Here is a 72,089-nt window from a genome sequence, read left to right on the forward strand (position 1 = left end):
CGGTGCTTGAGATAAAGGGCCCAGCGGAGCAGTGCTTGACAGGAAGGGTCCAGCGGAGCGGTGCTTGAGATGAAGGGCCCAGCGGAGCGGTGCTTGAGATGAAGGGCCCAGCGGAGCGGTGCTTGAGATGAAGGGCCCAGCGGAGCGGTGCTTGACAGGAAGGGCCCAGCGGAGCGGTGCTTGACAGGAAGGGCCCAGCGGAGCGGTGCTTGAGATGAAGGGCCCCTGTTCAGCGGTGCTCCTCCCGGCGGGGCCCTGTTCAGCAGTGCCTTTCTGGACGGCGGGGCCCTGTTCAGCGGTGCCTTTCTGCACGGCGGGGCCCTCTTCAGCGGTGCCTTTCTGCACGACGGGACCCTGTTCAGCGGTGCCTTTCTGCACGGCGGGGCCCTCTTCAGCGGTGCCTTTCTGGACGGCGGGGCCCTCTTCAGCGGTGCCTTTCTGGACGGCGGGGCCCTGTTCAGCGGTGCCTTTCTGTAAGTCAAGGGAGTCAGACCTGGCCACGACTCCCTGCTCAGTCGCCCTCCGACTGTGCAGTTGCTGGACCCTTCGGTGACAGTGTCCTGGGCCCTTGTGTGTCCTCCCTCACACCCGGGATGGGGCTTGTGGGGCCCTCCTGGTCGGCGCTCCTGCTGGCTGACTTCTCCGCCCTGCTGCCCTTGCCCTCCTTCGATGTGGCTCTCTGGGCCTTGCCTCCCCTGGATGTTGTGGCAGGTGAAGTGGCAGAACTTTGGTACTTGGGGGCAGCCGTGTCAGTCTTCTCGCGGCGGCCCCTTACTTTACGGGTCCTCTTCCCAGGGGGGGGGGCTGGCTGTCCCCTTGCTGCTGACCGATGTATCACTGCTGGCAAAGGGGGGACTCCAAAATCCATGCACTACGGTGACCCTTGAAGCCGGGCTGGTGGTGGCTGAGGCGCTCTTGGGACTCTTAGCAGATGGAGGGGGGGGGTCAGGTGAGGGAAAGAGGTCAAGAGTGGAGAGGTAAACTTTTTTAGGACCAAGGTAAAGGGTAGGTGTAGTGGTTATGGGAGTGGAGGAAGAGGAGGTGGTTGTAGGAGAGTCAGGTGTGCTGTCCTTGGGTGAAGGTGCATGGGCTGGAGGCTGTGGTGAGGTGGTTGGCTGTTGGGTGGGTGGCTGCCTGCGTTTGTGTGTCTTGGAAGAGGGGGTAACAGACACAGTGGGAGAGGACACAGGGGATGTGTAAATGGCAGTGGGGGTGGTGACTGCACGTGTGCGGACTGTACTGGAGGGTGTGCTGGTGATGGAAGTACTGGCTGTTGGTGGTGTGCATGCAGGTGTGAGTAGAGACGTCACAGGGAGGTAGGAGGGAGACGAGGAGGTGGGGGACACAGAGGTGGTAGTGGCTGTTGGCATGTCTGCATCTGGGTGTTGCTTGGGTGAATGTTTGTGTGATCTGTGGTCCTTATGTCTGGATGAGCTGCCCTTGGGTGTTGAGGTGTGTGCAGGCTGGTCTGATGGTGTGGGTGGGATAGGCAGGGGAACAGGAGACAGAGACAGGCTGGAGGCAGTTAGAAGAGGGAGGCTGGAAACAGGGACAATGGCTGCCGTCAGTGCTGAGGCCAGAGCATTGAACGATCGTTGATGGGCAGCCTGACCCGAATGAATGCCCTCCAGGTATGCATTGCTACGATGCACCTCCCTCTCTACCCCCTGGATGGCATTCAAAAGGGTAGACTGCCCAACAATGATGGTCTGTAGGAGGTCAATGACCTCCTCACTGAGGGCAGCAGGGGTAACAGGGGCAGGGCCTGAGGTGCCTGGGGCGAAGGAGACGCAAGCCTTCTTGGGCGAGCGGGCACGGAGCAAAGGCTGAGGGGCTGCTGGGAGGGCGGAGCTGGTGCGCTGGGTGGCGGCTGTACCTGTAGAGGCGGGGGGCACGGATGTTGCCACCACCGCTAGGGAGCTCCCATCCGAGGACGTGTCGGTGTCGCTGGTGTCACCACGGCTCCCCGTTGTGAAGCTCCCCTCGCCCTCCGTATCACTGGTGGCCTCGGTGTCTGTGCCATGGCCCACCGGGGCCTTGTGAGTTGCAGCTCCCTCGTGCTCCGCTGCCAATTCTCCTCCGCCTGATGATGCTAATGCACACATGCACAAGAAGATAAAGAAAAAGGGTGGGGGGAGAAATAAAAACAGGTTGAGTGCATGCATTGTCAACACCGTTGGCGGAGAGGACAGACACAGGAGCCTCATGCACTAAGCCGCGCAATCGGGGTACACTACTCAGTACTTGTGACTAGGCCAACAGGTCTAGGGACAACAAACACGCACATGGGTGATGCAGGACCATGGATAACTGTACTTGTCACCCTACAGAGGTGGGGGGCGGGGGCACAGGGACATGGCTAAAGGAGAGGACTACACTACAGAAAGCGCCCTGGCCTAATGTCACCCACAGCCCTCTTCCCCCACCCAGGCACCTCCACTGCGCGTAAAGATAGCTGAATGTGCTGGTACTCACCCCCTTGTGTCTGCTGTGATGTCCTCACGTGCCCATCCAAATCGGGGTAGGCCACCGCCAGGATCCGGGACATCAGGGGGGTCAGGGTACGACTGGCACCCCTCCTAGGTTGGGAGGCAATACCCAGCAGTGACTCGGCGGTCTTCCTGGTCCCGCGGCGGATGTCCTCCCACCTCTTGCGGCAGTGGGTGCCCCGTCTGTTGTGGACCCCCAGGTTCCGGACTTCCTTGGCGATGGCACGCCAAATGTCGACTTTCTGATGGGCGCTGACCTATTTGACATGTACAGGGTGGAATTGGAAATATCATCAATTTTCCGCATGGTAGATGCGATTGGCCCCCCCTCCCCAACCTTGCCATGTGGCACATGCTCTCATCTGTCGTGCCTTGCACTCGTCATTGTCTCCCCACCCCACCATCTAATATCCACACCACTCAACACAGGCATAGCCCATTCAACGTGTACACAGTGTTCTTACCTGTTGGTCTGGAGGACCGTAGAGTCGCGCATACTGGGGCAGGACCCCATCCACAAGTTTCTCCAACTCTTCTGTAGTGAAGGCAGGGGCCCTTTCCCCAGTCGCAGCAGCCATTGTCTCTTCCAGACCGAGTTCACAGCAGCACTTGCAGTATAGGTCCTCTCCTGTGGATGATCAGGTCTCGAGTGATTAACCAGATAGAAAATGGCGGTCACGCCCGCGGCGGTGCGTACCGTCGTGGTGCGTACCGCGACCGCCGGCGCACCTAGTCATTGGCTCGTGAAACCCATAGGGTTCGATGTTAACCAATGCGGCTTGGCGCCGCGGTCTTCGACCGCCTACCGCCACGGTGTGTCACGCCAGCGCATTGACCTCACATCCCACTGTCACACTTCTCAGGTCAGGCAGCCGCCATTTCAAGGGCCCATATGGCTTAATTTCTACTGCATCACACAGGCCTAGGCCTTGCATTGCCACTCATACAAGCCATTCAATGCATTGAGAATCGTGTACTGTGCAAGCTGTAGTTACGTACCTGTGGGTTGCTTGACTCTGTACTCCATGTTGTCCTTCCTAGGCACCGTCCGCTGGGACTTGCGAGGAGAAGGATGAATCCTCCCGTGTACCGACCGCTGGTGGACCTGTCGACAATGGAGGAACGTCATATAATACTTCGATACCGACTTGACCGAGCCACTATACATGAACTGTGTGCCCAGCTGGAGCCAGCACTGATGTCCCCCATCCGCCAACCCACAGGAATTCCCCCTCTGGTGCAGGTTCTGTCAGTCCTCCATTTTTTGGCAAGTGGGTCTTTTCAGACAACAGTGGCCATGTCATCAGGGATGTCTCAGCCTATGTTTTCTAAGATTTTGTCCAGAGTGTTGTCTGCCCTGACGAAATACATGCGGAGCTACATTATTTTCCCTGAGGAGGGTGATTTGGCCACTGTGAAGGGTGACTTCTATGCCCTTGGACATATCCCCAACATCATTGGTGCCATTGATGGGACCCATGTGGCCTTAGTACCCCCAAAAGACGATGAGCAGGTGTACAGAAACAGGAAAAATTACCATTCAATGAATGTGCAGGTGGTCTGTTTGGCTGACCAGTACATCTCCCATGTAAATGCCAAGTTCCCTGGGTCAGTGCATGACGCGTATGTTATGCGAAATAGCAGCATCCCCTATGTGATGGAACAGCTACAGAGACAACGTGTGTGGCTAATAGGTGACTCTGGTTACCCCAACCTGCCGTGGCTACTGACCCCAGTGAGGAATCCCCGGACCAGGGCAGAGGAACGCTACAATGAGGCCCATGGGCGATCTAGGAGGATCATAGAAAGGACCTTCGGCCTCCTGAATGCCAGGTTTAGGTGCCTGCATATGACAGGGGGATCCCTAATGTACTCACTAAAGAAGGTGTGCCAGATCATCGTGGCCTGCTGTATGCTTCACAATCTTGCATTGCGACGCCAGGTGCCTTTTCTGCAGGAGGATGGTCCAGATGGTGGTGTTGTAGCAGCTGTGGAGCCTGTGGAGAGTGAAGAGGAGGAAGACGACGGGGACGACACGGACAACAGGGACACAGTCATACAACAGTATTTTCAGTAGCACACAGGTAAGAATCCCCCACGCCATTTTACATTTACTTCTGGCCTCCTGCATCTCTACTTTCTGTGTTTCCCCCCAGTTCCTTTCAACTGAATTGTGACTTTCCCTTCCCTTTTCAGAGCTGTATGACCCACTGCGTGACTTCTGCTTTGTTCGCCCATGGAGTAAAGCACATTGACATTGGTATGTTGTCATCACAATGTAACTGAACATTTTTGAACCGTTATGTGTAATACATTTGTTAAGAATACAAGCAGACTCCTGAGTGTTTTAAGTGCAATTAGTGATGTATTTAAAGTGCTACATATAGGTCCATGATAGTAAAACGGTGATGGGTGGGGGTGGAGTGATGTCCATGGCAGAGTCCAGTTCTCGGTCGCACAGCTGCATTGTCCATATGCCTGTGGAAGGATGGAGCAGGGGCAGTTCAAGGTTGGACAGGGTGACAATGTGGGACAGTGGAATGACATCCGGGGGGATCTTATGCTGGCGGGGGTCTTGGCATCCTACTATGTCTTCCTTTGTGATCTCAGGTTCCTCTTGCGGGTGGTTGATCTTCAGCAGGAGGTGGGGTTCTGGTGGCCCGTCGTTGTGTGGGGGCCTCCTGTCCACTAGCGCCGGCGGAGGTGGTAGGCTGTTCCTGGTCCAGGCTGGTGACAGGGGCCCTTTGGGGTGCCACATGGTCCCGCAATGTGGTGACTATTAGGTTCAGGGCCAGGACGATGTTCCTGAGCTCCTCTCTGTACCTCATGTACCATTCCTCCTGCTGTGCCTGGATCTCCTGGAACCTGGCCAGTACCGTCGCCATCGTCTCCTGGGAGCGGTGGTATGCTCCCATGATGGTGGTGAAGGCCTCTTGGAGAGTCGGTTCCCTGGGCCTGTCCTCCCCCCCCTGTCGCACTGCAGCCCTCCCAGTTGCCCTGTTTCCCCGGGCCTCTGTCCCCTGGACGGTGTGCCCACTACCACTGCCCCCAGGTCCCTGTTGTTGTTGGGGTGTTGGGTCAGCCTGGGTGCCCTGTAGTGGCGGACACACCGCTGATTGACCTGTCCTGGAGACAGAGGCATGGGCCCGCTGGGTGGGAGCTGTGCTGACATTCCCTGAGGGGGTTAGGTCTGCTGTGGCCTGTGTCTGTGTGTGGGGAACCGACTGTCCAGAGGTCCCGATGGTCCGGGCTGGTCATCAGGTTCTAGGTCGACAGAGCTGCTGTCCTCACTGGGGGCATGTTCTGGGGGTGGGATGGACATATCTGGACCCTCCTGGCCGGTGTGTTGGCGTTCGGGCCCTGCAGGGGTGAAAGAGTATGGTTATTGCTTCTGTGTGTTCCATGGCGTGCGATTTGTGGGTGCCCTTGTCCCCCAGTGCTGGCATTCCCTTGTGGCAGGAGTTGTGAGGGTGGTTTGTGGGGGGGATGGGTATGTGCAGTGGTCATGCATAGGTGATGGGTGTCCATGGTTTGTGTTGGCATTCAGGGTTTGGTTTTGGGTTGGGTGGGTTGTGCTGGTGAGACATTGGCAGGGAGGATGTGTGCTGGGGGGTTGGGGGTGAGGGTGGGGGTGTGGGTTGGCATGCTGGTGGTTGGGGGGGGAGTAATTGAGACTAGACTTACCAGAGTCCATTCCTCCGCCTACTCCAGCGAGGCCCGCAGGATGCAGGATGTTCAAGACCTCTTGCTCCCATGCTGTGAATTCCGGAGGAGTGGGTGGTGGTCCGCCGCCAGTCTTCTGCACAGCGATGTTGTGTCTTGAGACCATCGACCATACCTTCCCCCGTAGGTCGTTCCAGCGCTTTCGGATGTCTTCCCGGTTTCTGGGATGCTGTCCCACAGCGTTGACCCTGTCGACGATCCTTTGCCATAGCTCCGCCTTCCTGGCTATTGTGGTGTGTTGCACCTGTGTGCCGAAGAGCTGGGGCTCTACCCTTATTATTTCCTCCACCATGACCCTGAGTTCTTGGTCCGAAAACCTGGGGTGTCTTTGGGGTGCCATGGGGTGGTGTGGATGAGGTGTGGGGTGGTGTTTGTGGTGATGTGAGTGGTGGTGTGTGGTGATGTGTGCGTAGATGTGGTGTGGTTGATGATGCTGGGTTCCTGTGTGTGTTGGGGTTTTCGATTGCTGTGCTCTCTCTCTCTCTCTCTATCGCCTTCTCTCCGATTTCCTACTAGTGGGGGTTTGTGGGTGATGTGGGTGTGTGTTTTATAGTTGCTTGGATGTGTGGGAGTGGTCTTTGTATGTGTATCAGGTGTGTGTATTTCAAATTGTCCAATGTGGCTGTGTTTTGGAGCTGGGTGTGTATTTTGACCGCGGCGGTGTGTACCGCCAATGGAATACCGCGGTTGAATGACCGCCGCGTGGATTCGTGGGTCGTAATGGCATGGGCGTGTTAGTGTTGGCGTGGCGGTGGAGGTTTGGTCATCTCCAGTTTATCGCTGCCCGCTGATGAGGCGGCCTTCCGTGGATGTCGGGTTTTTGGCGGCTTGGCAGTTGTGGGTCAGAATGACCGTGGCGGTTGACCGCGGCCGCGGCGGTAGAATGGCGGTCTTCTGACTGGCGGTAAGAGCTCTTACCGCCGAGGTCAGAATGACCCCCAAAGATTGTTATGAAGACACCTGTACTTTAAAATAAAACCACTTCTGTTCAATCATCAACCTGAGTGTTTCATTAATCCCTATCGCTATCCCCACTGGCACACCCACACTCACCCGTGCAGCGTTATTTTTGATGCACGCAAGGTACATTTTCACGCTAACAGTGTTAGTGTGTATTTAAAATTACATGAAGACTTTTTAGTGATGACTTGTATACTGTGTATTTTTGTCATTTTGGTCTTGTTTTGTTTAGATAAATATTTTCTATTTTTCTAAACCTGTGTTGTACATTTAGTAGTGTTTTCATTAAGTTACTGTGGCCCTCATTCTGACCTTGGCGGGCGGCGGAGGCCGCCCGCCAAAGTCCCGCCGTCAGGTTACCGTTCCGCGGTCGAAAGACCGCGGCGGTAATTCTGACTTTCCCGATGGGCTGGCGGGCGGTCGCCTTCAGGCCGCCCGCCAGCCCAGCGGGAAAGAGGCTTCCACGATGAAGCCGGCTCGGAATCGAGCCGGCGGAGTGGAAGCTGTGCGACGGGTGCAGTTGCACCCGTCGCGTATTTCACTGTCTGCGCAGCAGACAGTGAAATACATTTAGTGGCCCTCTTACGGGGGCCCCTGCAATGCCCATGCCAGTGGCATGGGCACTGCAGGGGCCCCCAGGGGCCCCGCGACCCCCCCTACCGCCATCCGGATCCCGGCAGTCGGACCGTCGGGATCTGGATGGCGGTAGGGGGGGTCGGAATCCCCTCGGCGGCGCAGCAAGCTGCGCCGCCTTGGAGGATTCAATGGGGCGGTGGTACACTGGCGGGAGCCCGCCAGTGTTGCCGGTCCGACCGCAGCTTTACCGCCGCGGTCGGAATCCCCATTGGAGCACCGCCGGCCTGTCGGCGGTGCTCCCGCGGTCCTCCGCCCTGGCGGTCTTTGACCGCCAGGGTCAGAATGACGGCCTGTGTGTGTTGTTACAAATACTTTACACCTAGCACTCTGAAGTTAAGCCTACTGCTTGTGCCAAGCTACCAATGGGGTGAGTGGGGGTTAGCTGAAAGTGATTCTCCTTTACCCTCACCAGAGTGATGGTCCTTGTTTGGACAGGGGGTAACCTGACTTTCAACCAAAGACCCCATTTCCAACAGTCCTGCTATGTTCCAAGAGAGCACCCTAAGACCATCCAGACGGCCAATAGAAGTGCCATGGAGGGAGTCATGGGCATAACAGGCATGGTGGGTGACTCAAGGACATTGAGTCAGTCATGGGACTTGAGTGTACTCAAAGGTGCATTTCTATTTGAGCGAGGCAAGTTCAGGTACACCACCGTGGCCTGTAAAGGTTTGCTATGCAAGATCAACCCTGTCCACCTCTGGCTACTAGACAATTGGCTCACCATTTCTGGTCTATAAAAGAAGCCAGGTGGTAGTGACTGAATATTGGTGGGTCTAGAAGGCTAAAATGGGCCCAATGTAGTCAAAACACGTGCAGCAATGGTGAGTTTGTTTAAACTAACCACAATCACCCTCCCACCTCTTTACATCAGGTCCCAACCAGCTTACTCTCCTGACCATATTAATAGAGCCATAGATCTCCATCCCCAAATTCAAATGTCGGTTAAACCAATGCGCCACTTTTTTTTTTAGCTCCTCAAAGGACTCCAAGGTTGGATTGTTTAATGGGGGAATATTCCTGAAACTACCATGTATGGGGTGGCTTCTGGGGCCAGATCAAGCACCAGCTCTGGCTCAGAGGGTAGAAGACAAGGTGCTACAGATGAACGAGTCTCCCCATCGGGTGCTGAGAAACCCAAGGGAACAGAGGACACATCTGACCCATTCCTGGTTGACTGGGGAGCTTGGGGTATGGAAACTCAATCATTTGCACGTGTTAAAGTTTTCAATGCGGGAGCAGAGGCAGTGATGCTAGGTGCCTTACATGGTAGGGAGCTCTGGACTGGATGGGGAACTACAGAAATTTGTAGATGGTCCAAGAGCTGTTAGATCCAGGTTTCAATCAATGCCAGCATCTACATAATTGGGTCAAGTTTAGAGGTTAAGAGATCCCTAAATTCATACAAGTAATTGTCAGAATTAGAGCCTGAAAAACCCCGTTCTTGAGGAGGGTGTGAGCATAGAGTTTTCTGCATGCCCGCTTTTACTAAAGTCTGCTTGTGATTTGGTGCAGGCATGCATTTCCTTCGTTTACACCAGGTGTTAAAATAGGACTTGGATGAATCTTGTCCCCTTGTATGTGACTTATGGTGTTATCCCCACTTAGAAGTGGGGTAGAGACCTCTACGGTACCCTCCTGAGCAGATTCCACAAAGCTAGGTCTAGCTTCTCCAGAAGGAACCGAGGATGTACCAGGGAGCCCTGTCAAGCTGGAAGCACAAGGTGAAATAGGAGAAGATCATTCCATACTTAATGATAGCCTTCTTTTGAAACAACCTCAAAGGCACAATACTGGAACCCCTCAATAGTGGAAAGTCCAGGGAGAGCCTTAGGGAGCATGACAGTAGAGGCTGTCACTTTTCTCTTATCCATGATACACTTAAGTAAAACAAAAAGGAAAAAAATATGTAAAGAGGGAAAACCAATGCAAAGGGCCCCCAGATTAATACACTAAAAAACTAAAGAAAGCTCCCCCTTTCTTAAGAACTCTATTCAGGCAATTGTTTATATATAGCCCCAAAGGTTCCTGAGTTCCAGACAATCAGGCGGCAAGTGCAGAGGGGCTTCAGTCCCATCTCCTGCTGGAAAAAATATCAATCAGTACACAGAAGGAGTATACCACAGTACTCACGGATCATCGAGATTAGGCATCCTTCACACCTGAATTAGGAAGATGCACAGACAACAAACCGTAAAAACAGAAAAGCCAAAGGGGGTGGCCCTGCCTGCCTCTTCCTGGCATTGGGACTGCCCTTAGCCCAGACTTCGCTCGGGTGTGGGCTGCACATGTCTTGGACGAGCAAATGCGCTTTATAGTGCTGGGCTGGCCTTCGTGGTTCCTGGGTCTGCCTCCTGGAGCCCACAAAATGCTGGTAGTTGTAGCTCATCACCAGATACACCTGTTCCATGGGACGAGCAAATGGACTTTATTGCACTGGGCAGGTTTGCAGGGTTGCTGGGGCTGCCTCTTGGAGCCCACAGAATGCTTGTAGCTATAGTCCTTTACCAGATATACCTGTGCTGCAGGATGAGCAATGAACTTTGTGGTGCTGGGCAGTTGTGCAGGGTTGCTGGGCTGCCTCCTGGAGCTGACAGAATGTTGGTACCTGTAGTCCTTCACCAGATATACCAGGGCTGCAGGTCAAGCAAATGCACTTTGTAGTGCTGGGCAGGTGTGCAAGGTTTCTTGGGCCACCTCCTGGAGCCCACAGAATGCTTGTAGCTGTAGTCATTCACCAGATATGCTTTAATCATTCATTTAGCTTTTATTAACCACATGTATTATTGTTGTTTAAAAGTGGAGCAGGGACGGCTCCTCCATAAGGGCGGAGGAGCGTTGCCTCTACACCAGCAGCGGCAGCTGCAAAACCTTTTCCCAAAAAACTATAATAAACTATGGCCCTCATTACAACATTGGCAGTAACTACTGCCTACCGCCACGGCGATGGCCGGCAACATACCGCCGCCGTGGCTACCAGCTGTCTACCCGTATCATGGCCGCTGATGGTATACCGCTAGAAGTCTGGTGGAACACCGCTGACGGTCATGGCAGCGGTCGGCAGTAAGGCGGCCCTGCTGACAGCAGCACCGCCATGCCAGCAAAACACAGCCGATCATATCATGACCCACAAAGCAGCCCTCAGCAACTACCACCGACAAATCAAGGAAGCGAAGAGAGCTGCCATCACCACTCATATTGATTCAGCAGCCAACCGTACAAAATAACTTTTCAGAATAGTCAAAGCCCAACAGCCACAGAGAACACCATCCACCCTTCCCAAGATCTCTGCGACACCCTCTCAGACTACTTCCAAAGCAAAATTGCCACTGTATATGACAACTTTGACCCCAACCTACATTCTCCATCCTCAGCTCCCTTGACATACCAGCACACACTAACAGAACAATCACCTCGTGGACACCACTCACCACTCAATCCACCTCAGCCATCATGTTGGCACCCACGACCCATACCCCCACCACCTGTTCAGCCTTGGAACTACACATCAGCACCCAACTCACCTGCATCCTCGAATCCTCCGTCACCTTGGCAGTTTTCCCAGATAAATGGAAACACACAGAAGTAACACACACCCTACAGAAACCCAGCAAACTCAAACATTACCAAGCCATCTCTCTCCTCCCCTACCCTGCCAAAGTTCTCAAGAAGGCCATCAATCAACAGCTCACTAACAACCTGGAAGAAAACAACCTATTGGATATCTCCCAATCAGGATTCTGCACCAAGCACAGCACAAAGACCACACTCGTCACTGCTTCAGACAACATCAGAGCAATCCTTGATTGTAGGGAAACCTCTGCCCTCTTCCTACTAGCCCCATTTGCAGCTTTTGACATTGTCTCCCACCACACCCTCATCAACAGACTCCACAGCATTGGCATACAAAGAGACACCTCCAAATGTATCATCTCCTTCCTTCCTGACAAGATGCAATCAGAGCATATGGCTGTCTCCCTTCATCTCCACCACCAAAAACATCCTATGCGTCGTACCCCAGGGATCATCGCTCATTTCCACATTGTTCAACATCTACAAGACCCTCACAGGTGGACATTGTCAGATCCCACAGTCTCAACATCATATCCTACACTGACGATACCCAGCTCATCCTCTCACTCACTGAAGACCCTTCTACCATCAGAACAAACTTCTGCAACACCATGACAAACGTAGATGACTGGATGAAAACTAACTGCCTCAAGCTCAAGTCAGACAAAATGGAAGTGCCAAACTTTGGGAAAAACACTTCCATCTGGGACTATAGCTGGTGGCCAGTCGAATTCGGACCCACTCCTACACACATGGACCCTGCACACAACCTCTGCATCATCCTCAACAATGAACTGACCATAAAGTGGCAAATCAATGCACTCACCTCCTCCTATTTCTATACCCTCGGTATGCTCTGCAGAATGTTCAAATGGGTCCCAATCAACACCAGGAAAACCGTCACACAGACCCTCATCACCAGGTGCCTTAACTACGGCAATGCACTCTCTGCCGGCATCTCTAGCAAGCTCCTCAAATGACTACAGACCATACAGAACATAGCAGCCAGAATTGTCCTGATCCTCCCTAAACACACCAGCATCTCCCCCACCTCAGGGACCTCTGCTGGCTCCCTGTCCAGAAGAGATGGCAGTTTAATCTCCTCACACATGCCTACAAAGCCTGCATCAACCACTGAGTAAGCCTCCACCATCTGGCCAGACACCTGTGCTTCTCCTTGCTGGTCCTCACACACACTCCCAGAATCCATTGCAGCCACTGCAGTGGCCTCTCCTTCTCCTATGTTGCTGCCAAAACCTGGAATGACCTGTCCCTCCCACTCTTGACAGCACCCTCGCTTGCAAACTTCAGGAAGAAACTCAAGACCTGACTCTTAGACCGAGACATCGCACCCCAATACCCAGATACCCCCAGGGGTAACAGCGCTGTGCTCTACAAATGACTGATTGATCAATTGATTATGTCATGTAACGCAGTGCAATGCAGCAAGGCAAATTGTTGTGTTGTGTTGCAGGAAGAGGGCAGGATTGCACTATATGTCCCAAGGTATGGAGTATTCATGTCCTCTCTTTGCATTAGCAGACTCAGTGCAGCCTAGAACCAATGCAACCACCGTTGCACCATGGAGCGAGGGTGCCTGCATTACAGACGGGATGTTTTTGTTCATGAAGGAACACCTTCCTGCACAATAACAATCCAGAATGCAGCACAGTTCGAAAGAAGAAACAATGAGGAGAAAAAAAGCTATCTCTGCTTCTTGAGCTTCTCTCTGGAAGGCATATAATTCTGACATATTCCCAGGTCTACCAGTGTTGGTGAATCTGGGAAATCATTAGAATGCATGGGTGAATGTGTGGGACCATTCCGCAATCCATCCATGTAACACCTAAATTCACAGTGCAGTGCAATGCAAGGCATCGACTTTGACTTGTGCTGTTTTACATCACACCAGATTTACCAAGCCCTACAGGATCACGCAGGGCACCTCTGAATGACATGGTAAATCTCATTCTAAATTTTGCATTGCCTTGTGTCGTCTTGCGTGGTGCAAGAGTAACACAAAACCTTGATAAACCTGGCCTGATATTTCATAGCTATGCTAACCAAAAACTGCATTGGTTTACATGGGAATAGTTTAATGTCTGTAGTAAATATTATCCAATTGGGAAGATGAGATCTTTTCACTCAGACAGTTACAAATTTGCTCTGCTCATCAAAGTACGTAGTGAGTATACATGCTGATGATTACCACAGTGGTCTGGCTTCTCAGTAGTGTCTCTCATGGTTCTTAAAGGATGAGTAGTTTACCAAGTATGACTGTGTTTTATAGTGTCTTGAAAAAGGGAGCTGAGCATCTGCAACGACATGCAATAGGAACTGCACCCTCCCTTGCAGACTTCAGGAAGAGACTCAAGACCTGGCTCTTGGACAGAGGCATCGCACCCCAGTACCCAGATACCCCCAGGGGTGACAGCGCTGTGCTCTACAAATGACAGATTGATCAATTGATTATGTCATATAACGCAATGCAATGCAACAAGGCAATTTGTTGTGTTGTGTTACAGGGAGAGGGCAGGATTGCACCATATTTGCCAAGGTATGGTGTATTCCTCTCTTTGCATTGGCAGACTCAGTGCAGCCTAGAACCAATGCAACCACCCTTGCACCATGGAGCAAGGGTGCCTGCATTACAGACGTGATTGTTTTTGTTCAGGAAGGAACACCTTCCTCCACAGTAACAATCCAGAATGTGGCACAGTCCAAAAGAGGAAACATTGAGGATTAAAAAAGCTATCTCTGCTTCTTGACCCTCTCTCTTGAAGGCGTGCAATTCTGACACATTCCCAGGTCTACCAGTGTTGGTGAATCTGGGAAAGCATTAGAATGCATGGGTGAATGTGTGGGAACATTCCACACTCCACCCATGTAACACCCTCACAGTGCAATGCAATGCAAGGCATTGACTTGTGCTGTCTTACTTCACACCAGATTTACCAAGCCATGAAGTGTCACGCAGGGCACCTCTATGTGGCACGCTAAATCCCATTCCAAGTTTTGCATCGTCTTGCGTGGTGCAAGGGTAACACAAAACCTTGATAAACCTGGCTAAATTTTTCTTAGCTATGCTCGTAGAAAACTGCATTGGTTTAGGGGGGAATAGTTTAATGTCAGTAGTAAATATCATCCAATTGGGAAGATGAGATCTTTGTACTCATGCATGTTAGAAATGTGCTTATTAAAGTACATAGTGAGTATACATTCTGATGATTACCACAGTGGTCTGGCTTCTCAGTAGTGTCTCATATGGTTCTTAAAGGATGAGTAGTTTGCCAAGTGTGACAGTGTTTTATAGAGTCTTGAAAATGGGAGCTGAACATCTGCAAAGAGATACAATAGGAACTGGTTGTATTTTGGTGTGTGAAATGTTTCAGTGTGTTACAGCTCTGGCAGTGAAATTGGGCTGTTTAGTAAGTTCCAGCGATGTGTCATTTTCTCAAGTACAGTTTTTGCCATGCCATGGTTTTGGAAAGGGGTGATGTCATCTTAATGTACCCCTACAAATGGCAAATGAGGTTGGTAGACACTGCCACTGTGTTCCTTCCTGTGAGTGCTGGCTTTTAATGATTACTTGTGAAACAATAGTTTTGCTTTGTGGATCTTTCATTTCCATTTCCTGTGTACCTTGCCATGGCAAGCACAGTATAGAGTTGCAGATGAAGATGCACTTGTCAGGTCAGGATGAGAAGTGTTGTATGTGTGATGCAAGTAACAGATGTGGTGGCTGTTGGATGCCAAATAGTTGATTTCACATCACGAGGACTTCCTATGGTGACCATGATGTCCATGGACACTAGAGTGATGTTTATGATGTTGGCTGATCACAACTTTCAATCTGTCAATTAATCCATAGTAGAAAATGTGTAGAACATTAGGCTGGTTGGCTGTTTGCATTCCTGGTGAAATGTGAATGATCTCCAATATGTATTGGACTGCAGAAAAGTGTTTTTCAAACCTTACCTTTTGTGTTTGGATGTCTATTAGATTCAAAGCAAGTTGTTTTTCTTTGTAGGCAAACTATTCTGGTAGATGAGCAAGCAGTAGGGGGTAAAGTATGCTATTTAAATGCTGAATGTGAATGAATAGAGATAGGTAGAGTGTTCTCACTTTTCTGGCATCTTGAGGGTATTTGGGTTTTCCACTAGACTGACATGGTCAGGAGATGGAGATAGCAGTTAGTTGTGACATCTTCCTCATCTTGTATTTCTATTTAACAATTGAGTTGCATGGCATGGGTCTCTGACTGAGCTTCCCAGCCCTGATAATGGCATAGAGGGTAGACAAGTACCCTCTGATGGATAAAGGCAACCTTGCAGGGTTATTATGTCGTCTATGATCGCTCCTCACTTTCTAATCATTTTATTTACATTTGCAGTGATTAAAAGTAATGCAGTCAAACCTAACAAGTGGAATAATGCTATGTACTATTATCAGTGGCCTGGTGTCCCTTCACCCAGATTTACCAAGTATAGAAACAACTGAACTGAGACACCACAGTTTAGACAATTTCCTTTTATCCCATTCTCGTTTCTGCGCACAATGCACACATACCTCCAATTCCTTCCTAACACTGCTGTGCCCCACTACGTGCTCTGTTTTTTATGTGCTTTGTTCCTAGCTGTCCCTGCTGGACCTCCATCATGTCTCCCTCTGTTAAACTGCCTCCATCTGCAATTTGTATACCTCTTCATCCTGCCACCTCACCTTAGCACTCTCTGCTTTTGCCTTAACTTTGACATCTTTGTCTCCTTTTGACAAACATTCTGGCCCCATTTGTCTGCCTCCTTCCAACATTCTTCCACCCACTGCACCCTCAGCAACCATGTCCACCCTACTCAGGTTCTGTTTTTGAGGATTCTTTCATTTCATCTACCTATCTCTATTCTCCACTCAGTCTATCCTTACTTACCTCCACTTTCGCCCTCACCTCCATTTCCCTTGAGTCATCATCCTAATCTATACTATTACGCTCCCAGTATCCAATCTCCTCAGAACATAATTACAAGTTCAATTGACTTCTCCTATTCTTTAAACATCACAATCCCTAAAAAAAGTATCTCTTATACCCTACTGTGCATCTTATCTCCACTTTAATCTCCACCTTTTACTTAGTCCTTTCTGACCCTCATAACCTAACCACACACACAGAGCTGCTAATGGCAGAATTTACATGATGTATCCAGACAGAAAAAATCAGCAACAACCCCCACCCCCATTTGAAAGAGTGCAGAGTTGTTGTTGAGGCCAGTCTGAAATTCAGTTTTGCCAAAAGTACAGCAGCCGATTCCTGCTCAAATGACAAGAATGACTAAAGAGGCAGGTAGTGCATGTTCATTGTTTTCCTAAGATACAAAATGGAGGTTCAAGGGGAAAATTGAAAAGAGTAGCATTTAAAAAGACTAAGGCCCCTATTATGAACACGGCGGGAAAGAACGCACCCTTGGCGACGGCGGTAAATACCGCCAACAGGCTGGCGGTCTGGACCGCCAAATAAAGAAGCACATGAAAAATAGGTAGCCTGAACAACACTCACTGCCAGTAGAGGAGTGTCGACAACGATAGAAGAGTCCACCCACAGGCCGACGGAAAGGCCCTACCCGCCCAACAAATAATGAAGCACTAGACCACTGTCAGTTCCGGAGCAGAAACCACCGCCACTCAAAGCCAAACCAAATAAAAGGAAACACTCACCAGAGGCACACAGAACACGCCGAAGCAGACATGGAGAGAGAATTGGAAATTACGCCAGTGCTGCTCCTTGCCATATATCTCTGCCACCGTGACCACCGACGAAGACGACAACGGTAAGTACCACAACCTACTAAAGAAGGGGCACAGTTACATACCCACCCACTCCACTCACCCCACAACGCACCCACAACCCCTCACAACATCACAAGCCATGCACACCTGAGCAAGAGGTACTTACCCGACACAAGGCCAAGACAACCTGCCCAAAGTACGCACATGTGCACAACACCGCCCCGCCCCACAATGAAATAATGAACCACGTGTCCTGAGTTTTCCAACACCAACTATGGCCACACAAACTTTAGTACAGCTCCTGTAACAGATTGTCCAAATGAGGCCATTGGCCAGTCCAAATCAAAAAGGCTGATGGGCCCAAATGGCCTGAACTTGACTTCTACATGTGCACATGGTATTCCACCATAAGGGACATCTATGGGGTAGCCAGGCACCTCAGGGAACAGGGGCAGAGGGTAGCGGGTGGGGATTTACGTCTGCGAGGGGGGTTGGGCTTCCGTTTGGGAGGTGGAGGGGGTTTGGGTTTAGCCTTGGAAGGTGGGGGAGCAAGCTTTGACCAGGTGGTGGCAGATGAACCAGGGCCAGCATGGGGCCTCTTGCTCACTGGGGAAGGGGCACGTGAATGGGAAGGGCGGACAGTGGGGACTTGGACGTGGAAGGAGTGGACAGCGCAAGGAGGTGAGCACGGTTAGGGACGAGATGGGGTGGGACAGTGGATTCAAAAAGGTCTACATGGGACAGGAAGAGTTTTTTTAGGTGCAGTCTGGGTGGACCTGGAGGAAGATGTCGAGTGGAGGTAGAGGGAGTGGTTGTAAGAGGTGTAGGTGTGCGTGACGTGGATGCAGGTGCCTGTACAGTATGCTTAGGTGTGGTGGATGTGTGTTGGGTGGGTGTCTGGGGACGTCTTAGTGTAATGGGAGGAGGGGGTAGTCACAGTGAGACAAGACAGGCTGCCAGTGTAAGTGGATGTTGTCTGGGTGTCTGCAACTTTGGTGAGTGTGCTGCAAGTGTTACTCAAAGTCGTTGTGGTGAGTGCAGGTGTGGTGTCTGGGGTGTATGACTGGATGTCTGATGTTGTGGTGACTGCACAAATGGGGTCAGCAACAGTGAATAAGGGTGCAGTGCTTGTGAGTGTGCATGTAGAGGTGACAGACAGGGAGACGGGAGAGGCGGACACACTGGGGGAAGTGGATGTTGTTGTGTGTGCCTTTGTATGTTGGCTGTGTGTATGCCTGTGGTGGGAAGTGTGGTGCTTGTGTTTCTCTGTATGTTTTTTTTGTGTTGAGGTGTGTGCATGGCTGTCTGAACGTGTGCCTGGGATGGGTGAAGGGAGTGGGGTGCTGGAAGGGGTAGAGGTGGTTGGAGGGGGGGGCGGAAAGACCAGGGACACTGGCTGCCGTCAAAGAGGAGGCCAGAGCCTGAAAAGATCTCTGTAGGCCAGACATGGCACTGTGAATGCCTTCCAGGTATGCATTGTACTGCTGCATCTGGGATTCTAGCCCTTGGATTGCATTCCTGATGGTTGTCTGCCCTACAGAGATGGTCCTCAGGAGGTCAATAGCCTCCTCAGTGAGGACAGCAGGGCTGACTGGGGCAGGGGATGAGGTGCGTGGGGCAAAGAGATGCCCATCCTTCTAGGTGAGTGGTCACGGGCAACTGGGAGGGCAGTGATGGTTTGCGGAAGATGTCAAAGAAGGGGTGGGCCCACTAGGGTCCGCTACCACCAGGGAGCTCCCAACAGAGGAGTAAATATTTGGGGCCAGATGTAGCAAAAATAAAAATTGCGACTCGCATTTTGCGAGTTGATGCGACTCGCAAAATGCGAGTCGCAAATTGGAATGCCAGAAAAAAAAGCGATCCGATTTTGCGACTCACAGCCGGACTCGCAACGCTGTGTGCGAATCCGCAGTTTGCGAGGTCGCTGTTTGCGAGTGTGCAAAAACGAACTCGCAATTAGCGAGTGGGTGTCGCAAATTGCGAATATCTTCAAAATTGCTTGCAGATGCAGCAGAACACTCCAGAAAGCATACCAGAACACCCTGGAAACACTTCCTGGCACATGATGATGACATCACAGCCAGGAAGTTAACAAATACACCTGGGAGGAGGGCTCAACAGTGAGCAGTGTCTCTGCCACTCACAGTAGGGTGCTGAGGAGTGGTAGGCACAGCACCATGGACGCAGCAGGGACCAGCCAGGCTGGCAGGAGGGGCAGGAGATCATAGATAACAGCCAGGACAGATTCATGTGGCACATGGCGTTAATGTGCCACATGACTGGTTGGCATTTTCCTGCCCATGGACAATTTCAACTTGTATATAGTTTCTTCATGACATTAATAAAACAGTTATTTTTGTTCCACTTAACAAATGGTTAATAGGTGAGTATGGTGGGAGTTGACACGTACCGTCCAGAATATTGCGTTGCAATGTGGTCCCGTCTCAGTCTGCCTTGATTAGCTAGACTCCTACCCCCATGATGGCGATGTGGTTGTTCTTGCTCTTCATCATCAGGATCTGGGTCTGCAGGGGTGAGAGGTAGCCCACGTCGGGTGGCTATGTTGTGGAGGATGGCGCATGCGACCACAATTTTGAAAGCGGTAATGGGGGTGTATTGGAGAGCGCCTCCGCTGCGGTGGAGGCTTCGGAATCTTGCCTTCAGGAGTCCGAAGGTGCGCTCTATGAGGTTCCTGGTCCTCTTATGCGCACTGTTGTATTGCCTCTCTGAATCATTGCTGGGTGTTAAAAATGGAGTCATGATCCATGGCCTTAGAGCATATGCACTGTCACCTGTTGGGCACAAAAGTACACTGTTAGTAAGTCCAGATAGTCGTGCACAGTGACCTGTGTGTATGTCTGCAAGGTGTATGCAGCTCTACCTAGGAGGTATCCGTCTCCAAACTCCCCACGTTCCAGGCGTTGATGTATCCCACTATGTCTAAAAATGTATGAGTCATGGGTACTGCCTGGAAACTTAGCTACGATGTCCGTGATGACGTAATGGGCATCACAAACAACCTGTATGTTGAGTGAGTGGGTACACTTTCTGTTGCGGAAAATATGTTCCAGATTAGCGGGGGGCATATTTGAATGTGTGTCCCATCTACACATCCAATGACATGGGGGAAGTGGGCAATGCGGTAAAAGTCCAGCTTCGTGCTGTTAATTTCTGCCTCATTCCTTGGTAAGTATATGAACTGAGACCTGTGCGCTACTAAGGCATCTAGGAATGCCCTGAGGAACCTTGGACTGCACTTTGGGATACCCCACCTGCCACGGCAATGACCCCCTGATAGCTCCCTGAGGCCAAGAGGTGCAGTGCGCATAGTACTTGCACATGCGTAGGAATGGCGCAGCCACGCAGAGTCTTGTGTTCTAGCTGTGGTTTTAGTAAATCTATGAATTCTAGAATGGCAGCGCTGCTAAGGCGGTATTTATCATAGATCTCCTCTTCAGTTTGCTGGAAAAGGGTCTGCCTTGTTCTATATATCTTCTCCTGTCTGTGGCCCCTCCTCCTCCTCTGCTGGGCTGCGTAGACTCTCCTCCTCACTGCTATCAGGTATATGTCCGCCATCTTGAGTGACCCAGATGCCTTCTGGGTCTCCTTTTATACTTTGGTAATGGTTACCACCTGCTCTGAGTTAGTGGTAAATGCGACTTGCAAACTGGGCTTTTTGCGACTAGTCGCAATTTGCGAGTTGCAATTGCATAAGGTTTGCGACTCGCAAATTGCGACTTGCAATTTGCGGGTCGCAAAATGGGGTCGCAACGGATGCGACTCACAAACGGGTCCCATTGCTTTTTGCGAGTCGGAAATGGGCTTTTTGCATTCCATTTCCGATTTTGCACTGTCGCAAATTGCGAATCGGCCCGTTTGCGAGTCGCAAACGTTTGCTACATCTGGCCCTTGGTTCACTCATACTCCCACCCAGCTAATACATCAACATGCAGCACCTACACCTATAGTCATGCCTATGCCCCTGACTAGTGGCCACAACCCTAGTATGCAACCATCACCCACATTACAGAAGGACCTGAGGAACTGCAGACCTGACCCTTATCATCTAATTGCCCATGGTGGCCCTATTGCTATAAGACACCAGTCAGAGTCCCTGCCACTAGACAGCATAAATACGACAGCAACCTCAGATATCCATCAAGGAGGCATGAATTGGTCTCAGTACTCACCCCCTTGTGTCTGCTGTCCAGCCTTCAAGCGCCCATCCAAGTCTGGATATGCCACTGCCAGAATGCAGCACATTAGGGGGGTCAGGGCCGAGGGGCACCCCTTCCTCATTGGAAGGACTTCCCCAGCTGGGCCTCGCAGGTCTTCCTGGCCCAGCACTGTGGCCCTCCTACCGCTTCCTGCAGTGGGTGGTCTGCCGGTTTTAGACCCCCAGGGTCCGCACCTCCCTGGCGATGGCCTACCAGAGTCCCCTGTTCTGATGGGCGCTGACCTGTAGGGGACACACAGAAGAGAAAAACAGAGGTCAGACAATGCCCATTCGATACCGCTGGCCAAACGTCCCCTATGGGACGGACGCTGTAAAACATCATTCCACCACCTCACTCACACTGAGTGTCAAAAATGTAACGCCTGTGCAGTGACAAATCGTGCAACACATGCATACAGACATCCACCACCATCACACACATCCATGCACCCCATCCTCCTACTCACCTGCACCTCTGATCGCCCAAAGAACTTGGCATACAGTGGTAGGACCCCGTCCACCTTCTTGTCCAGCTCCTCCGTGGTAAAGGCCGGGGCCCTTTCCCCTGTGACTTATGCCATTTGGGAAACCAAACTCAGGACACAGCAGCACACTCAGGGGAGTACTTGCATGCATGGAATCCTGGTGTCAAGTGAACCTGGGGTAATGAAATGGCGTACGCTACACAGCGGTGTGCACCGTCACCACCGGAGGCGGTCATGATAGGCCCATATTCCCCGTTGACATCCATGTTAACCAATGAATGGACGCACGGTGGTGAACAACCGCTAGCGGTATGAGGTCAGTTCCACTGCTACAAATCAGGCTGACAGGGAGCTGCCATTTTGCAAGTACTGCACAGATATTTTTAGGTAATGGGCCCTATGCAGGCCCTATGGACCCCAGCCCTCATTCGATTACACAAATGACAGTTTACTCACTGCAACAGTCCAGACGTATCAGTCAAGACATGTCACTCCAGTTGTACATCTTACAAGGCTTATCTGTAACATACATGTTGGACACCAGTGTTTAATACACAACAGGTTGTGAAAATTAATTTGTGTCCCTCACATGTGTTCTCTTCCCCTCCTCGCCACAGACCTCTGTGGCGAGGGAGGGCCCCATCTGTGTACAGACCTCTTGTTGAATTGGAGACCATTGTGGAACGTGACATCATTTTCAATTACAGACTCACTCGTGCTACTATCCATGAACTTTGTGTATTACTGGATCCTATACTGAGACCAGCAAATCGGAATCAGCATGCCATCCCTACTGAAGTGCAGGTGCTCTCTGTACTCCATTTCATGGCCACAGGCTCTTTTCAGGTGACAGTGGGCATGGGTGCAGGCATTTCACAGCCAATGTTTTGCTTTCTGGATGCATCGGATGCATCTGTACAACACCTGCAGACAGATGTGAAGTTTCCCCAAAGTGCTGACCTACCTGCCATCAAGTCTGAATTGTATGCTTTTGCCAGCATTCCCCATGTGATAGGTGCCGTTGATGGCACCCACATAGCTCTCATCCCCCCAAGAGTAAGTGAACAGGTGTGCAGAAACAGGAAGAACTTCCACTCCATGAAAATACAATTGGTGTGTACTGCAGACCAGTACATTTCACATGTAAATGTCATGTTCCCTGGATCAGTCCAAGATTCATTTGTGCCGAGGAACAGCAGTGTGCCACACATGATGGAACAACTACAAGGGGACAGAGGATGGATCATAGGTGAGTGTGATTGATACTTTTACAGTACATAGCTGACAGTCAGGCTGTCTACAACTGAGGGTAGTTAGTTACAGTCCTATTTTGCAACTTTTGCAGGTGATTCTGGCTACCCCAACATGCATTGGCTCCTGACACCAGTGAGGATTCCTAGAACAGATGCTGAGAGGAATTACAATGAGGCCCATGGACATACTAGGAGGGTGATAGAGCGCACTATAGGTCTCCTGAAGGCTAGATTCCGTTGCCTCCATCTCTCTGGGGGATCCCTGTGCTATGGCCCTGAGAAGGTGTGTAGAATAGTGGTGGCCTGCTGCATGCTGCACAACGTGGCTGTGAGGAAATCTAACCCCCTACTGGAGGAGGAGGGTGGTGTATATCCAGACCAGCTTCCTCTGAGAGGGGATGAGAGTGATGGTGAGGATGAAGAGGGGGAAGATGTTCACTCCAGAAACCAACTGATCCAACTATACTTCCAGTGACTATGAGGTACTGTTCACTGATGATGTTGTCTGCACTGCATAAGGTCAGTTAGACTTTTTCACTATGGGGGTGTGGGGTCTGTAGCCATTGACACTGTTACATGAATTTCAGGTACCATGTGACATGCTGACCAACATGGTGTACATTTCTGTTCACTCCACACAATGTTGTGCGCGGGTGCCATTCATGCAATAAAGGTATGATTTTTATATTTACTGGCAAATGCATTTACAACTACATTTGAATCGACATAATGACAGGGGACATTGAAAGTGGTGTACATGTGTTTTATTAGTTCTCATAGATGGACTGGTGCTCTTTACAGTGATAGGGAGTGGGCTGATGGTGGATGTCGATAGTGGCCACACGGTCTCAACGATTGGTGACAGTGGGTATTGGTCCATCTGTACCTTGCAAGTTGTTGATTTGCTATTGGCCGGGGAGGATGGTGGCACAGTGGCACACTTGGGAAACAGTTTGTGTCAAAGTCACATCTTTGAGGGTGCCTTGATCTTAGCAGGTGTTCTAGTGCCATATCTGGGTCTGAGGGACCGTTTAAGTGGCTGGTGCTGGGCTGGACGGGTAGGGGTGCTGGTCTCCTGTATGTCCTCAGACAGTGACACCAGTCCACTTGCTGCTGCTGATGTTGATGGCTGGTCAGTGTCCTGGGCAGTGGTAGGGGCTTCCTGGTTTGGGGGGGTCTCAGGCTGGGGTTGGGTTGTGGTGCTGCAGCACCCCTGCAATAGTGGCCATGGTGGAATTTAGTTCTTTCCTCTGCTCCATGGCCTCCTGGTGATGTGCTACCTGGAGGCTTTGACTCTGCTCCAGTGTGGCCAGGATCTGGCCCATCTTGTCTTGGGTATGGTGGTATACTCCCAGGACCTCTGAGATCACCTCCTGGGCTGAAGCATCCATCCTTTGGCCTCCCCCCTGGGCCACTGATGCCCTCCCACTGGGACTAGCCCCCTATGACTGCACAGGTCTGGCAGTACCACTTGTACTGGGGCCATCGTCATCCTGCCTGTTGGTAGGTGGAGACTGTGGCCTCTGTACCTGTGTTCCACCAGTCTGCTGCCTGGATACACTGGTGTGGGGTCGATTGGCATGTGCAGATGTTGTTGCCTGGGTGGTAGGGGTTTCAGTAGTGTCCTGGGTAGGGCTGCTGGAGAGTGACAGTCCAGGACTGTGTGACGGACAAGGGTACTCCTCAGTGTCCACAGTTGTAGGAAGTTGGCTCTGTATGTGCTATTTCAAAGTCAGGAATAGCATGCACAGAGTCCAAGGGTTCCCCTTAGAGGTAAAATAGTGGTAAAAATAGATAATACTAATGCTCTATTTTGTGGTAGTGTGGTCGAGCAGTAGGCTTATCCAAGGAGTAGTGTTAAGCATTTGTTGTACATACACATAGACAATAAATGAGGTACACACACTCGGAGACAAATCCAGCCAATAGGTTTTGTTATAGAAAGATATCTTTTCTTAGTTTATTTTAAGAACCACAGGTTCAAATTTAACATGTAATATCTTGTTTGAAAGGTATTGCAGGTAAGTACATTAGGAACTTTGAATCATTTCAATTGCATGTATACTTTTCAAGTTATTGACAAATAGCTATTTTAAAAGTGGACACAGTGCAATTTTCACAGTTCCTGGGGGAGGTAAGTTTTTGTTAGTTTTACCAGGTAAGTAAGACACTTACAGGGTTCAGTTCTTGGTCCAAGGTAGCCCACCGTTGGGGGTTCAGAGCAACCCCAAAGTCACCACACCAGCAGCTCAGGGCCGGTCAGGTGCAGAGTTCAAAGTGGTGCCCAAACCGCATAGGCTATAATGGAGAGAAGGGGGTGCCCCGGTTCCGGTCTGCTTGCAGGGAAGTACCCGCGTCTTCGGAGGGCAGACCAGGGGGGTTTTGTAGGGCACCGGGGGGGACACAAGCCCACACAGAAATTTCACCCTCAGCGGCGCGGGGGCGGCCGGGTGCAGTGTTAGCACAAGCGTCGGGTTCGCAATGTTAGTCAATGAGAGATCAAGGGATCTCTTCAGCGCTGCAGGCAGGCAAGGGGGGGCTTCCTCGGGGAAACCTCCACTTGGGCAAGGGAGAGGGACTCCTGGGGGTCACTTCTGCAGTGAAAGTCCGGTCCTTCAGGTCCTGGGGGCTGCGGGTGCAGGGTCTTTTCCAGGCGTCGGGACTTAGGTTTCAGAGAGTCGCGGTCAGGGGAAGCCTCGGGATTCCCTCTGCATGTGGCGCTGTGGGGGCTCAGGGGGGACAGGTTTTGGTACTCACAGTCGTAGAGTAGTCCGGGGGTCCTCCCTGAGGTGTTGGTTCTCCACCAGCCGAGTCGGGGTCGCCGGGTGCAGTGTTGCAAGTCTCACGCTTCTTGCGGGGAGATTGCAGGGGTCTTTAAAGCTGCTCCTTTGGATAAAGTTGCAGTCTTTTTGGAGCAGGTCCGCTGTCCTCTGGAGTTTCTTGTCGTCGTCGAAGCAGGGCAGCCCTCAGAGGATTCAGAGGTCGCTGGTCCCTTTGGAAGGCGTCGCTGGAGCAGAGTTCTTTGGAAGGCAGGAGACAGGCCGGTGAGTTTCTGGAGCCAAGGCAGTTGTTGTCTTCTGGTCTTCCTCTGCAGGGGTTTTCAGCTAGGCAGTCCTTCTTGTTGTTGTTGCAGGAATCTAATTTTCTAGGGTTCAGGGTAGCCCTTAAATACTAAATTTAAGGGCGTGTTTAGGTCTGGGGGGTTAGTAGCCAATGGCTACTAGCCCTGAGGGTGGGTACACCCTCTTTGTGCCTCCTCCCAAGGGGAGGGGGTCACAATCCTAACCCTATTGGGGGAATCCTCCATCTGCAAGATGGAGGATTTCTAAAAGTTAGAGTCACTTCAGCTCAGGACACCTTAGGGGCTGTCCTGACTGGCCAGTGACTCCTCCTTGTTGCTTTCTTTGTTCCCTCCAGCCTTGCCGCCAAAAGTGGGGGCCGTGGCCGGAGGGGGCGGGCAACTCCACTAAGCTGGAGTGCCCTGCTGGGCTGTGACAAAGGGGTGAGCCTTTGAGGCTCACCGCCAGGTGTCACAGCTCCTGCCTGGGGGAGGTGTTAGCATCTCCACCCAGTGCAGGCTTTGTTACTGGCCTCAGAGTGACAAAGGCACTCTCCCCATGGGGCCAGCAACATGTCTCTAGTGTGGCAGGCTGCTGGAACTAGTCAGCCTACACAGACAGTCGGTTAAGTTTCAGGGGGCACCTCTAAGGTGCCCTCTGGGGTGTATTTTGCAATAAAATGTACACTGGCATCAGTGTGCATTTATTGTGCTGAGAAGTTTGATACCAAACTTCCCAGTTTTCAGTGTAGCCATTATGGTGCTGTGGAGTTCGTGTTTGACAAACTCCCAGACCATATACTCTTATGGCTACCCTGCACTTACAATGTCTAAGGTTTTGTTTAGACACTGTAGGGGTACCATGCTCATGCACTGGTACCCTCACCTATGGTATAGTGCACCCTGCCTTAGGGCTGTAAGGCCTGCTAGAGGGGTGACTGACCTATACTTGCATAGGCAGTGAGAGGCTGGCATGGCACCCTGAGGGGAGTGCCATGTCGACTTACTCGTTTTGTCCTCACTAGCACACACAAGCTGGCAAGCAGTGTGTCTGTGCTGAGTGAGAGGTCTCCAGGGTGGCATAAGACATGCTGCAGCCCTTAGAGACCTTCCTTGGCATCAGGGCCCTTGGTACTAGAAGTACCAGTTACAAGGGACTTATCTGGATGCCAGGGTCTGCCAATTGTGGATACAAAAGTACAGGTTAGGGAAAGAACACTGGTGCTGGGGCCTGGTTAGCAGGCCTCAACACACTTTCAATTGTAAACATAGCATCAGCAAAGGCAAAAAGTCAGGGGGCAACCATGCCAAGGAGGCATTTCCTTACACAACCCCCCCCCCAAACGAAAGAGGATGAGACTAACCTTTCCCAAGAGAGTCTTCATTTTCTAAGTGGAAGAACCTGGAAAGGCCATCTGCATTGGCATGGGCAGTCCCAGGTCTGTGTTCCACTATAAAGTCCATTCCCTGTAGGGAGATGGACCACCTCAACAGTTTAGGATTTTCACCTTTCATTTGCATCAGCCATTTGAGAGGTCTGTGGTCAGTTTGAACTAGGAAGTGAGTCCCAAAGAGGTATGGTCTCAGCTTCTTCAGGGACCACACCACAGCAAAGGCCTCCCTCTCAATGGCACTCCAACGCTGCTCCCTGGGGAGTAACCTCCTGCTAATGAAAGCAACAGGCTGGTCAAGGCCATCATCATTTGTTTGGGACAAAACTGCCCCTATCCCATGTTCAGAGGCATCTGTCTGCACAATGAACTGCTTAGAATAATCTGGAGCTTTTAGAACTGGTGCTGAGCACATTGCTTGTTTCAGGGTGTCAAAGGCCTGTTGGCATTCTACAGTCCAGTTCACTTTCTTGGGCATTTTCTTGGAGGTGAGTTCAGTGAGGGCTGTCACAATGGATCCATATCCCTTCACAAACCTCCTGTAATACCCAGTCAAGCCAAGGAATGCCCTGACTTGAGTCTGGGTTTTTGGAGCTACCCAGTCCAGAATAGTCTGGATCTTGGGTTGGAGTGGCTGAACTTGGCCTCCACCTACAAGGTGGCCCAAGTAAACCACAGTTCCCTGCCCTATCTGGCATTTGGATGCCTTGATAGAGAGGCCTGCAGATTGCAGAGCCTTCAAAACCTTCTTCAGGTGGACCAGGTGATCCTGCCAGGTGGAGCTAAAGACAGCAATATCATCAAGATAAGCTGTGCTAAAGGACTCCAAGCCAGCAAGGACTTGATTCACCAACCTTTGGAAGGTGGCAGGGGCATTCTTTAAACCAAAGGGCATAACAGTAAACTGATAATGCCCATCAGGTGTGGAGAATGCTGTTTTCTCTTTTGCTCCAGGTGCCATTTTTATTTGCCAGTACCCTGCTGTCAAGTCAAAGGTACTTAAGAATTTGGCAGCACCTAATTTATCTATGAGCTCATCAGCTCTAGGAATTGGATGAGCATCTGTCTTGGTGACAGAGTTGAGCCCTCTGTAGTCCACACAAAACCTCATCTCTTTCTTTCCATCTTTGGTGTGAGGTTTGGGGACTAAGACCACTGGGCTAGCCCAGGGGCTGTCAGAGCGCTCAATTACTCCCAATTCCAGCATCTTGTGGACTTCCACCTTGATGCTTTCCTTAACATGGTCAGACTGTCTAAAAATTTTGTTTTTGACAGGCATGCTGTCTCCTGTGTCCACATCATGGGTACACAGGTGTGTCTGACCAGGGGTTAGGGAGAAGAGTTCAGGAAACTGTTGTAGGACTCTCCTACAATCAGCTTGCTGTTGGCCAGAGAGGGTGTCTGAGTAGATCACTCCATCTACTGAGCCATCTTTTGGGTCTGATGACAGAAGATCAGGGAGAGGTTCACTCTCTGCCTCCTGATCCTCATCTGTTACCATCAACAGATTTACATCAGCCCTGTCATGGAAGAGCTTAAGGCGGTTCACATGGATCACCCTCTTGGGGCTCCTGCTTGTGCCTAGGTCCACCAGGTAGGTGACCTGACTCTTCCTTTCTAGCACTGGGTAAGGGCCACTCCATTTGTCCTGGAGTGCCCTGGGAGCCACAGGCTCCAGAACCCAGACTTTCTGCCCTGGTTGGAACTCAACCATTGCAGGCTTTTGGTCATACCAAATCTTCTGGAGCTGTTGGCTGGCCTCAAGGTTTTTGGTTGCCTTTTCCATGTACTCTGCCATTCTAGAGAGAAGGCCAAGTACATAGTCCACTATGTCTTGTTTAGGCTCATGAAGAGGTCTCTCCCAGCCTTCTTTAACAAGAGCAAGTGGTCCCCTTACAGGGTGGCCAAACAGAAGTTCAAAGGGTGAGAATCCTACTCCCTTCTGTGGCACCTCTCTGTAAGCAAAAAGCAGACATGGCAAGAGGACATCCCATCTCCTTTTGAGTTTTTCTGGGAGCCCCATGATCATGCCTTTTAATGTCTTGTTGAATCTCTCAACTAAGCCATTAGTTTGTGGATGGTATGGTATAGTGAATTTGTAAGTCACTCCACACTCATTCCACATGTGTTTTAGGTATGCTGACATGAAGTTGGTACCTCTGTCAGACACCACCTCCTTAGGGAAACCCACTCTGGTAAAGATACCAATGAGGGCCTTGGCTACTGCAGGGGCAGTAGTCGACCTAAGGGGAATAGCTTCAGGATACCTAGTAGCATGATCCACTACTACTAGGATGTACATATTTCCTGAGGCTGTGGGAGGTTCCAGTGGACCAACTATGTCCACACCCACTCTTTCAAAGGGGACCCCCACCACTGGAAGTGGAATGAGGGGGGCCTTTGGGTGCCCACCTGTCTTACCACTGGATTGACAGGTGGGGCAGGAGAGGCAAAACTCCTTAACCTTCTGGGACATATTGGGCCAGTAGAAGTGGTTGACTAACCTCTCCCACGTCTTGGTTTGTCCCAAATGCCCAGCAAGGGGAATATCATGGGCTAAGGTCAGAATAAACTCTCTGAACGACTGAGGCACTACCACTCTCCTAGTGGCACCAGGTTTGGGGTCTCTGGCCTCAGTGTACAGGAGTCCATCTTCCCAATAGACCCTATGTGTTCCATTTTTCTTGCCCTTGGACTCTTCAGCAGCTTGCTGCCTAAGGCCTTCAAGAGAGGGACAGGTTTCTTGTCCCTTACACAGCTCTTCCCTTGAGGGTCCCCCTGGGCCTAAGAGCTCAACCTGATAAGGTTCAAGCTCCAAAGGCTCAGTTCCCTCAGAGGGCAGAACTTCTTCCTGAGAAGAGAGGTTCTCTTTTTCTGACTGTGTTGCAGTTGGTTTCCCAACTGACTTTCCTTTTCTCTTGGTAGGCTGGGCCATTTTTCCAGACTCCAGCTCTACTTTTTCACCCTGTGCCTTGCATTGTGCTCTTGTTTTTACACACACCAGTTCAGGGATACCCAGCATGGCTGCATGGGTTTTTAGTTCTACCTCAGCCCATGCTGAGGACTCCAGGTCATTTCCAAGCAGACAGTCTACTGGGATGTTTGAGGAGACCACCACCTGTTTCAGGCCATTGACCCCTCCCCATTCTTAAGTTACCATTGCCATGGGATGTGCTTTAGTCTGATTGTCAGTGTTGGTGACTGTATAAGTTTTTCCAGTCAGGTATTGGCCAGGGGAAACCAGTTTCTCAGTCACCATGGTGACACTGGCACCTGTATCCCTCAGGCCCTCTACACTTGTCCCATTAAAAAAGAGCTGCTGCCTGTATTTTTGCATGTTAGGCGGCCAGGCAGCTAGTGTGGCTAAATCCACCCCACCCTCAGAGACTAGAGTAGCTTCAGTGTGGACCCTGATTTGCTCTGGGCACACTGTTGATCCCACTTGGAGACTAGCCATTCCAGTGTTACCTGGATTGGAGTTTGGAGTGGAACTTTTCTTGGGACAGGCCTTGTCTCCAGTTTGGTGTCCAGACTGACTACAGTTTCGACACCAGGCCTTTTTGGGATCAAAGTTTTTACCCTTGTACCCAGGATTGTTTTGTGAAGAGGCTCTGGGCCCACCCTCCTGTGCAGGTTTTTGGGGGCCTGTAGAAGACTCTTTACTATTTTTATTTTTTGCTGTCTCACCACCTTTCCCCTGGGGAGGTTTTGTGACCCCTTTCTTTTGGTCACCCCCTGTGGAAGTTTTGGACACCCTAGTCTTGACCCAATGGTCCGCCTTCTTTCCCAATTCTTGGGGAGAAATTGGTCCTAGGTCTACCAGATGCTGATGCAGTTTATCATTGAAACAATTACTTAACAGGTGTTCTTTCACAAATAAATTGTACAGCCCATCATAATTACTTACACCACTGCCTTGAATCCAACCATCTAGTGTTTTTACTGAGTAGTCTACAAAGTCAACCCAGGTCTGGCTCGAGGATTTTTGAGCCCCCCTGAATCTAATCCTATACTCCTCAGTGGAGAATCCAAAGCCCTCAATCAGGGTACCCTTCATGAGGTCATAAGATTCTGCATCTTTTCCAGAGAGTGTGAGGAGCCTATCCCTACACTTTCCTGTGAACATTTCCCAAAGGAGAGCACCCCAGTGAGATCTGTTCACTTTTCTGGTTACACAAGCCCTCTCAAAAGCAGTGAACCATTTGGTGATGTCATCACCATCTTCATATTTAGTTACAATCCCTTTAGGGATTTTCAACATGTCAGGAGAATCTCTGACCCTATTTATGTTGCTGCCACCATTGATGGGTCGTAGGCCCATCTCTTGTCTTTCCCTCTCTATGGCTAGGATCTGTCTTTCCAAAGCCAATCTTTTGGCCATCCTGGCTAACTGGATGTCCTCTTCACTGGAGTTTTCCTCAGTGATTTCAGAGTTGTTGGTCCCTCCTGTGAGGGAACCAGCATCTCTGACTATTATTTGTGGAGTCAGGGCTTGAGAAGCCCTGCTCTCCCTAAGTAGGACTGGAGGGGGGGAATTTCCCTCCAAGTCACTATCTTCATCCTCTGAGTTGCCACCCTCAGAGGGGTTGGCCTTTTCAAACTCTGCCAAAAGCTCCTGGAGCTGTATTTTGGTAGGTTTGGGGCCCATTGCTATTTTCTTTAGTTTACAGAGTGACCTTAGCTCTCTCATCTGTAGATGGAGGTAAGGTGTGGTGTCGAGTTCCACCACAGTCACATCTGTGCTAGACATTTTGCTTCTAAAAGTTGGAATACTTTTTAAGAATCTAAAACTGGTTCTAGAATCTAATTCAAACTTTTACAAACTTTTAAACTCTAAAAGAAATGCTAAACAGGATCTAACACAAGGCCCTAGCAGGTCTTTTAAGAATTTAGAAAACTTTTCAAATTGCAAAAATCAATTTCTAATGACAATTTTGGAATTTGTCGTGTGATCAGGTATTGGCTGAGTAGTCCAGCAAATGCAAAGTCTTGTACCCCACCGCTGATCCACCAATGTAGGAAGTTGGCTCTGTATGTGCTATTTCAAAGTAAGGAATAGCATGCACAGAGTCCAAGGGTTCCCCTTAGAGGTAAAATAGTGGTAAAAATAGATAATACTAATGCTCTATTTTGTGGTAGTGTGGTCGAGCAGTAGGCTTATCCAAGGAGTAGTGTTAAGCATTTGTTGTACATACACATAGACAATAAATGAGGTACACACACTCGGAGACAAATCCAGCCAATAGGTTTTGTTATAGAAAAATATATTTTCTTAGTTTATTTTAAGAACCACAGGTTCAAATTTAACATGTAATATCTTGTTTGAAAGGTATTGCAGGTAAGTACATTAGGAACTTTGAATCATTTCAATTGCATGTATACTTTTCAAGTTATTGACAAATAGCTATTTTAAAAGTGGACACAGTGCAATTTTCACAGTTCCTGGGGGAGGTAAGTTTTTGTTAGTTTTACCAGGTAAGTAAGACACTTACAGGGTTCAGTTCTTGGTCCAAGGTAGCCCACCGTTGGGGGTTCAGAGCAACCCCAAAGTCACCACACCAGCAGCTCAGGGCCGGTCAGGTGCAGAGTTCAAAGTGGTGCCCAAACCGCCTAGGCTATAATGGAGAGAAGGGGGTGCCCCGGTTCCGGTCTGCTTGCAGGGAAGTACCCGTCTTCGGAGGGCAGACCAGGGGGGTTTTGTAGGGCACCGGGGGGGAGACAAGCCCACACAGAAATTTCACCCTCAGCGGCGCAGGGGCGGCCGGGTGCAGTGTTAGCACAAGCGTCGGGTTCGCAATGTTAGTCAATGAGAGATCAAGGGATCTCTTCAGCGCTGCAGGCAGGCAAGGGGGGGCTTCCTCGGGGAAACCTCCACTTGGGCAAGGGAGAGGGACTCCTGGGGGTCACTTCTGCAGTGAAAGTCCGGTCCTTCAGGTCCTGGGGGCTGCGGGTGCAGGGTCTTTTCCAGGCGTCGGGACTTAGGTTTCAGAGAGTCGCGGTCAGGGGAAGCCTCGGGATTCCCTCTGCAGGCGGCGCTGTGGGGGCTCAGGGGGGACAGGTTTTGGTACTCACAGTCGTAGAGTAGTCCGGGGGTCCTCCCTGAGGTGTTGGTTCTCCACCAGCCGAGTCGGGGTCGCCGGGTGCAGTGTTGCAAGTCTCACGCTTCTTGCGGGGAGATTGCAGGGGTCTTTAAAGCTGCTCCTTTGGATAAAGTTGCAGTCTTTTTGGAGCAGGTCCGCTGTCCTCGGGAGTTTCTTGTCGTCGTCGAAGCCGGGCAGCCCTCAGAGGTTTCAGAGGTCGCTGGTCCCTTTGGAAGGCGTCGCTGGAGCAGAGTTCTTTGGAAGGCAGGAGACAGGCCGGTGAGTTTCTGGAGCCAAGGCAGTTGTTGTCTTCTGGTCTTCCTCTGCAGGGGTTTTCAGCTAGGCAGTCCTTCTTCTTGTTGTTGCAGGAATCTAATTTTCTAGGGTTCAGGGTAGCCCTTAAATACTAAATTTAAGGGCGTGTTTAGGTCTGGGGGGTTAGTAGCCAATGGCTACTAGCCCTGAGGGTGGGTACACCCTCTTTGTGCCTCCTCCCAAGGGGAGGGGGTCACAATCCTAACCCTATTGGGGGAATCCTCCATCTGCAAGATGGAGGATTTCTAAAAGTTAGAGTCACTTCAGCTCAGGACACCTTAGGGGCTGTCCTGACTGGCCAGTGACTCCTCCTTGTTGCTTTCTTTGTTCCCTCCAGCCTTGCCGCCAAAAGTGGGGGCCGTGGCCGGAGGGGGCGGGCAACTCCACTAAGCTGGAGTGCCCTGCTGGGCTGTGACAAAGGGGTGAGCCTTTGAGGCTCACCGCCAGGTGTCACAGCTCCTGCCTGGGGGAGGTGTTAGCATCTCCACCCAGTGCAGGCTTTGTTACTGGCCTCAGAGTGACGAAGGCACTCTCCCCATGGGGCCAGCAACATGTCTCTAGTGTGGCAGGCTGCTGGAACTAGTCAGCCTACACAGACAGTCGGTTAAGTTTCAGGGGGCACCTCTAAGGTGCCCTCTGGGGTGTATTTTGCAATAAAATGTACACTGGCATCAGTGTGCATTTATTGTGCTGAGAAGTTTGATACCAAACTTCCCAGTTTTCAGTGTAGCCATTATGGTGCTGTGGAGTTCGTGTTTGACAAACTCCCAGACCATATACTCTTATGGCTACCCTGCACTTACAATGTCTAAGGTTTTGTTTAGACACTGTAGGGGTACCATGCTCATGCACTGGTACCCTCACCTATGGTATAGTGCACCCTGCCTTAGGGCTGTAAGGCCTGCTAGAGGGGTGACTGACCTATACTTGCATAGGCAGTGAGAGGCTGGCATGGCACCCTGAGGGGAGTGCCATGTCGACTTACTCGTTTTGTCCTCACTAGCACACACAAGCTGGCAAGCAGTGTGTCTGTGCTGAGTGAGAGGTCTCCAGGGTGGCATAAGACATGCTGCAGCCCTTAGAGACCTTCCTTGGCATCAGGGCCCTTGGTACTAGAAGTACCAGTTACAAGGGACTTATCTGGATGCCAGGGTCTGCCAATTGTGGATACAAAAGTACAGGTTAGGGAAAGAACACTGGTGCTGGGGCCTGGTTAGCAGGCCTCAACACACTTTCAATTGTAAACATAGCATCAGCAAAGGCAAAAAGTCAGGGGGCAACCATGCCAAGGAGGCATTTCCTTACAACAGTTCCCTCTCCAGTTTCCTGAGTGGTGCCTCTGTGTCCATGTGGGGCGCTGGCACTGCTTGTTCTTTCCGTCAGGGTGGCATGGGCAGTGGTGCCTGTGGGGAGGAAAGGACATGTATGTTACATTGACTAATTCGGATGAGGGTGAACAGCTCTGGCCTGTTTTGTGCAATTTATTTCCCTGTTGGGCCATGCAGGGACCTTTTGTGGGGTTGCCATTGCATTTTTAATGGGATGTGGTGGTGCACTGTGGGTGGTGTAGTGCCATTGTGATACCTTGCAGGGGTGAGTGGCTGTGCACAGGGGGATGGATGTGGACCTGTTGGTGTGTATGAAAGGTGACTGGATGTGGTGATTGAGGTCAGGGTGGGGTGTGATCCTGGTGGTAGTTGGAGGGGTGAGTGGTGCATGCATTACAGGTATGGTGTATATGGGTTTATTGTAGATTACTTACCTGAGTCCATTCCTCCAGTGAGTCCAGAGAGGCCCTTAGGGTGCAGGATGGCCAGTACCTTTTCCTCCCAGTCAGTGTATTTGGGGGGTGTAGGTGGGGGTCCTCCACCAGTCTTCTGGATAGCAATGTGGTGCCTCGATGCCATGGATCTCACCTTCCCGCGCAGGCCGTTCCATCTCTTGCAGATGTCATTCTTCGTGCGTGGATGGATTCCCACTGCGTTGACCTTGTTCACTATGGTCTGCCATAACTCCATCTTCCTGGCGATGGGTGTGTGCTGTACCTGTGCACCGAAGATTTGTGGCTCAACCTTCAGTATCTCCTCCACCATTGTTCTTAGCTCCCTTTACATGAAGCCAGGGTGCTTAGGGGGTGCCATGATGTGTGTTCTGGCGTTCAGTGTCTGCGTGTAGTCAGTCCTACTTATCCTATTGGCATTTCAAATGATTGTGGGGTGTATGTGAGTGTTTTATAGTGTTGTGGATGTGTGTCAGGTGTGTGGGTTTCAAACTTGCCAATGTGTGCATTTCTTGCTGTTGGGTCTCATTGCTGACCGTGGAGGTCTGTACCGCCAATGGCCGTTCGGCATCCACTAACAGCCGCAGTGATTTGTGCATCATTATTTGGGGGGCGGGGGACTTGTGTGCTTGGCAGTGGCGGGGTGGGATGTGCAGCCTTTCCGCCGACAAGGCCCTGACGGGGGCTAGTGGACACAGAAATTTTGGCGGTTTCTGTTTTTGGCATCTTTATATGGCGGATTTCTGTTCACCGCCAATACCGGTCTTCTGTTCACCATCGCCACAGCGGGCGGCGGTGTTTACCGCCATGTTCATAATGACCCCTTAATAACAGTAATTGGATCAGGGTACTGGTGTTTCTCTCCACATATTTTCTTACAAATATAAGAATGCTCCTACATTCTAATGAAGTTGTGAACATATCTAGTAATAGAAGAATACTGTCAATCATTTCTATTATTCTCTGGCTTTCCCTCACTCTTATGCTTTCCTACATTTGATGTATATTAGTCTCCTTGTGTTTTGATTAGATGAGCTGCATCTTTCTGCTGCTCACAACAGCAAACTAATATTCATTTGTTTGTTTCTATAGTATTGAACTTTTAGTATTTCATGAAAGTGCATGGCCTCTCCTCATTGAAGGTTTGACTTTCCAAGGTCTAGCCCCTTCCTCTTTCCCTCCCTGAAAATCTTCCCTTCTGTCACTTTTCACCCTCCTCGTTACCCATTTGCTTTTTTCTTGATCACTCTCTCATTTTAAGTGCAACAGTACAGTTATTTTGTATATACAAGTGACTACCAAAATCTATAAATAATTAAGTATGTGTTTTTTAAAAACAAAAATTCAGGAGATTCCACAAAAGGAAACATACTAGGACATGTGAAACATTCTTAATTCTCTGGTATCCTGAATTGAGGAGAGAGTGATGGGACATAACAGGAGACTGGTGTCTGACTTAAGGGACTTAACTTAGGCCCATAGTTATACTTTTTTAGCGCCGCATTTGCACTGCTTTTTGACGCCAAAGCTGCAAACTTACAAAATACAATTGTATTTTGTAAGTTTGCGCCGCTTTTACGTCAAAAAATGACACAAATACTGCGCTAAAGAAGTATAAATATGGGCCTTAGGGTCCTGCAGCCTGCTGCAGCATGCATTTCTGTGTGACTCATGGGACCTCCGGTAATGGTTTAAGATACTGCAACTTAGAAAAGCAAGAATGTGTGTCTGACTCAAGGGATCTCAAGTAACAGCTTAAGGTACTGTAGACTTCATAAGGAAAGCTCCAACTGTACCTTTTTAAGGGCATGCATATGTGCACTTTAAAATTAGCAAAATCTAGGGCATGGCTTGGCACCAGAGAAGATGGCAGGGTCCCACTGAGGCTCAGAGGGTTGGGGCAAAAAGCGTTGGTTCGAAGGCAGCCTCCTCTACTGGTAAGGCCTCCAAGCAACTTCTATCTTTAAAGAGGAACAGTTGCTGCTTCTATAATTTTCAGCACCCAGGACCTCGCAATTATCTATTCCTCAGTTGAGCGTTCATGCGACTCGCACGAGGCCACCATTGTAAGTATGTATAATGCACGCTGATTGTGAACAGGCGCATCCCGACAGAAAAGTATGATTGCCCTACTCAAGTACAAACAGCCTAATGCCTAAATAAATGAAAGCAATTTCGGTGCCTTTTCACTTTTTTTAGAAATTATATTTTAAATTTGGCCCATTGATTTTTTTCTTTTTCATTGAGTTGTGAGGACTTATCAACAACCCCTTGTACTGCACTCCTTTTTTGCCTTAGATAACAAAATTTGTAGGGTGCTTCTGACAGGTTTGTGGCATGTACTGGTGTTCCCCTTAGACATTATTTGATCTGCCATTGACCCTAGTGTATGGGCAGATTACGAATACTTAAACATCACATCAAGCTCATTGCAGAAAGATCTTTCAAGCTTTCCCCTAATTTTTTTATCACATCTTGCAATGGAGGATTTCTTGTCAAAGAAAACATTTTCTTCCTCAGTCACGCCTATAATTTCTCCGCAATCTAATCCTGGCAATGCATCAACCGAAAGACTTAAGAAGGACCCACCATCTCCATCAACATCTCTTCATAATGCGTCATTAGACCTATTATTGGAGGAAGTTAGAGCCCTACTCTCTTTTATCGAGAAAACTAATGCCAGACTGCAGAACCTTAGTGATAGATGGTCTCATATGGAAGAACATGTATCTCATGTGGAGCAACACATTTTCAACAAAATCTCTTCCAATGAGAATTTTCTATAGGAGCAGGTAGTCACTCTACAGAAGCAAGTTGAAGATTTGGTAAATTGCAATAGAAGGAACAACCTTCAAATTTATAGTTTGCTGGAGGACACAGAAGGGACCAATCCTATTTTATTCTTCAAAACCTTCTTACCTCAGGTATTGAAGTTGCCTGCTGGCCTGCAACTCAACATCCAGTGGGCACACAGGTTGGGACATCCCTCTATGGTTCCAACTGCTTCTAAAAAACATAGAGGAGTTATTCTATATTTTCTGGAGAACACTGACTTAATGCAGGTCATTTCAGCTGCTAAACAACTCAAATGTAGCTGCTGGTCTGGCCACAACTCCTTCTTTTCCTAGGACTATGCTAAAAGTACTAAAGACTGATGAAAGGATTTTTTAAACTTGCAACCAGTGCTTTGCTCTTTTGAGCCATGGTTTGGGCAGTTCCACTCTTGTCTTTTCAAAGTCACATATAATAATAAAACAACTTATGAAGACCCATCTTGTTCACTAACTTTCCTAGCAACATGTAGAGCAGAGAATATAGACATACCCATATCAGTTCACTCGTCCAAATGATTCCTATCTTTTCCTTTTTTTTGTCTTATTTGCTGCACATCACAAGCATTTGATTCTACAATTTAGCAGTGTTGAATAATGTTGTCCCATGTTCAAATCTCCTAATTCATGGTATACTGCCTTTTGTGCGCCTCCTTTCCCTCTGAGGTTTGTACGTTGTGTCTTTTCCACGTGGTCTGCCCACGGGCCTCATCAAAGTACTTGTAGGTATGTACTTCTTTTCTGTTATCCTTCTTGTTCTCTTCATATGTTCTCTCCCTCATTGTACTTTCTTTCTTTCTTTTTTCTCTATTTCTTTTATCTTATTTTCTCCTTTCCTATTCCTTTCTCTCACTATGTTAGACTTCTTGCTGTTCCTTACTCTTTTTGCGAAGCAGTTTTTTCTATTACTTGTCAAATTATTTTTAATTCCTGTCTTTTTTAAACGTATGTCTGACTGTATCCTTCATTTTGTTTCCTCTAAACGATTTTAATGTAAGTATCTTGGACCGTCAGGAGTCTAAACTCCCCAATTAAATTAAAATACAAAGAATCTTAATACATTTGTCAAAACCTAATGTACATAATGCTTTCTTGCAAGAATCCCACCGCACAGAGAAACAGTCTATGAAGTTGCTTTAAGGGTGGGTGGGTGTAGTGTTCTTTCTGTCAGGGATTGGTAAAAGGAATGGAGTTATGGTTCTATGTCACAAATCTTTACAAGTTCAACTGGTATAGATGCAGGGGGAAGATAGTTATTATTTAAACTCTACATTGATAAGGTTCCACTTGTTATTTTCAATCTTTACGGTCCAAATGCTCCTGATTGTCAGTTTTGGTCCCATATTTCTCAAAAACTCCTACAATACCCTGATGCTAACTTGGTTAGGGGGACACTGTAATCATTTTATTGATCTCTTTCTGGACAGGTTTCAACATGCAACTACATTTCAAATAAATCACAAAACACGTTTGTATGTGCTATTAAACAACATTTTCTAACAGATGCCTGGTGATTGTACAACTTTACTCTAAGGGAATATACATATTTTTCTCCCGTACAGCACATAATCTCGGATAGATCACGTTTTCATTTCACACCCTCAAACAAACCTTGCCCTGAGATGGAGGTTTAATAACTCATTGCTGTTAGACACAACTTTTACTTCTCTGTTTTCTTTCTTCTTTCACAAATACTTTCTTCTTAATCATGCAGCTAGCACCCCTTTTCATTGTATATGGGATACTTTCAAAGTGATTTTATCATTAATTTTGTATCTAAGAAATAGAATCCTCTCAGACCTAATCCAAACAAATCTTTTTCAGGAAATCAAATGCCTTGACCACTCATATTATACCTTGCATACACAGCACTCATTACAACAACTTAGCAATGCTAAGCATTTTGATAAGGGCCTGTCTGAAAATGCATCATCCCACATTCTTAAATCTAGTGACAAAGACTATGGAGGCCAAAACAAATTTGGGAAAATATTGCAAATTACCTTAAAATTGAACATTATAAATCACTCATTGAATCTATTAAAGATGACACTAATCCAACCCACTATAAAGACTTAGATATTCTACACCAATTTCAGACCTTTTACACCAAATTATACATACCAGAGCATGTAGTATCAGAGCCTGAAATTTTACAGTTCTTGTCCTCTGTTCAAAAAAACAGATTTTTCCCAACTGACTTTCTCATCCCTAGAAACAAATATTTCACACACAGAGCTACAATGCTGTCTCTCAAAAAAGTTAAAGCCCCAGAACCAGATGGTTTAACAGCTGAACTTTATATACCCTTCTCCAATCTCCTTCTTCCCAAATTACACACTCGTATCGCCCCTTTTATTGACTCTTCTACTTCATCTGGTTCCTTTCTAGATGCTCTCATCTGCCTTATCCCGAAAGATGGGAAAGATCCACATTATTGTAAGACTTATAGACTCATTTCTTTGGTTAACTTGGATTATAAAACTTTTTCAAAAGCACTAACATCTTAATTAGAATCCTTTCTCCCAGGTCTCTTGTGGAAGGAACAATCTGTCTTTGTGAAAAGTAGATACCTTTCAGATAGATGCCAAAAAGACTTTTGATCAGGTAAACTGTATATTCACATTGCACACCCTTCATTGGTTTGGCCCTAAATTCATCACTTTCTTTTCTATTTTATACTAATCTCCTTAGGCCCCCATTTGTGCTAATGGATTGACCTTCTCTTATTTTACCCTTGATGGGAGAGTATGCTAAGGCTGTCTCCTCTCTCCAATTCTTTTCAACCTGGTTCTTCAACTATTACTGTCTAGGAACAGGCAAAATACTCACATACGTGGCTTCTCTCATAATAAACACTTGTTAAATTAGCAGCATATGCAGATGATATTTGTTACTTATATCAAAACTTCATTCTTCACTTCCTGCTTTTTCGTCTGAGGTTGCATCCTATGCCTTAGTCTCAGGCTATAAATTGAATTAAGGTAAATGCAAAATCTAGCTTTTGAATAAGTCCACTTTTAAACAGGACTTTTCCTCCTCTAAGTTGAAATGGCAGTTCAAACAACTTAAGTACTTTGGTTTTCAATTCACCTAGTCCCTTAATTCATAAATTTCCAATAATATTGATACTTGTATTCAGAAAATCACCTCATTAACTAGTAGATGGCATCCTTTACACTTATCTTGGTGCGGTCGACTCGACACCATCAAGATTATGTTAGTTCCAATTATTCTTTTAACAACATCCAACATTCCTCTGAATATTCCTCTTAAATCATATACAAAGATTTACTCAATAGTATCCTCTTTCCTTTGGAATAACAAAGTAAACTGTGTTTCTTTACTTAAACTAAAATGTCCTAAGGCTGACTGAGGAGTGAATTTTCCTGATTACATTAATTAATATAAATCATTCCTATTAATACCACATGTACATTGGATCACACCTTCATTGTCATACACTCTAGTATCGGTGGAACTGGAGCATGCATTCTTAACCCCTTTTACATTCCGTGAATACTTAACTATCACTATCACTATCACAAAAATCTCCACTCCAATCTTCAGGAATACCTGAAATTATCAGTTTCTGACAGCCCATGCTCCCCATGGACTTACAATTCTTTCTAGACTCCACCATCTGGCACAATTACTTCATAAAAATAAAAAACAGACCGAGCTATTAGTCAACTTGGAGGATTAAAAGCTAGTGTAAAAGCTAGTGTGGGTTCCACAATTATATAACCAAGACTCCTTTATTTCTTTTTCTCGGACTCAGATACTATATGGCTTACCACCCACTTTCCATGACAGATGTATAACTTTACAGAACATTATTCACAAGCACATACTCACTTTACAACTCTTTCTGCTCCCACTCCAGCATCACACACTTGTTTCACCCACCTTTTACATAGAAATCCAAACACCTCCCACATTTACTCACTCTTGCAATCTATCCCTAATGATAGACCCAAATCCAGCCTGAACTTGGTGGGAAATCCCGCTGAGTTCATAATGAGGCCCTAAGTGTACACTGTATTGACCATACTCTGTGACAAAAATAAGCTAGAGTAGAAACAGAAGATCCAATATTATATTTGAGGGGTAATGTAAGCACTGGGTGTTGACATCTGGTGAGGTAATCAGGAAGAACCCAAAATATTCACCTTCCCCCCTACACCTCTGAACGCAAGAGAATCATCAGTGGCAGCCCTCAAGGCTCATTTCTCAGCCCCACCCTGCTCAACACCAACATGACCCCCTGGCCAAAATTGTCAAATCCCATGAACTCAACATCATTTTCTATGTCAATAACACCCAGCTCATCCTCTCATGGTCAGAAGAACTCTCTGCCAAGAGACCAACTTCCAGCAATGTATGATGAACATCGAGGACTGGATGATAGACAACTGCTGGAAACAACACAGATAAAACTGAAGTACTGATCTTTAGCACCAACACCTCACTCTGGAATGACTCCTGGTGTCCCTCAGAACTAGGTCCTTCACCCACTTCATCAGGCCATACCGGCAACCTCGGCATCATCCTGGACAACAAGCTCATCATGAAAAACCACTTCAACGCAGTCTCCTCCGCTTGCTTCCTCACCCTCTGTGTGCTCTGCAGGAGCTTCAAATGGCTCCCAATCAACACCAGATGCACTATTTCGCAAGCCTGAGTCACCTGATGGCTGGATTATGCCCACACACTTTACATAGGATGCACCTTGCATCGCCTGAAGGGACTATAGACCATACAGAACTCTGCGGCCAGACTCATCCTAGACCTCCCCAAGGAGAGTCACATCACCCCAACCTCAGGAGGCTCCACTGGCTCCCTATTCAGAAGAGATGCCACTTCAAGATGCTGATCCCCACCTACAAAGCCCTGCACAATCAAGGACCAGCATACATTAACCACTGCTTGAACTTCCACCAACCCTCCAGACACCTGCACTCTGCCTTCCTCCTCCTCGCTCTCACCCGTCGCATACATTGAAGCCACAGCAGAGGTCACTCCTTCTCCTTACTGCAGCCAGGGCCTGGAATAACCTCCCTCTCCACCTCCAGACTTCTACCTCCCTGGTAGAATTCAGGAAAGAACTCAAGACCTGGCTGTTCGACTGAGCCTCTGCTGAAGATTCTCAGCTCCCAGGTACCCTCAAGGGCAATCAGATGTACGTCACAAATCCAGCGAATTGAATGATTGAGTGATTGATTGATTGATTGATTCAGTTGTACTCAGTTTGATTGGATAATCACAACAGGGATGTATCCTCCATCATGGAAAGACTCTGTTGTGAAACCTATTCTGAAAAAGGGAATGGTGGCTTTCCCGCATGCTACCTTTTGATTAGTCCCCTGGATATTTCTGAGAAGATGTTTACAAAAATCTTATTGACTAGAGGAATGAGCCCAAAAAAGTAAGATAATTCTTATTGAACAGGTGGTATTTCACGAAGGACACTCTACTATGAATCACTGTTTTGCCCCATGAGCTATTATTAAGAAATCTGTGGTAATAAATCAAATGCTGTACGGTTGTTTCATAGATTTCACAAGGCCTTCAATAATGTTGATAGGGGATTACTCTAGAAGAAGGTCACCGCCTGGAAGATATCACATACGTTACTCAGTCAGTCAGTCAAACAATCTTTATTCGGCTTACTGAAAGCCATAAAAACACACTAAAAACAGTACACAATTACAGAACAACACATAAATATCAAACATGTAAAAAAACAGGTCTTAAAAAAGCATTAGCAGACACATACATAAAAACAATCAAGATTAAATTAATAAAGTCCTAGTCCTGTCTCTTAGAACATCTCCATGTTTTTGGGGTGATAGGATTAGCCTTCGACTGGTTTGCCTCCTATTGGGCTGGTCAGAATTATTAAATTTAGATCCTGCCTTATTTGTTGAAACCATGCAAACTAACAGTTGGCCTTGAGTCTCACCCTGTTTAACTTGTATCGTACTCCTTTGGCTTGGATTGCTGAAGCCCTTGGTGCTCAAATTATTTCTTATGCCGATGATATTCAACTGCTGTTTCTTTGGATAAGGGAGAAGAACTATCCGGGGTTCGAATTAAATGCAGACAGTCCCCTATTTTCCAGCGACTGGCCAGCTGTCAGTTTAAGTGCAATGCAGATAAAACTAATATTGTGTTTTTTGGTAATACCACACCAAAGCTCTGGAAAACCTTCTGGCCGGATGATGTCCCCCTCCTGGGCTGCCAAGAAGTTGCAGTAGAGAACTTAGGGTTCAAATTTGGTGACAGGCTATCCTTCACATATCAAATTAATTTGTAGTTGGGAAATGCATTGGGGTACTGCACTCCCTGCGAAAACATCTGCACTTCCTACCTTTTCCAGCAAAAAAGTTGGTGATCCAGGCCTTGATTACCATTAGATTGGACTATGGTAATGCCTTGTATCTTTCACTACCAGAGCAACAACTAAATAGACTCCAAGTAATCCAAAACACTGCAGCCTGCCTATTGCTGAACCTGCCATTCAGAACACAGACCGCCCCCCCAGCTATCTGTTCTGCACTGGCTCCATATAAAAAAAAATGCTGTTCAAAGCTCTGAATCTGGTACATGTTGTTTTGTACCAGTCTGAAGCTGGCTACCTTAGAGCCCAGTTGAGTTTTTATATCCCTCAGAAAAATCTGAGAACTACAAACTATTAGTTGCCATTCCCCCAAATTCTTCCTGCCAGGACCGGTGGCAGGTCCCTGGCTTAACAAGGTGTTCTGGCCTAGATTAAGCTCCCATTGGAGCTTCAAGGTTTTCTGTTGATACGCGCTGGGACACTCTTATGAGTAGCTGTGCACGCTATAAACTGCCTCATCATTATCAAATACATTACAATGCCCCATACCTATTTTTAACTCTCAGTACACATTGAACAAAGTTTGCCACTGCAATACAAAGATCTGTTTTATGCTTTTTGCAAAAAGATAAGCTCCTTCCTATGAGATGTAAGATTGGGGTCAAAAGGCATATCCAGGGATGAGAGTATTTGTGACAAAATAAAATAAAGTGTAAAGTGCTTTGTTTGGAAGCATTGTCACAGGGACAAATTGACAAAGTTGTACTCTAATCAACAGTTACTCAGTATGATTAAGGCATTGCAGACTTATATCTGGAAGTAAGTAGAACTAGGCGCTACTGGGTGTCTATCATGGAGGATTACAATTAGAAATGGCCTCTTGCAGGGGTGCATTTTAGCGTGACCGTTTTTAGTCTGTGTTTGACAGATTTATCCTCAGTTTTAAAATTTCGTAACTCATTTCACCAAAAGCGCGGGATGTGCATATTCTGTGCCTATTTTATGAGGATGCTGTGATTTTGCTAGTCTCTTTATGCTTACAGTAAAACCACTCCCTGACAATAAATTTGGGGAAAACAAAGTTAATGATGTTCAAGAAAAGGGTAACCAATTTTACATGGGTCTTGGACACTATCCCAGTGGGAGTGGTGGATTCTTATAAATATCTGGGGCTTGCATCCACTAAGAATCTAAAGTGGGATGCCTACATAAGGAGTATGAGAACCAGAGCTGTGTTACAAGCTGACTGCCTGGTAATGTTTAACCAGATGTATGGGTGGCTGTCTATGGTCCCCATTATGAAAGCTCATGAAGGGTAAATTCCTTCTCTCACTCTTTATCGGGCAGATGTTCTAGCACTTCAATCACCTTCTATTTCAGATCCGGCGGAAAGTGCAGTCATTAAGGGTTTACTAAGTCTCCCCTAGGGAACAAGGGTTCAGGGTATAGGGAGAGAACTAAATTTGGTTTTCTGTCATGTAATGACCTTTTCCCGCATGCTGAGTGTTAGAAATGGGGTCTCTGGTTAGCAGTCAGTTTGCACTCTCAGTAATCTCTAGAAAGGACGGAGTAAGTGGAAGGCTGTTGTGTGAGGCCTATGTTTTATATATTGACGATTTTAAGATTTTAATACTATTTTTTAATCAGTACTCATTGTTTTTTTAACTGTTATTATTAGGCTATGCCGGTCCGTGTTTAGAGACCGACACTGCCGATCCTTTAGGCCACCATTTTTACCCCCTAATTAGAGCCTGTTCTACCGCCGCCATGTTGGGAGGTCAGCAGTCTAGCAGCTGACTTCCTAGTTAGTTTTAGCACGCGATGCAGCGGATGCGCAGCAACAGTGTCTAGAAAGGACGGAATGAGTGAAAGGCTTTTGTGTAAAGCCTTTGTTTTATATATTGACAATTTTAAGATTGTAATACTATTTTTTATTCAGTACTCATTGGTTTTTGAACTGTTATCATGAGGCTATGCCGGTCTGTGTTTGGAGACCGACACTGCCGATCCTTTAGGCCACCATTTTTACCCCCTAATTAGAGCCCATTCTACCGCCGCCATATTGGGAGGTCAGCACTCTAGCAGCTGACTTCCTAGCTATTTTTAGCGTGCGATGCAGCAGATGCGCAGCGGACACGTGCAGCTGGCATCTTTCATTCTATTAAAAAGGAATACAAGGATGCTATCAGATGATTTCATGTCGAAATCAAAGCAGCGCAGAGCAATTACTATGCAACGAAGATAGAACAAACAGCTAATTCTCCTAAAGAAATCTTCTGCATTCTCAAAGAAATAGTATGCCCTCATGCTCAAACTGAAGACATAGAAGCCTCTGTTGAACATAGTAATGAGCCCAGCTCTTTCTTCCAAAACAAGATTGCAGACATCTATTCAGCTTTCCCAAAACAGTCTTACAGCCCCCAGGAAGGGAGCAGCCAAGGTGTCACAGACACAGCCAGTCTAACTAGGATCCTGGCTCTTTTTATAGAAACAACATTGAATCTTTTAAGTACTCTTAAGTCGGGATCCTCTTTAGACCCTGCTCCTCCTGCAATTTTAGCCCAGGGGGCATCAACTATAGTTCAAATTTTGACAGATCTATTAAATCTATCACTGACTTGCAGCTCCCTGCCACCTCAGTAGAAGCATGCGATTGTAAAGCCTCTGCTTAAAAAATCCAATCTGGATCCATTGGTGCTGAACAACTATTGACCAATCTCCATGTTACCTACTGCCTCAAAAATTCTGGAGAAACATGTGAATAACCATCTCTCCAAGTTTCTGGAGGGAAATCTGATTCTTCACCCCTCTCAGATGGGTTTCAGACCCTCCCATAGTACTGAGTCAACTCTGTTAGGAATGACAGAAGAAGTCAGGAAACAGATGGACCAGGGTATGGCTTCCGCAATTGTGCTTCTGGACCTGAGTGCAGCCTTCAACACCGTTTACCATGGTATTTTACTCCATAGATTGAGGGAAATTGGAGTTATCGGAAATGCCCTAAATGGTTTACAGAATTTCTAGAAGGTAGAACTTTTCAGGTTCTCGATTGCTCCTTTTTCTCAGATGGCTTTAAGAGCCTTTGGGGAGTACCGCAGGGCTCTTCATTAAGCCCTACGCTTTTTAATATTTACATGATTCCACTGGCAAGAATAGTTGAACCCTTCGGTCTTTCGCTATTGTCCTATGCTGACGACACCCAGCTTGTAGTCTCCTTCTCCTCCTCTCATGATTCCTTTAAATCTCAGCTTGCCCCCTGCTTACGGGCGGTCTCCAATTAGATGGCGAAGTGTAAGCTCAAACTGAATGGAGAAAAAACAGAGGTACTGATCATGGGATATCATTCACTCCCATCTCAAGTATCACCTATCCTGGACCTCTTAGGAGATCTTCCACCCCCCAAGGACCACATCAAGAGCCTGGGTGTATGTCAGGCAAAAAAATTATCTTCTACTTGTGTCGGGATACTCAGACTCCTCAGGAAAGTTTTCAAAGTCCTCCCATTTATCGCAAAGAGGCTCATTGTACAAGCACTTATCACCTCACGGCTATAGTACGGAAATGCCCTGTTTTTAGGTCCTCCAAACTATCTGAAAAAGAAGCTGCAGGTGCTCCAGAACACGGCGGCGTGCCTTCTTTTTAATCTGCCCAGACATCATTCGGCTAAACCTGCCCTAACAGCTCTTCATTGGCTTCCTATCGAGTAACGATTAAAGTTTAAGATGCTCTGTTGTATTCACAGAGCTCTTTATGCCAAGGGTCCCCCGCTTCTACACTCCCTAGCTACTTTTTATGAGCCAACTAGACACCTTAGATCTTCTTCAGCAGCACTAGCAGTGATACCGCCTATAAAAAAAGTCAAATGGGGAGGAAGGTCCATGGCATTTCTCGGTGCTAAGCTCTGGAATTCACTGCCCTTTTCCCTTCGGCAGACCAGATATGAATTATCATTCCGTCATCTTTTAAAAACCTGGCTGTTTTAACACCTTCACCTTGTGCCTAATTGATGGAGATTTCTGCTGCAAGGCGCTGGGAAGCCTGAGGGCAGCTATGCGCTATATAAATCTAACATAAATCTAACATAACATAACTCTGTCCAAGCAGGGACCCTCATTTTAGTCAGGGCAATGGAGATACACACTTAAGATAACCCCTGCTCACTCCATTAGTAGCTTGGCACACGCAGTCAGGCTTATCTCAAAGGTAATGTGTAATGTATTTGTACCAACACACACAGTAATACAGTAAAAACACTACAAAATTGACAGCACACCAGTTTAGAAAAATAGGCAATATTTATCCAACATACACAAATAAAGTTATGAATTTTTAAAGTAAAAAGAGTCTTACTTCATAAAAAACAATGGAAATGTTGTTTTTACCCAAAGTACTTGGTTTGCATCAAAAATAAAGCTGCACAGGCGAGCGTGCATTGGAAAAGTCAGTAATGTATCCATTCCTTACTCTCAAGTGAGGCTGTGCGTCATTTCTTCTCCAGTCCGGTAGGCGATGTGTCATTTGTGTCATTTGTCTCTCCCACAAGAGAGCCAAGTGTCAATTTCCAGACGGGGCACCTCGGATCCGTGCAGGTTCACGATGATTGTGATACCCAGCGATGATGCGTGTGAAATCCGTCCGCACAGTGATGGAAAAATCATGCTGCAAGGGGTTGCGTTGTTTTTACCGCTGCGTTGCAAGTGGTGCATCAAAATCTTCCTCGCACGGCGCACCTGTGCGTGGATTTCAGTCCTTTTTCTACCAGCTTCACCGTTCAATTGCCCAGGGTCTGGATAGGGCACCACTTGGCAGGGCAGAAGACTCAGCAGAGAGTTCGGGTGCTCGCAGAGGAAGTCTTTGATGGCCCTGAGACTTCAAAGCAGGAGGAAAGCTCAGTCCAAGCCCTTGGAGATTCTTCCCAAGCAGGAATATACCACAAAGTACAGTCTTTGCCCTCTTTCAGGCAGAAACAGCAACTACAGACTAACCCAGCAAAGCACAGTCATAGGCAAAGGGGCAGTACTCCTCCAGCTCTTCAGCTCTTCTCCTTGGCAGAGGTTCCCCTTGGTTCCAGAAGTACTCTGAAAATCTGAGGTTTTGGGTCCACTACTTATTCCCCTTTCTGCTTTTGAAGTAGGCAAACCTCAAAGGAAAGTCTCTGTTGTTCACATGATGCAGCCTTGCCCAGGCCTGGCCCCAGACTCACACCAGTGGATTGGAGACTGCATTTTGTGAGGGCAGGCACATCCCTTTCAGGTGTAAGTGACCACTCCTCCCTCCACTCTAGCCCAGATGGCCCATCAGGATATGCAGGCTACACCACAGCTCCCTTTGTGTCACTGTCTAGTGAAAATTCATAAACAACCCAACTGTCATTCTAACCCAGACAGGGAATGCACAAACAGGCAGAGTCACAGAATGGTTTAAGCAAGAAAAGGCCCACTTTCTAAAAGTGGCATTTTCAAACTGACAATCTAAAAACCAACTTCACCAAAGATGTATTTTCAAATTGTGAGTTCAGAGACCCCAAACTCTATCGCTATCTGCTCCCAAAGGGAAATTGCACTTATAAGTTATTTAAAGGCAGCTCCAATGTTAACCTATGAGAGAGAGAGAGGCCTTTCAACAGTGATAGCCACAGTTGGCAGTATTTCACTGTTAGGACATGTAAAACACATCAGTACATGTCCCACCCTTAACATGCCCTGCATCCTGCCCATGGGGCTACATAGGGACTAAGTTAGGGGTGCCTTACCTGTTCAAAAAGGAAAGGGTTAGGCCTGGCAAGTGGGTACACTTGCCAGGTCAAATTGGCAGGTCAAAACTGCAAACACAGACACTGCAGTGGCAGGTCTGAGCCATGTTTACAGGGCTACTAAAGTGGGTGGCACAACCAGTGCTGCAGGCCCACCAGTAACATCGGATTTACAGGCCCTGGGCACCTCTAGTGCACTTTACTAAGGACTTACTAGTAAATCAAATATGTCAATAATGGATAAACCAATCAACAATACAATTGATACAGAAAGCATATGCACTTTAGCACTGGTTTTCAGTGGTAATGTGCCCAGACCCCAAAAGCCAATAAAAACAGGTCCGACAACTAGGAGGAAGGAGTCAAAATGTTTAGGGATGACCCTGCATAAAGGTCCATTTCTAACAGTGCTACTTAAAAACAAGTTATTATTATTAGCATGTTAAGAGGTTGCAGGGAAAGAATAGCTCCTTAGCACTTTAATGACAGTGGCAGCCCACAGTGGTAAGAGCTGAGAGGCATACGCTACACATGCCTGAATGTACACAAATTTTTCAAAGTCAGCACAAATGCATTACTTACTGTTGGATCTAGTCCTCTCTGCAGGGTCATCCCAAAAATGTTTGCCTTCCCCCTCCTGATTTCTGAACCTGTTTTTGTTGGCTTCCAGGACTTCACTTTAACACTTCTAACCAGTGCTAAAGTGCTTTGCTCTCTCCTTAAATAATGGTAACATTGTCATACACCTGATTGGGACATTTAATTTTCTTGAACATCCCTAGTAAAGTGATACTACATGTTCTCAGGGCCTGTAAAATAATTGCTACTAGAATTTATTGTGTCACCAACTGAAGGTGCCCTGTAAAACATGTCTCAGACCTGCCATTGCAGCTTGTGTGTACAGTTTTAAACTGCTATTTCAACCTGGCAAGATAAACCTTTAACCAGGCACAACCCTTCCTTTTTAATACTAGGGTAGGCCCTAAACAGCAATAAGTACAGGGTTAGTTGCATTTAAAAAGTGGGGCATGTACTTTTATGTGTCCTAGTACTGAAGACTCAAACATTCCTTTTAAACTATTGTAAGGCCTATCTTTCACATTGGATAACATTGGGTTACTTTATTACATTTAATAGGTGATAACTTTTGTTTGGAAGCAGGTTGGATTGTCTTGATTGGTGCCTTTGGAACTATAATTTAAAACTGTCATGTTTGGTGTCTGAGAAATTGTACTTTAAAACTCTAATCCAAAACCATTTTTAATCGTAAAGTCAGTTTTTAAGTCACAATTCTGAAAATGCCACTATCAGAACTTGGCATGTTCTTGTCCTAAACATTGGGTGCCTGCAGCCTGGGTCACATGAGTAAGTGTTGTTGGCAGTTGGCCTTTCTGTACTCCTACCAGAAAGCCACACAGTAGGGAAAATGGTTATTGGAAGGATGAGCCATCCAAGCTTGAGTAGAGAGGTGGAACAATTACCTGTACAATTTGCACTTCAAAGACACTGCCTTAGCACACACACACAGAACTGGAACCAGGGCAAGAAGGCAGGAAATTCCAGACAATTCTGTGACACTTGAAAGTGAGCATTAGGAAAGTAGGACCCTCAGACCCACTCTTCAGTACACTCCTCTACCTTTGGATATTATAGAAGGAGGACTGTCCTGATGCCAGAGGACTGCCATAATGCCAGAGGCCTGCCTTGCTATCTGAGAAGGAAGACTGTACCTCCACCCTTCATCCCAGGCCACTTATGTGACTCCAAGGGCTAGTTAGTTGGCTTCCTGTTCTGAGTTACCCCGCAACTGCACAGCTGGCCTGTACAACTGGACCTGACTGGATCTGCAATTGGACCTGCCTAGGCCATGCTGGCCTCTGCTGGAGTGAATTCCTGATTCCCAAGAGGAGCCTCCCAGTTCCTGGATCCTTGGTGTAGCATCAGTTGAGCTACTTCTTGAAGAAAAGTAGAAATCCTGAAGTTTTGGCTCATCGCGACTGTGAACAGGTCCGTTCATGCCATGGTTTTACCGGCTCTGCTGATCACCAATGCAAAGCTCTGGTGAACCTAACCTTTGAGCTACAGCAACTGCCAGCGATGACTGGCAACATATGATCTGCACTTCACTCTATAACATCAACATCTTGTGGTGACCGCCAATGTTAATCTCCAGCATTGAGCATCCACAATGACCAACAGGAACTTCATGCTATAGCGACAACAGTCCGTGACACTCTCCCTGCTCCTCAGGGCCTCCACTAATGTGAAGTGAATGTTAGAAGGTAACCTTTTCAGTGAGACTAACCTGGGCACTGCACCCAGCCCATGCTCTATCATGCTTAGCCTAAACTTGTGATTTTCGCCCTGGCTCTCACAGCCATAAATTGCATATATGTGAATGTCTGAGTCTGGATGGGAAGTGAGTGTTTGGATGATGTGGTCCAGTATCCATATGAGGTTATTGTATTGAGGGGGGGTTCTTGTGAAGTTTTGTTCATTCTGTATCATTGTGTTATAGCATATATGATGAAATTACATTGAGCAAATAATGTTTTGGGGTTTAAATAAACAAGAAATGATGGAATTTGCATACGGGCTTGAGAGGCATTTAATATAATATGTCATCAATTTAAGGGTGGCCAATTTAAACAGGGTGGCCCATTTATTTTAAGAATAATGATTTTGTCCCTGGTTGGGCCACTATATTGGGTCAGGGACCCTCTTGTTTAAGTGGCTTTACTGCCAGTGCGAAGCTCCAGCAATGACCATCCACAACACCCGATCGGCTCACAATTTTCTCCCAGGTCCCTGCAGCCTCCTCCATAGCAAATGGAGGAAGCTAGCAATGTCAGCCTTTCGGAATGTAAGCATGACAAACCTGGTCCCTATATTTGGCCAGGCCTCCATCACAATTAGCCTGAACTTGTGACTTTCCCCCTGTCTAGCATGACCAGTTCACCATGGTGGCGCTTTGTGATTTAGGCCTTATATCTACCTGTAACTTTGAAATTGCATATCTCCGATGCTACTAGTTGGATTTTTGTTGTTCTGGTATCATTGTATTCATAAAATGTTCTCTATTTTCCTAAGCTGGTTTGGGATTGTTCTTATGTTGTGTTTTTACTTTATTACTGTTTGTGTGCTTAATAAATTCTCTATACATGGCATTTCTGTTATACTTGAGTATTTTTGAGCCATGTTATCAGAGGGTTAAGCATGGGTTAATTTAGTGACATTTGTAATTCACCCTGACAAGCATTGTGGCTGTTGCCCGAGTGGGGCTTCCACGCCCCTCAACCAATAACCCAATTTCTTACAGTATGCTAAATTACAGGTGGTAAAGAAAAATACCATCTCTCCCGGGGGGGGTGGGGGGTGCTAACAAGGATTCTGACACAAAGCACAAATCTCCGATACCCATTATTTGTCAGAAGGGATAACCCCGGTGGTTGAAGTGCATTTCAAAAATTTCAAAAAAGGATGGGAACTGTGATGCTGCATGCAGTGGTGGGTGAGTGAGCGTGAGGGCGGGGTCAAAGGTATGGCTAAAAACAACATATTCTGTAAGTTTTAATACATCTTTTGCTGTCAGGTAGCTACATATAAAATAATGCTGAAATGAAAAGTGAATAGTTGTTAGTTGGAAATGCACTATACTAGTACATTATGAAACCTCTATTAATTCATGTACTGCAGAGGTCTGTGTGTTACCAGAAAGCCACAGAATTAGATCTTGGTTGGTGCAGTGGAGAGTACTGACGTGTATTTTTAGTGCTACGGGGTCACAGCCTGTGACAGAAAAATTGTGAATATGTAAGTGATTGCAATTGTGCATTAAAAAACAGTATATGATACCCTGCTACAAAATACACAAAAAAGGTTTAACATGAAATGGTGCTTCCAAAATATAGATTTTAGTAATACTTAGACTGGAGTTAATGATTTTATTTTACATTCCTGTCTCTTCAACACCTCCGGACCTAACAAGCGCTATATAAAGGGGATTGCCCATTTTCAGATTAACTCGTAGCGCACATTGGCATTTCTTTCAGGCAAGCAGGCACCCTGGCAGGAAGGCCTGTTGAGCTGTCTGCCATTCTTCAGTTTCACAGCAGAGGAGACTCACTGAATGACAATTCAGCGGAACCACAGAAACTATTGGAGGTAACCATCCTGGGACAGTTGCCTTTTTACAAATAGTAGGGAATTTTTTGTTATATATCAAAAACATATAGGCCCCTCCGATCCCACCCACTTCAACCTCTGGGTAACCAGCACCAACATTTTTGCCTTCTATGCTGATCTGTGAGTTTCCATGCAACAAAATACCTATCTGTAGTCTTTAATACAGAGTAATACCAATGTACCCTTAAATACCTATTGACTTTGACATATGCTTTTTAAAATCAATATGTCACCCTGAAGGCCATTACTGTATCCTTTGATCATTCACCATCGGGAATATAGCCTTTATCATGGGCTCGTCACCATAAACAACTCAGATCTACTGTGTTGGTTCATAAGACTTCCCACAAGGCAACCATTTTGTGTGCTGCAGCAAAATTAGAATTATTTACAAACTCCTGTTGTCAAAACAATATAAGGGCCCATATTTATACTTTTTGACGCAAAACTGCGCTAACGCAGTTTTGCGACAAAAAAATTAGCGCCGGCTAACGCCATTCTGAAGCACCATGCGGGCGCCGTATTTATTGAATGACGTTAGCCGGCGTTAGCTGCCGGCGCCGTCTGGTGTGCGTTAAAAAAAACGACGTACACCAGGCAGCGCCGGCGTAGGGGAAAATGGAGCTTGGGCGTCAAGAAATGGGGCAAAGCAGGTTGAGGCAATTTTTTCGCCTCAACCCGATTTGCGCCATTTTTTTTCACTCCCAACCCCCATAGAAATGACTCCTGTCTTAGCAAAGACAGGAGTCATGCCCCCTTGCCCAATGGCCATGCCCAGGGGACTTCTGTCCCCTGGGCATGGTCATTGGGCATAGTGGCATGTAGGGGGGCACAAATCAGGCCCCCCTATGCCACAAAAAAAATAAAAAATAAACCTGAACTTACCTTAGTGTCCCTGGGATGGGTCCCTCCAGCCTTGGGTGTCCTCCTGGGGTGGGCAAGGGTGACAGGGGGTGTCCCTGGGGGCGTGGGAGGGCACCTCTGGGCTCCTTCAGAGCCCACAGGTCCCTTAACGCCTGCCTTGTCCAGGCGCTAAAAAACGGCGCAAAAGCGGCCGTACGTCATTTTTTTTGACCCGCCAACTCCCGGGCGTGAATTTTGCCCGGGAGTATAAATCCGACACACATGCCTCGGAGTCGATTTTTTAGACGTGAACGCCTACCTTGCATCTCATTAACGCAAAGTAGGTGTCCACGCTAAAAAATTACGCAAACTCCATGGACTTTGGCGCTAGACGCGTCTAACGCCAAAGTATAAATATGGAGTTAGTTTTGCGTCGAAATTGCGTCAAAAAAAACGACGCAATTCCGGCGCAAACAGAGTATAAATATGCCCCAAAATCTTTATTTATAGAGCCTAAGAAGGATCATTATAGTGCAAATCATCTATCCTAATGGTTTTTCAGGTGGGTCACCAGCAATAAAACCCTTGCCTACTGCACTCACCTGCTAGATTCCATGTAACAAAATGCCTGCCTTTAGACTTTACCAAAGTGTAATAATCCACCCTTAAACCTGTTTGCCTTTAACACATAATTTTCACAATATATAAGTAAGGTCCACTTGATTTGACATAACTTTTCATTATAAACAATCAGATCACATCTGAAATCTGACATAACCTTTCTTGGTGAACTGATAAGGCTTCTACCATTTACCAACTGCTTGCCACAAAGTGTGCAGACGATTCATTTAGAAAATTACAAACGTACAAAATTACAAATGGCAAAAGAATATACAGCCCCACTCAGTAGGGCCTAACAAAAATCATCACTGAAATTCTACTTCTAGTGTTTGACAGAGTGGGTGACCAACACCATTACTCTTGCCTGATTTGGTAAATTGTAAGATTACATGTAACTAAATACCTTTCCATGGCCTGTAAAATAATGTGATTATAATACACTGTTAGGCGCCTACTGGCTTTACCATATGCTTTTCTCAATAAATAAGCCAGACATACTGCTTTGTAATCACTTTTCATAATAAACACTTCAGACCCCTGGCATTGAACATAACATTTCCCTGAACACCAATAAAGCATACGGCTCTTATCATTGGCTTGTCACCTTAACCAACTTAGGTCTACTATACTGAGCAAAGGCTTCTCCCACAAGACATTCATCTGCATACTATAGCGGGTCTTAACAAGGATCCTCATTGAGCATTTTTTTTGCTAACCAAAAGTTACTAATTGTATTGTTTTTATGCAGAAACCATTGCAAGGAAAAGACAAAATACACCTCACAAACACAGTACATTTGTCATTATACAAGAATGGCAGGTTATATAGAAAAGAAGATTTATGACACATCATTCAAGACACAAGCATATTGTGGTAAATCCACCAACTTCCCCAGATCTTTCCTTGTTTGTAGGGGAATCCCTAAGCTGTGTATATCAGCTCTCCTATTTTAGCTCTCCAGTCCATTGCCACCTTCCACTCAGCCTGGAATGGGGCCAGGGCTAATTTCCAGTGTTTCACAATGCCGATCTTAGTCATAGTGCAACCAACACTCCCTGTGTACATTTCTCCTGGGTTGCCTACATCGTCAATGAATCCTAGCAGTTCTGTACTGAGAGAGCAGTCGACAGGGCGGTCCACTATTTCAGATAGTGTGGAGAAAATCTTAGCCCAGTAGTGAGCAATGATAGGGCTTCCCCCGATGATGTCGAAGAAACTGCAGTCATTGCTGATGCAACTAATGAATGTAGCCCTGGGAAGTGCCCCAATCCTTTCAAGACACCTGGGGGTGAGGTAAGTCAAGAGGAGATATTTCAGCATGATGAGGCATAGGTGGAAGGAAATGACCAAATCTCTCAGGGCCATTTTCGCATCTCACGTGTCTCTCTCATCCAGGCGGTCTACCCATCCCTCACATTGTTCTCACAGGGCCCTAAGAAGTTCTGTGGTGTTGGCTACTAGGGATTTGTTTATTGTTGAGATGGCGCCCAGTCCCTGGGGACCCAGAGTAACTGGGTTGCAAGGGGTTGTATTCCACCAGATTAGTTAATATGGATCAGTAGCTCATCAGGGTGTGACGTAATTGTAACTTTTAATAAAATTGAGACATGTGAAGTGCAAAATCTCTCTGCAGCTCTGCAGAGGATGCCATCTGCAAACCGTTCTAGATATCACTTAGCTTAGAGATACCAATATGGTCCCAGTTGTCAAAGCACTTCAGTTGGGCGGTTTGTAGGAACCAGGTACTGTGCCAGAGGGGGGTCTCTTGTGTGAGTCTGTGATCCCACTGGATCCAGCTAAGGGCTGCTCGCCAGAACAGTATGGGCACTCAAGTTATCTCAGAGAGGGACCTAAGGAAGGGATGTCCATATAACAGTCCTTATACATTTTGACGGCCAATTAGGGACACCTCAAGACAAAAGGCGTGGTCTTCATGTCCACCAAAGAGCTAGTCATTGATCACTTGGATATGGGAAGCCTGTAAGTAATGACTTGGGTTTGCAATTACCATTTCCCTCTCGTATGTGGACTTCCCCTATTTGTGAAATGCAATCTTGGGAGGTTTATTTTCCTAGAGGAAGGCTCTTATCATCTGTATTCAGTGTTTAACCCAATAGGGCCTGATTCACATAGGTAAACGTACACATTTGTGTAAGTCTACGTTGCTGTAGTAACGTAACTACTCTTTGGTATTCACAAATTATGATTGCAATATTGCTGCTAGTAATTTTAACAAAATTAAAATTACATTCATAAAATTACTAGTAGTAAAATTGCACTTGTAGTTTGTGAATACCAAAAGAGCAGTAAAATTAGATAAGTTTACACTTTTGTGTAAGTTTACACTTGCTGTAGTAACTTTACTACTATTATGGTATTCATAAACCATGAGTATATTTTACTACTAGTAATTTTGCTAGTAGTAAAACTACACTCATAACTTTACAAGTAGTAAAATTACACTGATTGTTTTTGAATATCAAAAGAGTAATACCCTTCGTACAGCAAGTGCAAACATACACAAAAGTGTACGTTTATCTTTGTGAATCAGTCCCAGTGTGTGAGATGAGGAGTGGAAAGTTCTGCAGAGTGTAGAGCAGCCTATATAGGATCATCATTTTAAAGATGGCTACACGCCAAGCATATTAAATGGCAGACATGCAAACTTGGTCATATCACTTGGGGCTTGGGTCATTAGTTGGTGGAGGTTGAAGCTCTAAGTCAGTCCCAGTGGCAGGGCAATATGGATTCCTAAATATTTGAAATCAAAGTGACGGATTAGAAGATGGGACTGCCAGTTAACTATCCAGTTGTCACCTTTTGGACCGGTCTTTTTCTAAAGGGTCAACCCCAAACCTTTTGCCTATTCCCTCCACTTTTTGCTTCATTTGTTTTTGTTGGCCTTAGCACTCTTGGCACTTTACCACTATTAACCAGTGCTAAAGTGTGTGTGCTTTCTACTTAACACATGTTAACATTGACTTATCCGCAATTGGCATATTTAATTTACAAATAATTCCCTAGTAAAGTGCACTACATGTACCCAGGGCCTGGAAATTAAACACTGCCAGTGAGCCTGCAGCAATGATTATACCATCCACTTTAGTAGCCCTTTAAACATGACTCTGGCCTGGTACTGCAGAGCCTGTGTGCGCGGTTTTAAACTGCTGTGTCGACCTGGCAAGTTAACCCTCTTCTTCATTTTTAATATATATACATCACCTCTAAGGTAGGCCCTGGACAGCCCCAAGGGCAGGATGCAGTGTATTTAACCCCTTCGCTGCTGGGATTCTCCCCCCCTTAATGCTGAGCCCTTTTTAGGTCGAGCATCCGAGACCTCTTGTACATACTTTAGTATATACTTCTATACTTCTATGTGGGGTCTCTGCTTTTTCACTGGTTTGTTTCAGTGTCCTTAAAAAATCCTTGCTGGCTAGTGGTCAATCCTTGCTCTTTGTCCCACCTTTTCCACAGTTGTACACTCCCCTGGAGCATGGCCCTAGTACTTGTACCCTTCCACTTGTGCCTATGTACCATGTGCTTAGGGATTACTTTTTTCTCAGGCTAATAGCATCTGACCAGAGCGCTGGATGTTTCAGTGGCTCCAGTCTGTTTCTGTTAACAGGGCTCTAGTTTATTACTTATTTGTATCTGCAGGCATGTTTCACTTTGTTTATTCCATTCATTACTTTCCCTCGGCGCATTTTCTGTTCTTGCATTGCAAATGCGTGTTCCTTTTGTCTGTGTCTGCGAGCTCACGGCGGCGCTTTGTTATCTGTTTTACTTTTTATTTTCAGTTTGTGTGCAAAAAAATGCTAATAGCTCTAACTCGAGCGAAGGCAAGAGCCATTTCAGTTGAAATGCGTGTTTAATTTGTTTCCTGCTCTGGCAGCTATGGCTGCTTGTTTCTTTCTCTCCTTGCACAGCTGCTCCTCCTACTTTTCGAAGTCCAGCTGGATTGGAATCTTGTGCCTTTCTTTCATCAGCACGGCGCCCAGAGCTGGTCATCGGCACTGCAAGGACTCCCAGGAGCATACTCGCACGCGCCTCTGCTGTGCATGCAGGCTGATTTAATGCTGTTTTTCTTGTGCTCAGGAAGTGCCGGGACTTGGGTTTCAACTTTGTTTTCGAACAGGAATTTTTCTTATCTCGGGCCTCCGAGGTATAAAACCCTTTCCATGTTGCTTCGATCTGTTTAATCCCATTTCAACCGAAAATCTAAAATTTGATGTGCAGAACTAATCTGCTATTATAGCAGTCACAAAAAGCTGATTCATGGACTGAAAAACTTCTGCACACATCCACCGTGTTTCCCTTAGAAATGCTACCATGACGCTAGACCTTGGGGAACTAGAGAACTGGCTTGACCGTGCCAGGATTGGAACACACGACATGCAGACAGAAGCAGAATGTCTCTTGCACACGTTTAACCAGCTCCATTGTCGCCTGCCACAAGGTCACCAGTAAATATTTTGAACTTTGCCTAGACTGAGTAACATTGAGTTTTCTCCATGTAAAATATGTGGCGCAGCCAAATTATTTTGTCTCACACTTAGTTCATTTATTTACATTTACAAATTACCCTTTTCCCGACATTGTAGTATACAAACAACAAAAGAAGTGTAAAATAGTTATTTAGAAGTTGCACTGGTGTCAGTGTTTCTTGAATATGTTTCTGAAAAGCTTGAAGGTTAATTTGCTGCTTTTTTTATTATGCAAAACGTGCACAGTGGATTTGTTCCATTTAAAAAATACAAAAATGCATATATTTCGTGTTACTATTTCAGCACATCTTGGAATAAAAGGGGTCGCCCCTTTTGTTTTTTTCTGCTGGTTCAGAGATGCGGGGTAAGTGCCTTGCTGTCTTCCAGGAGTGTCTAGCACGGACATGGTCCCCATCTAAACTAAGACACAATTTAATACCTTATCATAATTATTAATTCACATCCTCATTAAAAAGTCTCCCAATATGAAATCTGGGTGCTACTTTTAGCTTGGAAAAGGGAGGGGACATGATTTAATATACCTAAGCGTGCCTTGGGCTTAAAAATGCATTTGTTTTATCTTTTAAAGGACTACAGTATTACATAAAAAGTTTGCCACCTTCCCACCCCTCCAGGATCTGCACAAACACAACAATGCACGGGCACGCACACACCACACATGGGCACACACATACAAATAAAGACACAAAAGTGCAAACACACACAACCTTCGCTTCATATCCCAATTAAATCTAGCTGTTAAAAGTGGCCATCCAGCCAGACGTCAGACATTCTTCTAGAATGCTTACTGCTGGTGATCATGAGAGGCACACATTAAAAGGTGGTTCTCAGCCATAGCGGACTTTTGAAAATTATTTTTCTTTAAGTGGTGCTAGTAGATGTGCTTCTATTCACACACAACATTCTTTTGGTAAACACATGATAGAAAATACAAAAACTTTTATTTTCTGAGACTTTCCGTACTTCAGAATATGCAATCGCCTTAGAGATTATTAATGAAACACACAATCTGTAAAAACAAAATTAACACCCCACATTGACGCGGTAATTCCATAGCAAAGCAGCTTTTTTTAAAGCAGCTCATCGCGATCATTTGTGTTTGAATTAGATACCTGTGGAACTGTTGTTTACAGATTCCGGCATTAAATACAAACAAAACCCAGCCTAGATAACATACCCACTCTCTGGCGACCAGCTATTTTTAGCGATCTAGCTTGTTAGTTTGCTCTAGTTTGTGTAAGGCTGCAAGTGGGGGGTAAATCTTTTCACTTGCCATGTAAAAAGCAATCTACACTTACTATCCACCCAGCTACAGTGGAATAGAGAAAACAAAAATAGAATCTCTCCCAAAAGGGAGACCTATTGGCTATGCCAATGCTTGTTTTCAATTTGTGTTAGTTCACACTCAGGGCTCTCTAACTTGTTTTCTAGATAAGCTATGCATGCCACATTTGGGCCTTTTTTTCCAACATCCGGGGGATTTTATAGATGCTCAGGGCTTGTGGATTTCCCTGAAAGGGACCAATAAAATATGAAAAATATAGCAAATCATAGAGTTTTTTTTTAATAAAATAGGGAAAAAGCACTCCAGATAAAAGTTTTTTTCCTAAAAATGGTATCCATGAACAGTTTACTGGACATGAAACATGCTACCTCTTAAGCTCAGGCAGATCACATCACTGAAGCAGTTCAAGAAGGACCTCAAGACCTGGCTCTTCCACTGAGCAGCACGTCCACAAACAGAGCTGTGAGAATGTATGGGTGATTAGCCGCACTCTACAAATCTTTGATTGATTGATTGATTGATTTACTGTATTAAAGTCACCATCTTCCTGATTTTAGGAACATGCCAAGCTGAATCAAAACTCTTAATTTTGTACCACAGTTTTGGCATTTTTCTAAGAGGTAGCCTTCGTCATCACACTTTTTTTAAAGAAAAAGAAAACACAAACCATTTGGAAGTAGATACAAAACTATACGTACAAACACAGCAGCTCTAACTAAATACATCACACTAAAGCCAACCGCAAAATCTGAACAAAAAAAAATAAACAATACAGACCAGTCAGTCACTTTTACACTCACAGTTGCTTCCAATAACTCTGCTGTGTGTGGTACAATTTAAGACATGCAGGCATACATAGCCCATGATTGGAAAGACCCTTTGGGCAGTACGTATTACTGTCCTTCTGCACACCTTTTTGGATGCAGACTCTACGGGGTTCATTTACAAGCCTCTTGTGCCACCTTAGTGTAATTTTTTCTGATGCTACTGCAGTGCACAACAGTCCCCCATCTCATGCCGTATTTCCATACAGGCACAATAGGACCATTGCACCAGTTTGTAAACTCTTATGCCACATTATATGTGCACCAGGTATAATTTATGCAAGGGAGGTGTTCTCCCACAAGGAGGCCCTTAGGAATGGCACAGTTAAATCTACAAGAGTCATTTTTTAACACCTACACAGGGTAGGCATTAAAGTTATGCTGTGCTTTGTTCTATGGGCCTCCCCGCCTTTTGCTGGACTACCATCAAAAAGTTTAATGGTAGTCCAGCAAAGAGCCACAACTGCATCAGAAATTCTGACACTGCTGTGCTAACGAGCATACTTCAGCAACCTGACCCCTAACAGTCACAATTGAAGTACTTTTATCACGGATGGTAGTCAGCATGTAGAAATCTCTCCTGTCTGCAAATTTCTCAGCTAGAAGTTCAGCACTACGTAGGGCACTGCACTGTCCCCTCCCAAGTTTTTCACAAACAATCTCTTTTGGGTAATCTTTACAGTTAGAAGATTGTGCAACAAGCAACAGAGTCCACTTAGAACAATTGCACATCAGTGAAGAAGCCATCTATGCATAAATGGTGATCTTTGTTGAAAAATCCTCTACCAAGTTCCCACACAATTTTCTCACTAACTCCAAAAGTGGACGGGCAACCAGCGGAGTAAATACTGGAATACCTACCAGTGTATACCTTGATATTATAGATATATCTAGCACTACTCTCAGACAGCATATAAATCTTAATTCCATAATGTGCCCTCTTGCTAGGAATGTACTGCCTAGAGACCCACTGGCCCTTGAACAGGACCAAAGACTCACCCACAGCTATTTATTTTCCCGAAGCATAGATCTCTGAAAATTGATCTACAAAGTGACAGGCCAAATCTTAAAAAGACTGTCACTATCAGGGTGATCTTGTGGCAACGTTGAAGTATTATCAACAAAATGCAGCATCTGAAGAAAAAGCAAATACTGACCATAACTCAAGGTTGCAGGAAATATAGCTTTTGCCATCAATGGACTAGTAGACCAATATGAAGACAGCAATGGCTTCCTTATCAAGCCCATCAAAAAAGTTAGACCCAAGAACTTCTTTAATTTGTCCAGATTTGTGGGAGTCCAGCGGCTAGCTCTAGAATGGGGCTTATACCTGGCACTGTTTCCCCTCAAATACACTTCAGCATACAATTAGTCTGGTCAACAATCTAATCCGAAAAATACATCATCCATAAACAACTGAAAGAAATTTGTAGGCAAAATGTTTTCAGTATTCACTCAACACCTTTCAACCCCAATAAAGACATGCCACGCACCATGCACTTAGTCTGAACCCAGAGTTCAGTACTTCCAATGGGAAGCCATTCTGTCCCAAGCTGCAATCCAGATTACCCTTGCTTGAAGCACATCAGTGCTAAAAGAAGCACTTTCTCCACACTGAGAGTGGCTTCATCATCAGATGATTCCTTTCAGACAGAAAATTGACTGCCAGAATCTTGGACTGCCTCCTCTGCCTCAGATGCAGAGTCACTCTCATAATCATGGTCAGAGGAAGAAATGAAATCCATACAAACAGCCTGATGAGAGGTATTCCTGCGGCATGTCACAGCCCTTACTAATAAAAGTAACTTGACAACAATAACTAACACTGTGCAAAATGAGTAATAAACAAAGTTTGACTTTATCAAACCAAAAGTAAAACCACTGGCAATCTGGAAGGAAAAGTCAATCAATGCGAAGCACACAAAGACCTATATACTCAAAAACGCTATCACTCGCTTGCCAGAGGCAGCTAGACTCAGGATCACCAGCACCTACTCTGCACAGACACAGCAAGCACCAGCAATATCCCACTAGAAAGGAAAACCAAACAGAAAGTACTCATAAGACTATACAAAAACACATTGTGCACGAATTTCAAACACTAAAACAGAAGCTAAACATGCGGTCATTTGAAAAAAAAAAAATTCTTACAGGGAAATGATACTCACTTAGAGTAAACAGGACAAAAATGTGTTCTTACTAAACACATGCAACTACACAAACTGCAGATCTACCAGTGCCAAAACCGCAAGAAGGAGTCCGAGCAAAGTAACTCAAAAGCTTTGCACAGGAATAAAAATGAAGAAATAAAACTTTACAATCACAAATGTAAATGATCTCAGCTGCCTATCATCCTACAACATTAAGACGCTGAAGGATTTCTGCAAGAAGAGAGGGCTAGCTGTGAGGAGGAGGTTCACAAGACATGATCTCCGGACAACCCTGTATGCTAATGAGTAAGTACACTGGCTAGAGGGTCCAACAGATGACTCTGGAGATACGTCTGAGGAGATGGATGCCTTTGCAGCTCTCGGACTTTCCACTAGAGGTACAAGAGGTCAGTGGCCCTGAGAAGGAGGAACAGGAGAATAAAAATGACTTGCCAAAGGCGTAAGAGGAGAGAGGGAGCCCACATAGAGGAAGTCCCAAGCTGGATCCAATGCTGGAATCAGTGTCTCCTCTCAAACCCTGTCTCCTGATAAGTTAAATGTCACGACTTACGTGTTGCTTGAGCCTGGAGTCCGCTGAACGAGTGACGAGGTTCTTGTTCTTGAATGTTCTGCCTTGGCCCAGGTAGGGACAACTCTTTCTGGTTGCCATGGTGCTGCAGGCAATAGGAACGCCAAGGGAAGTCCGTGTCCTTCAGAAGTAGTGCCAGAGGGAAAAAAAAACCTAAAAAGGGGAAAAAACCTCAAAAAAGGAAAGTCCTGGAACAAGAGCCAAATCAATACGTAGAATACAGGACCAAAAATGAACAGGAAAAACACTGTAACAAAAAGTGTAACCAGTATCTGACACAAGGAGCAAAGACACCATCCAAACAGAAAGTGTTGCAGCGCAAGGAGGAAAAGAATCACAGCCCTTAAATACCCATAGAACAGGAAGCGACCAGCAGGAAGTGCAAGGACACCATATTGGATAGGGAAAAATACATAGAAAGTAATGGACAAAGGACCATAGTGAGTAGGGAACCAATGCATGCTGGGAAGAGAGGGGAATAATGGGAAAAAGGAAAAACATAAAGGGAAGAACAAATGAGGACGACAGTAAAGAAGGACAAAATAGCAGGTGAGTGGGGAGAGGTTATGTGTGCAGGGAGGCGCGCCGCACTGAAAAGAAACGAGGCCCCATGCCCAATTTGGGGCCTCTAATACTGCAGAAGAGACTGGGGGCGCAGCGCGTCTCAGCGCTGTGCATTGCGGCCCGAGCCGAATGTTCCGCTCGTGCCGTGCGCCGCAGCGCAACAGTACGTCCCGCCCCCAGGGCCCCAGGTTTGTGTGGAAACAAGCAGTAAAAGTGACGAATCAGAAGAGGGGCGTGAACAGAAGACGCATCTTCCCAAGAGCATTCGCTAAGAGGGTAACCCTTCCAATGAATCAGATACTGAAGATGGTTTTGAAAGACACGAGAGTCACAAATTTCTTGTACCTCATATTCTGGTTCATCATTCACCAATAAGGGAGGAGGACAAGGGAACTGCCGGGAGAAAGGATCAGGCATATAGGGTTTTAGCTGGGAAACATGAAAGACCGGATGGATTTTCCAAGTACGAGATAAGTGAAGACGGACAGTGATAGGACTAACCAACTGAAGAATACAGAAAGGACCGTAGTAACGAGGTGTAAACTTATTCTGAGAGAGCCGCAAGGGCAGATATTTCGAAGAAAGCCAGACTTTATCCTGGATGTGATACACTGGAGTCTCACTGCACTTCTTATCTGCCATTCTTTTCATGTATCTCTTAGTGTCCAGAAGATTAGATCGAATCATTCTATGGATCTTCTGAAGTCGTTTGGAAAATGAGGAGACAGCAGGAAGAGAAGAGGTAGACTTAGGAGTAGTAGGAAAAGAGGCAGGATGATAGCCAAAGGCACAGAAAAGGGGGGTGACCTTGGAGGAACTATGGACAGTGTTGTTGTAAGAGAATTCTGCGATAGGAAGGTAAGTGTTCCAGTTACTCTGAGTAGATTTACAGAAGCAGCGAAGGTACTGCTCTAGTCCTTGGTTGAGACGTTCGGTCTGCCCATTGGTTTGGGGATGGAAACCAGATGACAATGCTATATTGATGTTCAAGGTCCTACAGAAATGTTTCCAAAACCGAGAGATGTACTGAGGTCCCATGTCTGATACAATGCTGTGTGGGAGTCCATGTAGACGAAAAATATGGTGGATGAATATCTGACGTGGGGCCAGATGTAGGAAACAAAAAAATTGCGAGTCGCATTTTGCGAGTCAATGCGACTCGCAAAATGCGACTCGCAAATTGGTATGCCAGGAAAGAAGCCGGTCCGATTTAGCGACTCGCATCCGGACTCGCAACGCTGTGTGCGAGTCCGCAGATTGCGAGGTCGCTGTTTGCGAGTGTGCAAAAAACGAACTCGCAATTAGCGAGTTGGTGTCGCAAATTGCGAGTTCCCTCAAAATAGCTTGCAGGTGCAGCAGAACACTCCAGAAAGCACACCAAAACACTCTGGAAACACTTCCTGGCACACGATGATGACATCACAGCCAGGAAGTTAACAAATACACCTGGGAGGAGGCTGGACCACACCCTTTTACAACTGCCAGTCTGCACACTGAGCTAGCTGCAGCAGCCATGAAGGGAACCCCCCGAAAAAGGAAAATTAAATTCTCAGAGAGGGAGCTTGAGGTGCTGACCGAAGAATGTTGTCAGCACCATGATGAGCTCTTTGGGAGAGCTGCCCTCACTGTTCCAGAGGCCACCAAAAGAAAAATCTGTCAGGAAATGCAGGAGAAAATCAATGCCCTGGGGGTGAGCCACAGGACAATTGAGGACATAAGGAAGAGGTGGTATGACCTCCGCTCCCGGACCAAGGAGAGGGTGGCAGAAAGGCTCCGGGAGATGAGAGGCACTGGAGGGGGACCATCATCTGTGCCACCACCCACACCCCTTGAAGACAGGATTGAGCAAACCTTTGAGCCGGAGGCAGTGTGTGGATTTGGGGACCTGGACACTTCAGAGCCCAGCACATCAACCGGTGAGTACCATGTGATAAGCCTGTACCCCTATCAATGTCATACCCCACCCACCATGTACACATGTGCATGCACAACCAAATTAGCTCCATTTCAGGGTAGAAAAAGCCAGAATGATGCATTATGGGAAATGTAGTCCAATAGGCAGTGCACAGGCAAATCTTTATTAGGAATTGTGCAACAGATACTAGACACTGACAGTGTGTTCCCCATGTCCCACAGGTCTCCAGCAAGACACCCCCTACACCCCAAGCACCCAGGCCCAGGAGGACACCCCAGGACCCTCCAGCACCCCCACATGCACAGTCAGCAGCATTCCTGCAGTTGTAACGCCTGCTGCAACAGCAACGCCAGGAGCTGCCCCAGCAACAGCCAGGGAGGATACAGGTGTGAGGACAGGGCAGCCACCACTGCGCAGGCGTCGCAGGGCAAGAGCGTCTGATATCCGGATTCATCCTCCAACCAGCAGTGAGGCACATCTGCTGCGGGGTCAGCGCCTGCAAAACACAACATTGGGCAGGATCAGTGGGGTGCTGCACCGCATTGAAAGACAAAACCAGGCAAGCATGCGGCACCTCAGCAGGCGGATGGACCTGATGTGCCAGAACACTGGGGACATTGCCTCTGCCATCAGGGAACTGGCGGCCGGACTGCTGGGTCAGGCAGAGGCTGGGCGGCGCAGGGATAGGCAGATTATGTTAAGACTGGACAGGATGGCCACATCAATCGGCAGGCTAGCCATCAACACAACAGGCCTGTCGAGGAGGACAGTTGGCCTGCAAATTAAGATGGGCCATTTTGCTGGGGATGTTGCCAGGGGCCTGGGACGTCTCACACATATCATTGAACTAATGGAGACACGTGAGATGTCGAGGGCCACCGGGGAAACACCCCAAGATAGTGAAGAGGGCTCCACAGTGAGCAGTGTATCTGCCACTGACAGTAGGGTGCTAAGGAGTGGGAGGCAGAGCACCATAGATGCGGCTGGGACCAGCCAGGCTGGCAGGAGGGGCAGGAGAAGTTAGCCAACAGCCCGGACAAACAAATGTGGCACATGGCTTTAATGTGCCACATGAGTGGTTGGCATTTCCCTGCCCTTGGACAATTGAATCATGTATATAGTTCATCCATTACATTATTAAAACAGTTATTTCTCTTCCACTTAACAAAAGGAGTGTCTGGTTAATGGGTGAGTATGGTGGGAGTTTACACGTACCGTCCAAAATATTGCGTTGCAATGTGTTCCCGTCTCAGTGTGCCTTGATTAGCTAGACTCCTATCCCCATGATGGCGGTGTGGTTGTTCTTGCTCTTCCTCATCAGGATCTGGGTCTGCAGGGGTGAGAGGTAGCCCACGTCTGGTGGCTATGTTGTGGAGGATGGCGCATGCGACCACAATTTTGAAGGCGGTAATGGGGGTGTATTGGAGGGCGCCTCCGCTGCGGTGGAGGCATCGGAATCTTGCCTTCAGGAGTCCGAAGGTGCGCTCGATCAGGTTCCTGGTCCTCTTATGCGCACTGTTGTATTGCCTCTCTGATTCATTGCTGGGTGTTAAAAATGGAGTCATGATCCATGGCCTTAGAGCATATGCACTGTCACCTGTTGGGCACAAAAGTACACTGTTAGTAAGTCCAGATAGTCGTGCACAGTGACCTGTGTATATGTCTGCAAGGTGTATGCAGCTCTACCTAGGAGGTATCCGTCTCCAAACTCCCCACGTTCCAGGCGTTGATGGATCCCACTATGTCTAAAAATTTATGAGTCATGGGTACTGCCTGGAAACTTAGCTACGATGTCCGTGATGACGTAATGGGCATCACAAACAACCTGTATGTTGAGTGAGTGGGTACACTTTCTGTTGCGAAAAATATGTTCCAGATTAGCGGGGGCATATTTGAATGTGTGTCCCATCTACACATCCAATGACCTGGGGGAAGTGGGCAATGCGGTAAAAGTCCAGCTTCGTGCTGTTAATTTCTGCCTCATTCCTTGGTAAGTATATGAACTGAGACCTGTGCGCTACTAAGGCATCTAGGAATGCCCTGAGGAACCTTGACACTGCACTTTGGGATACCCCACCTGCCACGGCAATGACCCCCTGATAGCTCCCTGATGCCAAGAGGTGCAGTGCGCATAGTACTTGCACATGCGTAGGGATGGCGCAGCCACGCAGGGTCTTGTGTTCTAGCTGTGGTTTTAGTAAATCTATTAATTCTAGAATGGCAGCGCTGCTAAGGCGGTATTTATCATAGATCTCCTCTTCAGTTTGCTGGAAAAGGGTCTGCCTTGTTCTATATATCTTCTCCTGTCTGTGGCCCCTCCTCCTCCTCTGCTGGGCTGCGTAGACTCTCCTCCTCACTGCTATCAGGTATATGTCCGCCATCTTGAGTGACCCAGATGCCTTCTGGGTCTCCTTTTATACTTTGGTAATGGTTACCACCTGCTCTGAGTTAGTGGTAAATGCGACTTGCAAACTGGGTTTTTTGCGACTAGTCGCAATTTGCGAGTTGCAATTGCATAAGCTTTGCGAGTCGCAAATTGCGACACGCACATTGCGGGTCGCAAAAGGGGGTCGCAACGGGTGCGACTCGCAAACGGGGCACATCACTTTTTGCGAGTCGGAAATGGGCTTTTTCCATCCCATTTCCGATTTTGCACTGTCGCAAATTGCGATTCTGCCCGTTTGCGAGTCTCAAACCTTTGCTACACCTGGCCCGTGGTTCTTGTGAGGTAGGTAATTTCTTCAGGGCAGTGAAGTGAGCCATTTTCGTAAAGGAATCTACCGTTACCATGATAACCCGATTTCCTGCTGATGGAGGTAGTGAACACATTAAATCAGTTGAAATTGTGTGCCAGGGAGCTGGTGGAACAGGTAACGGTAGCAGTAATCCTGCAGGCCTGGTACGGGGTATCTTTACTTGGGCACATATTGGACAGGCCTGTACATAACTTTCGACATCCGATTTCCAAGTAGGCCACCAAAAAGATTGCGAGAGTAACTCCTGCGTGGTCTTGATACCTCTATGACCAGCAATCGGGGAATCATGGCACATCTGCAACGCCTTTTCTCTGACTTTTTTTGTAGGGAGGAACAAACGGTCCTTATAATAATAATATCCCTTCTGTTTATGTATTTGGGGGTTTAAGTCCTCAAGTTCTTGTTCAGAAAGGTTTGCATATTCCAGTTGTACCTCATCCAGGAATGATTGAGCTACACCAATGATCTTGCTAGGCTCAAGTAGATACTGTGATGGGGTAGGAGTACAATCTGGATAACGGAGAGACAGAGCATCGGTCAGCATGTTTTGGGATCCAGGAATGTAGGTGACATGGACGTCGTACTGACTAAAGAAAAAGGCCCAGCAAGCCTGACGACTGTTCTGGCATTGAAAGTTACGTAAACATTGTAGATTCCGATGGTCCGTCCTCACCTCGAAAGGTTCTTTGGAACCCATAAGGAATTGTCTCCACTCTTGGCAGGCAGTCTTAAGGGCTAATAATTCCCTTTCCAATACTGAGTAATGTTGTTCAGACACAGAGAGTACATGGGACAGATAAAAAACTGGATGTTCTAAACCATTGTCATCTTGTTGTTGGAGTAATACTGCTCCGATAGCTCTTTCGGAAGCATCAGTAACAACAACAAATTATTTGTTGGTGTCTGGATGTCTCAGTATTGGTGCTTGAGTGAAGGCCTTTTTTAGACTTTGAAAAGCTGCTTCAGCCGCCTTTGTCCAGATAAATCCATTGCGTAAGTTCTCTTTCTTCAATGTTTGAGTAATTTGGCTGGTCTGTTCCGCAAAGTCTAAGATAAACTGATGATAGAAGTTGGCCTGTCCTAGAAAACATTGGGTTTCCTTGATGGAGGAAGGGGAAGGCCAGTCTAGGATGGCTTGTACTTTTTCCGGATCCATTGATATTCCAGTGGGACTGATGTGATAACC

This window comes from Pleurodeles waltl, chromosome 4_2 (genome assembly GCF_031143425.1).
Source record: "Pleurodeles waltl isolate 20211129_DDA chromosome 4_2, aPleWal1.hap1.20221129, whole genome shotgun sequence".
Taxonomy (NCBI): domain Eukaryota; kingdom Metazoa; phylum Chordata; class Amphibia; order Caudata; family Salamandridae; genus Pleurodeles; species Pleurodeles waltl.